This window comes from Pyxicephalus adspersus, chromosome 1, assembly GCF_032062135.1.
Source record: "Pyxicephalus adspersus chromosome 1, UCB_Pads_2.0, whole genome shotgun sequence".
NCBI classification, from domain to species: domain Eukaryota; kingdom Metazoa; phylum Chordata; class Amphibia; order Anura; family Pyxicephalidae; genus Pyxicephalus; species Pyxicephalus adspersus.
The window spans coordinates 33,378,362-33,431,875 of record NC_092858.1 but is presented as its reverse complement, the minus strand read 5'-3'; the positions used below and the strand labels follow the sequence as shown (position 1 = coordinate 33,431,875).

The 53,514-nt window shown below is 39.1% G+C and overlaps 3 protein-coding genes across 4 annotated transcripts; 1 reads left to right on the top strand and 2 right to left on the bottom strand.

Annotated features, from left to right (window-relative positions):
• Nucleotides 1-3,117: 3,117 nt before the first annotated feature.
• Nucleotides 3,118-28,765, bottom strand: ESPL1 (extra spindle pole bodies like 1, separase). Its single transcript, XM_072414329.1, has 30 exons — nucleotides 28,736-28,765; nucleotides 24,954-26,030; nucleotides 24,397-24,501; nucleotides 23,739-23,859; nucleotides 23,162-23,298; nucleotides 21,863-22,056; nucleotides 21,498-21,740; nucleotides 21,267-21,411; nucleotides 18,347-18,500; nucleotides 17,984-18,123; nucleotides 17,596-17,730; nucleotides 17,392-17,511; nucleotides 16,732-16,903; nucleotides 16,007-16,135; nucleotides 15,757-15,913; nucleotides 14,499-14,608; nucleotides 13,412-14,415; nucleotides 12,881-13,262; nucleotides 11,757-11,936; nucleotides 10,392-10,605; nucleotides 10,044-10,219; nucleotides 9,823-9,950; nucleotides 9,612-9,734; nucleotides 9,243-9,398; nucleotides 8,201-8,371; nucleotides 7,283-7,387; nucleotides 6,925-7,040; nucleotides 6,437-6,520; nucleotides 6,187-6,351; nucleotides 3,118-3,751 (listed from the first exon to the last, which is right to left on the bottom strand). Exons 1-30 carry the CDS (start codon nucleotides 28,763-28,765, stop codon nucleotides 3,550-3,552), a joined length of 6,375 nt encoding a protein of 2,124 aa, XP_072270430.1. The 3' UTR covers nucleotides 3,118-3,549.
• A 1,692-nt stretch (nucleotides 28,766-30,457) lies between these two features.
• PFDN5 (prefoldin subunit 5) lies at nucleotides 30,458-34,616 on the top strand. The gene is made up of 6 exons (XM_072405912.1): nucleotides 30,458-30,609; nucleotides 31,683-31,785; nucleotides 32,005-32,036; nucleotides 33,293-33,367; nucleotides 33,505-33,610; nucleotides 34,197-34,616. Exons 1-6 carry the CDS (start codon nucleotides 30,538-30,540, stop codon nucleotides 34,265-34,267), a joined length of 459 nt encoding a protein of 152 aa, XP_072262013.1. The 5' UTR covers nucleotides 30,458-30,537; the 3' UTR covers nucleotides 34,268-34,616.
• A 1,503-nt stretch (nucleotides 34,617-36,119) lies between these two features.
• Nucleotides 36,120-44,805, bottom strand: MFSD5 (major facilitator superfamily domain containing 5). 2 transcript variants are annotated; one of them, XM_072405891.1, is made up of 2 exons: nucleotides 44,680-44,805; nucleotides 36,120-42,680 (listed from the first exon to the last, which is right to left on the bottom strand). In XM_072405891.1, the coding sequence occupies exon 2, from the start codon at nucleotides 42,645-42,647 to the stop codon at nucleotides 41,289-41,291; it is 1,359 nt and encodes a 452-aa protein (XP_072261992.1). In that variant the 5' UTR covers nucleotides 42,648-42,680; nucleotides 44,680-44,805; the 3' UTR covers nucleotides 36,120-41,288. The 2 variants fall into 2 exon arrangements, with proteins under 2 accessions (XP_072261992.1, XP_072262000.1); XM_072405899.1 differs by lacking the exon at nucleotides 44,680-44,805 and adding an exon at nucleotides 42,880-44,306.
• Nucleotides 44,806-53,514: the final 8,709 nt, after the last annotated feature.

Genomic DNA, 53,514 nt, shown 5'->3' with positions numbered 1-53,514 from the left:
GGTGCAAAAGCCAGAGTGCTAACCACTGAGCCACCATGCATGTATTCTGAAAGACATGACTTTATTTTGATACCTCAAGGTCAAAGACGATGACCAATCTAATTTGGGTGACAGACTCTGACAATTTGTTACTTTCAGCACCGAAGTGCAGGTCCCTGTTACTACGCTGGTCTGCAGGACTGGGTTGCACATTGTTGCGGTAGAGAAGTTTAGTGGACAATGCTAGCATTGAGGTACACCGCATTAACATCCTAGAACTTAGGGAAACTTTGAATAAGCCTTTAACCTTTAACCCCCCTAGCGGTCGCATTCCTTCCAAATTTCCATACAAAAAGCGGTACAATTGTTTGCATGGAAATGTATTTTTCATTGTAGGCTGTAAATCTTAGGCATAACTCACTGATATTTAACAAATTTAATAATAAACTTTAAATAAAACACAAAAATCTGTTAAAAAAAATATTTAAACATGTAATGTAACTGTATAGTAGCATATAATGTGTATATATATAATATGAATATTTCTTTGTATTAGACTCAATACAGCTATTTTGTATTGAATCCAATACAAGATGATTTGAATTTCCCTGCCTCACGGACGCATGTACCGCCATCATTGGGAAACCCCGTAGATCGAATCTGTACTTCGCGGCTGGAGATCAGAGGAAGCAGGCGTGTCTCCAGGACCTGCGGGGACGAGGAGGACGCCGGGGGATAACGACGAAACAAGGTATATGGATTATTATCCTGCTTTTAGGTACCCCGCGTCTGACTCAGGATTACCGCTTGTTGCAAGTAAAATCGACCCCGAGTCAGACTCGGGATTACTGCTGGGTGGGTGGGTGGGGGGGATTTAAACCTCTTCTTTAAGGTCGGAAAAGGTCCTTTTGGGATGTCATGTGCAGCCTGCCAAGCAAGGCAAATGTATGGTCCTCCTTGAAAAGGCCTCTTTATTCTTCATATGGGCAGAACCATGTAGTATGTAGCTCACAGCATTTTGCATTGCAGGTCTGGACACTAGTCAGGTGGATATGATCAGCTCATCCTTTGCAGAACTCAAGGAATTATTGCTGAAAAGCTCTTATATCAACACAATCTTTAACAAATGGAGGGACCCAGCTATTGATTTCATTTTTAAGATAGTGGAATTACCAAGTTGCAGGCCAACAAAAGTGTTTCTTGAAAATACTATAAGCAACCAGAGATAAACGGAAAGCAGCAGAGGACATGTTAGGCAAGAACAATACTTGTGCCCACTATTGTCTATAGCTGTGACCATAGTAGTAAATGTTGGATCAGGATATTGTGGCAATAAGGTTTGTGTGCCGAGGAACAAATTTAGATCAAACCACTGCATATTACTGCATGCTCTTCTCATGTTTTCTTTCTGCTTATTGAGATTGTTTTACTTTGCCAAAGAATGCAATGTGAACCCAAATGAATTGCTGCATTCATTTGTTTCACATTGTTTCACTGTGCCAGAGAATGCAATCAATATATCAATAGCTCTAATATAATTCCTGATTATTGGGTTTACCTTTCAGTATATACTCCACGGGGTAGCTGCAATTCATATTAAGAATTATTTTGGGGGCCAAAAAAAAAGGACATGCCAGGCTAGAGTTTAACACCCCTGATCTATATGTTCCCTTCAGTGCATTTCGTTGTGAAGAGAGACCTGAAAATGTGGGAGGAGCAAGCAGAAGCAATTGCATTGGTTTCATGGTGGCTTAGATGCCTACAGTCCTTGTTGTGGCGCATAAAGACTCAAGATGCAAAGCTAAATCCCACAAGCCACTTCAGCTAAAATAAAGGCTCCTCTGCAAACAAGTGGTGTTGCTCTTTCAGGATGCCCAGGATACTTTAAAGTCAAGTTGTAAGAAAAAAATCTTTACTGTGCGCCACCACAAAACAGCACACCTACAAACATTCTAAACAGTATCTAGATAAGCCCCAAAACTTCTGGAACAAAGTCTTTTGAAATAATACAACTAAAGCTCAACTTTATGGTCACAACTTTAAATGGTTGTGACATTTGCTTCAGTTCTGGCACCTGCAAAGGAAACTGGGATTGCCGGGATCTTACAGTTCCACAGATGGAGGCGGGTAAGAATGCTTTTTGCAGAAAGGACATTGCTCATTGCTTTATGCAATACTGACCTGCCTGATCTGAAATGTTTTAAAAATGGAACTTTAATTCTGCATTAATCTGGAAAATGATAACCACACCAATATTGTTTTAACCAGTTTTATTTGTTGCTATGAACAGATTGTGGCACACAGGAGCAGTGGCATTATGGCATCTTTCACTTTATGGGTAATAGTTCTGGTAGAGGTCATTTATAGGGCAGAGAGTTGGGCATCTCAGAATGTGTTGGATATAACAGATGGATATGGCAGCCAAAGCAGAAATGATTGGGTTCCTCCATGCTACCTTTCTCTGTTCAGCATTTGCAGATATCTGAAGAATATTTTTGGCAACTCCACCTGGTTTATTTACTTATCATTGCTACATATCTCCCATTTATGAGGACATGGGACAGGGCTAGGACTATTGTGGCAAGTATTTTAAAATCAATATATTATGTGTTCTGTTTAGACATGCAATCTGTCTAGACATCAGGCATGAGATTTCTGCTAGGCATCACCATTTTGGATGTTAACTGGCCAAACAAACTCAGAGATGTCTCCCAAGTGTCATTTCCCTTCACACAATCTCCCAAAGCTACATAAAAAATTCAAGTAGGGATGTAATAGAGGGTAGAAATGTCCCATGTCCCAGAAGAGACAAGGCTGTGATGTGTATGGAGGAGGGAGCTTTAATTCTCCTGCATATGATCACATATCCACAAAGGTGTATAAGTGATCAGGCTTTGCTGGATCACAGGGTCTCCCAATGACACCTGATTGTCATCCCATTAACCAAAAACCACAAAAACTGATCTAAATTATAGTGTATGGTAATCCTTTGGATTCACGTTTTCCACATGCAGATATGTTATGGAATATTTTTGCACAATAGGAACATCTTTTTTAGCTTTTTAACTGTTCTTTACTTGTTCTATGTTTATAAAACCTTTGGGTATATATAAGCCGTGTTCATACAGACATAAAAAATTGATCAGAAAAACACTTTATTATCCAAGTTTAATAATTTACATACACATACCCACCATGCATCAGAAACATTTTCATAAACCTCTGTGGATAAAATATATTTACTACAATACAAGGATATTAAAAAAATAACCTGAGAATATTCTGCATAGAAATACTGAATCCTTATTTCTCCGAGGAGTTAAAGTCTTAAAACATATTAAGCTTTCAAATAACAATAAATATATACTTGATCACCCCATAGTTTCAGTGAGGCAGCTTAGTTGCTATCATACAACATTCGAGTAGATTCCTTACAGGAAAGAAAGATTTGATGCCCAGAGCATTTTTCCTTTCCTAAAAAGCACCAAGAAACAGCAGCTTAGTAAAAAATATTTTCCATTGTGTGGGTATAAAAGCATTTAGGTTGTTTTTACAGAACATTATTTATAGTCACTGAAGGGCCACAGGTAAGCCATAAGCTACAGGAGCTGCACCAATGATATTTTTGAGTTTTGGAGATTTGCGCGACTCTGATAAGTACTTCAGAAGAGAGGCACCAGGTCCTGCCTTCAACCAACCCTGTAAAAATGCCACTGTGTATCGATCAATCTCCCGGTCTGTGACATCCCACAAGTTTCCAACAACCAGAGGACTGAAATATGAAAATAAAGAAATACAATTTTAAATACAGCATTTACTCCCTTCCCTTAGAATGGTGTAAATAAAAAAATAAAAAAAAAAAAAATATAATAGGCTACGCTTGTGTGGTAAATTCCAGAAAACCTTACATGCAATTGGTGAATGTGTCCTAGTTCACTTGGATTTAAATTAGTAAAGCAGTAACCCCTAAAGTATCTACTACCAGCAGGCCACATTTTTGTAGCAAGACGGACAGACAGGAGTATAATACAGAAGACAAGAACAGTGTCTTTTCGTGGACAGAAAAAAATATTTTATTAAAAAATCCAAGTTCAAAAATCCTATTTTCTTTCTAGCCCATTAAAGGACGCTTTAACGATAGAGCACCCCATCCCGCCAAAAAAAAAAAAAAAAAAAACAGCTAAGTGTAAAGTTGGAACTACTACTACTCTGTACAGGGACAACAGGTTGTAGTTAAGGAACTAGGAGAAGGGGCAGAATAAAAAAAAAGGGGGGGGGGGAGAGGGTTTATTTGGAACATCACTCCTTAGACAAAAATGCCTGAAAGGAAAACTATTCAATTGGGGTTGGGCTAGCTTTTTACCCCAGGTATTGTAGGTAGACATGGAACCCAGGTTTAGGCAAAAAAAATAAAATAAATAAAATTAGACAGTTTTCTGGCATCTCAATAGGCTTTTTCCTGCTGAGGAAGACAGGCTCTTTCCTTTGATGACATCTTTATTAAATGGTATAGAGAGCTGGTCCAAAGAAATACTTAAAAAAATATTAGATCAATACATTTATTGGTAAAGAACTGGCTGCTTTAATGAGTGGATACCTTTCAAGAGATTTTATTCATACTGCCATAGTTTAATGTAGTCAAGTCACAGCTAGATGGGCAAATAGATGGTGCTAACAGTGAACTAAGGGCTCAGGGGTTCAGGGTTTCCAACAAATCTTCAGAGATCCTACAAATGAAGCCATTCTTTACTGCAATAATGGACTTCCTGTTAGGGCAAGCCACTGTCAGATCCAAATGGGATTCAACCACAGTTTAACTTGCCAAATGTGAATAAATCTAGTGAGCATTAGGGAAGCGTCATTGGTATTTCAGAGTGTTTCCAACTCCCATAAAGAGACTGAAATAATAAAAGGCCTGGATCCAGAGATGGTAAAACTATTGAAACAAACACAACCATCAAGTGCCTATTGCTCATTATTATCAACTAGTATTTATATAGAGCCGACATATTATGCAGCACTTTACAAAGTCCACAGTCAAAAGGAGCTCACAATGTCCCCAACATATTCATATGTCATTACTAGTCTAAGGTCAATTTTGGAAGCCCATTAGCCATTAACTGCATTTTTTTTGGAATGTGTGAAGAAACCAGAGTACCCAGGGGAAACCCATGCAAACACAGGGAGATCCTGAAAACTCTATGCAGATGGTCCCCTGGCTGAGATTCAAGCCTGGGACCCAGCGCTGCAAAGGCCAGAGTGCTAACTTCTGAGCCACCATGCTTTACTTTTTCTACTGGTAAGCATTGCCAGGAGAATAACACTTGCAGCAGCAGACTTTATGTGGCTTTCCCAGACACATTAGACTGATTCTCAAGGTTAAGAGCCTTATATGTACACAGCATCTGCATTTACAGAAACTAGGTCAAAAAAATCTTGAGATGCAGCCAGCAGGGAAGAAGGTAACATGGTTCTAGGTGTCATTAGCTTCAAAAGGCACTTAAGTAAATAGAGCTGAAACGGTTAGGCAAACCATGAGACGGGGTTGCTTGTTAGAGTCTAGTATCCAATATGTTGTGGTAAAGATGCATAACGCTCAGAGTAGGAGACAAGCTAAAGGTAAACAAAATCAATGTAGGTGGGCAGCAGGAACAGTGACGATTAAAGTTCCACATAGCCCAACCAAGCAAAAGCAATAGCAGGGAGAGGCTTCTTGGTGCTGGAAAGAGGCACCCAGCAACCAAGATAAGGGATGTATCTCCTGAAGATTGAAAAGCCCTAATGGCCTATTCACATAAGTCTTTAGAGACTGGGCAATGCTACAATAATGTTAACTATTTTGTACTGGTAATAAGTTGCCTGCGGTGTGCATATCAGGCCCAGAGTATAAAAAGCATTTTATGTAAAAAGAAGTGTCCAAAGGTCAGGCTCTCCCAGCAATGTCCAGTCTAGGAATTCTTGTATTGGGATGATGCCCACACTGAATAGTTGCAATCAGATACAAAAAGAGCCTGAATGAAGAGGAATTATGAGCAGGAAAAAAGAAATTGTGATTGAAAAGGCGGATAAATGGTTAACCGCACAAATTATTTTACTCTAATATGTTGTGTGGCTAGCCAGGCAATATTTTAAACTAATGTGACTGGCAAACAGGAAGGTAAACACCGTACCTAAAACTGAACAAGCAAAAATAGTTGTAAGACTTACCATCCAGCCATTAAGTATTTCAAAACTAGACCAGCACCTTCCAGATCTCCTCTAACAGCCAAAGCAGCACTACTGCACCCAAATAGCAACACCACTGCATTGCAATCCATCCTCTGCAGAGTCTGTGCATCTAGGAAATGTGCACCAGCTCCATGGCCCACATAACTGCCAAAAGAACACAATGACAATGACTAAATTGAAAGCTAAATGATCACGTTTAGAAATGTTTAAAGATTAAACCACTACTTACATATAAAGATCCTGTTTTGTCAAAGCCGTTTGGAGCTCTTCAGACTTTGGAGCAGATCTAATAACACCTGTCCACCCAGGTTCACTGAAAAATAGATCAAAGCACATCAAGTAAACCATAGTGGAACTAAAAAGTAACAATCTGCAGGAGGGAGCCATTTAAATTCATTCATTAATCAAAAAGAAATTTAGGTGTCATTTGTAAACCCTATTTAATGTACAGCGCTGCATATTATGTTGGCGCTTTATAAATATTGTTTATTAATAATATCAATACTCACAGTGGTTTTCTGAGGCCTATACTGCATTGCACCATAACAGCTGGAAAGTTCAGTCTTTCAGCTTACACTTATTTACTTGGATACAAACTGCAAATTAGGAACAATCCCACTTTCCTCACAGAACGATTGTAAATTAAAGGTTTTTTCACTTGCTGCACCACAAGTGACATTACAAACTAAAATGCCAATGGGAAAAAACAAAACTTACTTTTTAAACCAGTCCCTGAAACGTTCCTCTGTGCCTGGTAGATTTGAATGGGGATTCAGAACGTAAAAGGTTTTCTTAGGATCTACCCCACAAACAAGGCTGCTCTGAGGCTGGTACTGCATGAAGGAAAGAGACTGTTATGAAGCCAAGGTCTCATGGCACCCAATTTTTGTTTTGCAGAAGCAGGAAAAAAAAAAAGTTGTTTCAATGGAGATAATTATAGTAACAGCCAAAAGAGAATAGACTAAACACTAAGTGTTTTTATAGTCCAGCAAATACATGCAACATCGATATACACTGCCAGGTTTCCATTTTCCTTAAACCTATTCAGAATTTATACAAGAAAACAACAGCACACCTTTCTAAGGAGGTTGTAGTTGAGCAGGAAGTGCAGAGAGGGGAGACGAGTGACTGATCTGGTCAGCAAACACGGCATACTCTCCCAGGGCAGCTTCTGGAGGTGCTGTTGTAAGGAAGCATTTGGGGAAAAATAAAAACAAGTTAGGATAAATTCTTAAAGCTCTCTGAACCAAGGTATATAATAAAGTCATTAAGGTGGAACTGCTATGACTAAAAAGGTCTTTAAAGTGACAATGGTAAAGTTGAAGACTGTTACTGTAACCCTGGGTTAGAATATAGAGGGTCTCCATTTCTATTCAAGTTGACATTAGGCTGTGGCCATCCCTGGCACCATAACAGATAAAAATCAGACAAATTCCAGAATGTCAAGTGGAATTTATTGTTTAAAGGTCAAGGGCCAGGCTCTGTGCCATCATAGACAGACGTTAGATCTTAATTCTTTGAGGGTCTGTAGGGGTCCTGTATTTAATCTGAATAACATTAGCTGTGTTGTAACTATAGGAATGTTTAGAGTGAAGGAATTGGATGTGTATTAACTTTCACTGTGCAATCCAGTTGAGGCGTCTGATCTTTTTAGCCATCTGTAAACGTAACATTCTTCCTACTGACCACCAGAATGTCCTGCAAGATGTGGAATTAGTATTCATAGCAGGGGTCCCCAAGTCCTGAAAGTTATATCAAGGGTTCTTCCATAAGGCTGCTACAGTAGTTTGATTGTTGAGTGGAAATAGACAAGAGAGCAATAGAATTCTTAATAATACTTTGGGAATTTTAGCAGTCTTCAGCAGTTGGTTTAAGCAGCTTGAAAGGGGACATCTGAAGCCTCTAAATATGTTTCTTTGTTTTATGAACAATACAATTATATTTGGCTACTTACATACCTTGGACATTTTTCAGGCTTAAATGGTTTACTCACCTTGTCCAGTACAAGAATCAGATGTCCCTCTGTATGTTCAATTTTGGATTTCAGCCTATCAAAAGATTTATTAAGCAGCTCCTGAGCTTGTTCTGGCTTGGAGGTACTGAACCCCTGGGCAAAAAACTGGATTTGTTGGGCAGTTAAGTGTTGGTTCCCTTGCATGATTGCCTATAAATGTTGTAAAAGAAAATATCAATGAAGACATTTTTTTCACAAACACAGATTTACATTTAATTTTTTGCTGTAAAATAATATAATTAAATAGAATACCTAGGCTGCATTTTCTGCATTTATTTTACCCTAACATATGTAATATTTCAAAAATAAGTCAAAGCTTACACAATGCAAATGTTCAGTTTTGCAACTTTGCTACAACTTTAAATTTCAATTTATCTTGTGGCTTACTCTATAATGTAGATCCTCTCCATGACTTTGTGGCTTGATATCAACTTGGGTCTTAAGATTTTCACAAGAAGCAAAGCACGTTCCTACACAAAATAAGTAGTAGTCCATAGAGAACTTTCTCTAAGAAGAGCATTACATTACTTCCCTAAATAATAGAACTGCCTTTATCACCACCAGCTAATTGTAATTAAATAAATGGAATAGACCTGGCCAGCTAGACAAATATAGTTGCACTACCCTCATCTTCCACTGGCATAGGCTAATATTAGCCTTTTCAGGTAGCTAAATGTAAACTCAGATTCTGCTTGCCCTGATCACAGAATTTCCCAGGAAGGCCGGTGATACCAATCCTGCCTAGGCATTGCACATATTTTATTACATATGTAAATTTACCATGCTTTGTACCAAGAACAATTGAAATGTCACAAAGTTTGGACAAATCACAGGATACAAGGTTTACTTTGTATTTACATTAACACCAACTGTGATGAGATCTGCAAATCAAAGCTTTTACACAGTGTTAAAAAGTACGGTTCTTGGGTTCAATGACACCCCTAAACCTACCATGTAACACAGACATTAAAACACAAGACCACACTAGTTTTAGATGCCATGTCAGCGCTACCCAAGATACCTTCAAAAGTGCCAGATCGGTCCTTCTACAACCACAGGCTGCAAGAGCCTTTGAAAGCATTTGGGCTTCTTCGTCCAGAGCAAAAGAAGTGCAAGGAGGTGACAGCAGGACCTTCCAACAACCCAAAACTTGTTCTTCAAGAGACTGAATTAAAGCCTGCATAACAAAAGGGAAAAGGAGAACAGCATTCACATGCAACTATAATTGCTACAAAAAAAAAAAAAAAAAAACACACCCACACACGAGGTGCCAACATGGAGTTTTGTTACTTACTGTCCTATTACCTGGATACCATAACTGAAGGTGAATAAACTCTATACCTAACCAAACCTGTGGGCTCCTGCTTATCCTGTGGCTATAGTATCTTACCTTCATGCGGCCATCCAGAGTTGTTCGTCCTTCCCACCATTCCTTTTTATCTGTTAAATTGTTGACAATTTTTTGTTGCTTCTGTATGTCATCAAACTCCTGCAAGACTGAGCTAAGTGACACCTAAAAAAAATAAAAAAATTATATTTATAAACATTTTTTTTATTTTTTTTTAAATGATGAAATTCAGAACTCATAGAAGTAAGCTTGCCTTTAGTTGGGATGTTGGTATATGTACAGTAACAGGGGAATTTCCTCGTTCAAGTCTGCAGAGTAATAGAGTATCTCCAGGGCTTCTTTGGTGCGAGTCCGCCAGGGTCAGAATACACACTGTAGTGTCTAGAAAACAACTATGCGTAAGTCTATATGATGAAAATTTCTGAGGATGGGACGGGGGGGGGGGGGGAGGTGTAGTGTCATTACGAAACATACTTGCAGGAATCTCCTGCAGCTGATCCTTGAATGCGTTAATTTCTATAGATTGCTTTGGAAACTGAAAGAGCGCCTCTAGCTGTGAAAGGTACTTAATCCGGGGGTCTGTGTGACCATCAAGACTCAGACTTTGTAGTTTGTCAGATATATCTCCTACGCCTTCCTTCTTCAGTTTCCTAGGGAAGAAAACATCTATGATTCTATTTCAGCAAAAGATTTTACAGTCCCTTCAATCAATAGAATTTTTTTCTGAATAGTATTCCCAACTAAAGAGTCTCATACAGATCTTTTACTGTGAATACAACAAGCAACACAATTCTGTACCTAATGTAAAGTAACATTTCGTACCTCAGCTTCCGATGAATATCACTGATCAACTGGTGTCTCAGTGTAATGGAAACAGATTCATTGATCAGAAAGGCTGTCTTATAGGGGTCTTGTCCTCCAGAACAGAGAGCAAGAAGTCTGCAAATTCTTGAATACAAGACACAAGGAGGAAAATGCGCTACAGACTCCAATGCTTCTTTGAGAAGGGATACCACAGGTTCCAGATCAGAAGCACCTAAACAGGCAACAGCAAGCAAGCAACATAAACTGGATGCAGTGTTAATGCTTGAAACAGACTTCAGAGAGTAAGTAAAAAATAAACAAATTAATATAAAAAAGGATCACTTTTCTGTGTTCCTATGTTCACATCCAAATAGTAGAATGAAACAAAAATGTATTACGTAAAGGCCTCCTACTACCATCTTGATAATAAATCCATAATATTCACAATTATTAGACAGTATTTATATAGCTCAGACATTATGCAGCGCTGTACAAAGTCCATTGTCATGTCATTAGCAGTTTCTCAAAGGGACCCACAATATAATGTCTCCATCCAGTGTTCTCCCCAGCCCGTTTTAGCTGGGCGCTGCACTCAGCATTTTTCAGTAACCCCTGGGCTGTTTTCAGGTGGTTACTGAAGAGTTGGGTGACAATACAGGGGCTGCCACCCACCTACAATTTCTTCCCACCCAGCTTAAAAAAAAAAAAAAAAAAAAAAAAAATTCTGAGATGAATACTGCTATTATAAGGCATATGTCTTTACCACAGTCCTAGACCACAGTGTAAGGTCAAATTTGGGGGGAAGCCAATTAACCTAACTGCATGTTTTTGAAAAGTGGGAACCCACGCAAACATGGGGAGAACCTGCAAACTCCATGCACATGGTGTCTTGGCCAAGATTCAAACCTGGGACCCAGCGCTGCAAAGGCCAGAGTGCCAAGCACTGAGCCCAATGGAAAGATGTACAAAACGAATACTACTATCATCAATTCTTTTGAGTTCAACTGAGTCTAAGATGCAGTTTCAAACGACATATTTAGTTGCCATTTGTCTAAATGCTGTTTTAAAAAGGCTTCTGGTGTCAGTCTGGTGAGCTGTCAAGGACCAGAACAGCTCCTGGGGTTGTGTTACCAGTACAGAGAAAATTACAGAGATTTGAAGCCGAGCAGAGCTTTTTATTGCTTTCACAAGGTGTTTACAAAGGAAATACAGTGATTTTGGGGGAAGTCACTGCCACAATGTCTGACAGCCATCTTTAACAGTAGAAAAACAGCTCTGTTCCAGTGTCTTCTGCAGCAAAAAATCCCTAAAAACAATTCTATTTTGTCACTGTCAAAATATAACTCAGTGTTTGCACTTATTAGAAAGAAGTCATTAACTTACTAAATATAGCTGGTAAAGAGGATGAAATTCCTTTCATGCTGAATATGTTTGGATCCGTTTCCTGTTCTTTTGTAATAGATATCCAGCACTGCATTTCTGATCCAACATCTCTTCTTAAAATTTCACACTCATTCAAACCCATTTTTTCTTTTTTTGCAAACTTTTGTGCTTTACCAGCTGCTGGATAAAGAAAACACATGAAAAAAAAAAAAAGAATGGGAATCCTTTTAAACCACATAAATTAAAACATAAGGACATTTTCAATATGAATTACACATTTGTAGCCAGCTATATAGCCACAGAAAAAAAAAACAAAAAAAACTCAGTAGTTTCGTAAAGAGAAAAAAAAAATAAAATAAAAAGCAACACATTATATGGTACTTTTCTAAAGGCAGGAGCTGCACATGCCCAAAGATCTCACTGTCTGTCCATACCCAGGTTTTTTTTTTCATATCCTAGTTCACTTCCAGGTAATGTGAATATTAGCCTGTTTCATTCTTTTTTTGCACAGGTTCATTGGTTAGAGAAGGATAGTGATGGGCAGATCGACTTTAAAAAGTGAAAGGAAATGGGCAAGTGTTAACCCTACTTTCTCATAGCCAAACAAAATTTGCTATATTTTTCTAACTTGCATTATGTTAAAAATGTTGCCTAGTATAGGAAAACAAGGGCCTCTAGTGGTGGCTATTTATAAAAGTGTTTAGTGATCAGAATAAAAAAATTCTACCGAAAGGAAAAAAGAAACTACAACCTGCTCGAACACAAAAAAAAAATCTGTAAGGAAAACGAATATTGAAAGAAACATTAAAACAAACAAAAAAATAAATAAATAAAAGACTCCTTTTTGAAGGGCCTACCTTAGCAAACCATTTACATTTAACTTTGTAAACCCTAACAATTATTAAAATCTAAAGATTGCAATAGATGTTATAGACTCTATGCACAGATTGGATGGCCAACACTGAATTTACTTTCTATTCATTGCCTCATGTTGTACTTATATCTAATGAAGAAACATAAAGACACATTTAAAAAGTCTAAATGTAGCCTGTGACAACTCCAACTAAAATGTGTCAAGTAAATAAAATAAAAATACCAGGTTTCAGTAACTGCCAGCTATTTACCTCTTGATGGTTTCTGTTCTTCTGTATCAGAAGCTCGCAACTCATCAATGCTGAGATCCAACAACCATTCTGGTTCCTCTTGGATCGATCTAAGAACTTCCACTGGTGGTATGTCCAGTTTGCCATGAAGACGGCGCCTAGGCATTTCTGGAGTGCTACTTTCTTTAGGGGCTTTTTTTGCGCTCAGTCTCCCTCTTCTAGATCTGCTCCTTGCAGTCACCTCCTCCTCATCCGATTCCGAGGCTGCAGGTAATGCACAACTCTTTGCAGAAGGTCTTCTTCGAGATGCAGGCTTAGCCTGATCAGCTTGCTTCTTGCTATTCCAAGTTGGGTCTGTATCCGTGTTATCTGGCATTTCCAGGTCACTGTCACTAAAGTCAACCTGCAAAGAAATGAGAATAAGCCCTGAATACACAGCAGGAAGATACGCTAGTTTATTACCTTGTTTGTATAGGCCAGATGTATAAAACAGATGTCATTTTGAAATATACCAATACATGAAAAAAACAAAAAAAAAACAAAAAATCTTACCTTTATTACTGTTCTAGTTTTACGCCTTCTAGGTGCTCTTGGCTCCACTTCTGGCTTTGGAGACTCATCATTATACACGGAGACTGAGCTTTTCTTGCCCACGGCTGATACAACTGGTTTAGTTTGTGATGTCAAACGGTCCTTGCGCACTACTGTCGGAGTCTTAATAGATGCAGAAGGCAGATAAGGTTCACTTTCATCCGGAGAAAAGATATCATGGATACTTGTAGCTGAAAGTTTCTGGGATCCTTTCTTTTTATTTGAAATAGCACTATTAATGGTCAGGCTGCTCTTAGAGTTTAAGTTGACTGCTCCTTTGCCATCTTGAGGTTTCCAACCCCATACCTGCATGAAGAGGTCTGCAATGCAGCCTCCATGCTTAGTAGCAAGCTTGTAAACCGAGTCCAAAGCTTTAGCCAATAAAAGGCTGGCCTTCCATTGCTTGGGAAAAGAGGCTGGTCGTGAAGAGACAAAATCCAAGCCTTCTTCCAAAATGCCTTCTGGAAGATTAGGAGGAGGACTCATATAAACCACTGACTGATATATTCGCGCAATGAGCCTATCATTAATGCCCAGACTTACAGACTCACAATCTTTAACATGCAGGAGCTCCTTCAGGATCTCAGAGAAGTACTGAGTAATGGACCGACTACGCTTGAGAGCCAAACGCAACAGATCCTTGCTCTGAGGATCATTCTCTGCCTTAGCTACCAGCCATCGAGTGCAAATTAAAGCAAGAACCAGATCAGAGCATAGCTGACACATACATCCCAGGGAATGAGACACAAAATATGGAAGTATGGTCTTCTCAGGAGCTGTAACAATTGTTGGGGATTCGGGAGGCTTCACTAAGTTTGTTTCAACAAATTGAAAATGCACCCTATTAAGAAAGTCTTCTGCTGGAGGGCTAGGAGTGAAATCGGGGGTCTTTTCTTTTTTGTTCGATTTCTTTCCTTTTGAAAGTTTAATCTTCACCTCTTTTTGCTTAGATTTAGCTGTGAAATCTAAACAAGAAGTAACATTAAGCACCAAGGTAATTTATAAAACAAAAAATTTTTTTACAAAACAAGGGTTGAAAAAAACTGACCTGTGCAAGACTCCATAAGAAACACCACATATTGCAAATCTTCTTCACACAGTTGAGGCTCCGCACGTAGAGTCTCTAGTTCTGCCTTTCTTAACAAGAAATCTGCACAACTGTTTAAGGAAAGTATGAAATAAAAATCAGGAGAAGTATAAGGAAAAACAACCCAAAGGATAGAAAAAAACCCATTATGAAACAAAACAGGAAAGCAGTATAAATTTAGAATAGGCAATACAGTAGTGAGGCTTGATTCCACAATTCTTTGAAAGGTACGTAAAAGAATAAATGAAATGGAGGTTTGCTCTAATTTTCTATTTATTACATACCACTTTGAATAATTTACTTGAATAAATTCAGTAGCATATGGCAAGACAAGGTAGAATTCTTGGAAAAGATGCTTCCAACCTCTATGCCAGCGGGCGCTAACCGGTGGTCCCCGGCTCCGGCCGGTGTGCCCTCCAGCGGCAGGCAGGTTCTGGCATCATGACGTCACTATGGGGAAAGTTTCTTCCCCTTTGAGAGACAAACGGCTCCCTGCGCATGCGCGGTCCAGAGCCTGTAAATTTAGTGGTGCCTAGGTCGGAAAAGGTTGGCGACCACTGATCTATGCCGTCTATACTGCCTCCTATTTATCACAAAAATTAGTACAATATATTCTGTTCTCGATATCCATAGGAAAAGTTGTGCCAAAAATATAGGAAGTTTAGAGAAAAAAAAAAAAAACAGTAGGTCTGTAGATCAATGTTTCCCAGCAATGGGAAGTATATACAACCCCCCCCCCCCCTCCGTACCCATTCCTGCAGGCCTGTATATACTTCCTGTAAATAAATAGCAGACTTACTCCCAAAAATATGGCCTGTGATCTAATAGTACTAGATGGTTTTTATATTTATGCAGATAATGAGAAATGATTCAGTAATGTTACTTTCTCTCCAGAATGGAAGTTTGATAGTTTGATGGATGCTCAATGACAGCAGCATGGATTCATTCCCTGCTCTGAAACATGGCCAAAAACCTGCTAAGCCTGGCAGCACATGGTGTGTTGTGGCTTTCTCTAGTGTTGGGTAGAGCACCTGCAGTGAAAGTTAGGGTTCAGGCACAATGATGTCTGCATAGTACCACACTGCACGGCCTTAGTGTGGGAACCTGCCTAATCTATAGCTTCTTGGAATCCTTATAGCCCACTGCAATATTTTCAGTCAAAGTATATCCTTTTTACAACCGTAGTAACGCAAAATAATTTTTTACAAATTTTACTTACTGTCGCATGCTTTGAAGAGTTTTGGCTAATCTCAGACCTTCAAGGCAGAAGGACTTGGCCTCAGAAACGCTTCCAAGAGAGCTCAGAGTGCTGATAAGATCTTGAGAGCAGCTTAACAGATCAGCCAGTACTTGCCACTTCTGGAGAAGGTTCTCACCTGAACATCATAAAAGAAAAGGCAATTTCAAAAGGAGAGAATAGCAAATAACTATTACTATAGACACCTAAAATGTCGCAATGCTGATCATACCATAATCCACAAATCGCATTTCTGTTGTAGATTTTGGACCAGACAACACATCATTTCCCACCAAGAGAAGGACAATGCTCCTAAGCAACTTGTGTGCCTCTGTCAATGCAGTCTCTGGGTTATGCCAACCTATGAAAAACAATATAGCAGAAAGCATGGTTTCATGTACACCAAACCCTACTAGAGTTAGGGGTCCGAAGAAAACTCAACTGAACTCTGGTTTATATAGTGTCTCCTAATCTGCAAATGGGATATACCATCTCACCGTTTATCACTGTGCCGATAGAAAGCAAATTATCTTCAAATAGAAACACTAATTAGGCGACAGCTTTTGGATTTCTCACTTAGCCAAGGCTCCCACTTATTTCCTCAGCATGGGGGAAATATCTCCACAATGTCATTGCAGACAATCAAGGCCTGATAAAGATTCTAACCCTTCCAAACACTAAACATTAGAATAATTGTGGGACCAACTACCTATGTGTTTATCTTATGAATCTAGTTGAAGGGGAGTTTATTTGGAGCTGCAAATTGAACAGCTAAGATGTAACCTCCTAAATTTCTTCAGTAGTCTGCAGTAATTTATATCAAATACTGCAATAATTTGGTCACATGACTGGTATAGAGTATTCAGAACCAATATCCAGAGTTATGTATTACAGTACTTTATCCATTTATGGTTAAGAGGGGAAGATGATCAGGGTAGAGTGAGCTGATTTATTTACCCTGGGCACAGAGCATTTTGTAGAGATCCTGATGCAACATTGTCGGCGGAAGACAGAGATACGCAGAGAGCTCCTGTAGGACTTGTACTTTTAAAAGGTACCATGCTTTGGAGGACTTCTGTAGAGAGGGGTGCTGAAGAAGACTTGTAAGCACTTCTACTCCACTTTTCACCTGCAACAATACATCGCATTTTAGCAAACAAAAAGTTCTCATGAACACACACACTTGTACAAAACAGACAGAAATGTCGATGGCAGCTCTTTGGCATTGCAGTGCACCAAGATATTAGTACTTACAAGTCCTAGTTCTTATACAAACACCCTTGAAGGCATCATGCTTTTTTAGTTAAATTATTTCAATTAAGTTTCAGAAGCAGCATTAAATGTTCTACCTATGCAGGGGGTATTTAGGCACCATACAGAAAAAAAGGTTTTTCAGCTTGTCTCGCACACAAACAGCCACTTTGATAAAACAACCATCTCATTTAGTTTTCACGACCATTCCACTAATGGACAGGCGCTGAAAAGTGTTTTCCCAGTGTCTCTCTTCCTCAACTTGCTGCTTAAGAAGTGGCTTACACAAAATGCCTTTCCCTCCCAAAGGAATACCAAATATTCAAAATGGTAACTGCCTTTATAAAAATACAAAACAACAGTTACCTGATTTTTGATCCGGTAGAGATGGCTGCGGAGAAGGTCACAATTGCACTGAGCCAACACATACATCTCACTGGTCTTGTCTGCATGCTGCAGAGCTGTTTCTGCCTCTTGGAGAGCAATCTAAGGCAAGAAAGAAAAAAAGATATATTAAAGAAAAAAATTCACACCACCAAAAGTTTGCCTTTTCTGCCCTAACATCTTTACCTGAGCACATTCGGCACACTCCAAGTAAAACAGAAGTCTTGTTAAATGACACAGAGCTCCAGCCTCACGTATAGAATCCCCCAAACACTTGCACAGATGTCTTACTAGCTGGAAGCTTTGTATGGCCTGCAAAGGCTGCAAGAAAAACAAAAAAAAAAAAAAAAAAAATACAAAGCTACAGCTTCAGCATCCCAATAAGCAGATTATTAAAACAGTTAGGATCCTACAACATAGCTATGGGATGAATACAGATTATACAACGAGTACGGTTCAGACCATGTGAGGGAGGAGAACTTGTATAAATAAAAGTAATGGCGTGACAGCCTACAATTACTTTACCAATCAAACCTGAAACAATATGAAATAGGAAAAAAAGTCACACTCAAACCTTGCCCATGAGTCGGAAAAGAGAGCCAAGTAGATGCAAGGAGAAGATTGTTTGTTCAATATTGTTCAAGGATGGAATACTAGGTCCAGAGAGAATTTCCTTCCACAGATCCAGAGCTTCATCCAAACCTTTCATAGGTCCTTAAATAACAACAGCAAAAAACAATAAAAGCGGGTTGTTCATTGCTAGCCTCAATACCAAATGTTTCTCAATTCATACATTGTCAGAAAGGTTTCAGGCAGTACATCAAAACCGCATGTTAATCCCTTAACAACAGAAAGGTCCATAGTAGGAAGCAAAGAAGTGGACAGTATTGCGAGCAAGAGGCAAACACTTCTCTAAAATGGAAGAGGTAATATTTACCAGCCTCTCCTGCCAATGTGAAACAAATGCCATCTCTTGCAGATTGGTCATCAAGAAGTTTGTCTTCATAATTCAGATCATTGGGTTCATATTCTACACCGCTCCACTTTTTCTGGCTGTTCAGATTTTCTTTCCTTTGCTGCTCCTCCAGACCCTAAGAAAAAAATAATTTAACACCAATTACCAACATGAAGCTTGATGAGCTCTTTGGTTCTATTTACACAACTTCTTAAGAAAGACTCTAGGCAAATCAATCATATTCTTAGAAAATATGCCCCACCTCTTTTTGCTTTTAGGTCTATTTTTTTTTTTAATGTTCTCCCATTTTTACAGTACACTAATGTTTTAGTGGGAAACATAGCAGGTACCAAAAAAGTTTATCACTCTAACCTACAGAGTGCACAGAAAACAAAAAGGAAAATGTAAAACTTAAGAAAATGGAGGTTTTGTGAAACAATCTAATATCACTTATTAGAGCTCAATCTCCATTATACACAATCTCATAACCTGCTGCATATGAGGTATAGATAACAGACCTTAAAATAAAGCATCACAATAAACCTGCCAACAGTGCTTCCTCAAAATCTTTTTTACCCAAGGTACATATCCTTAAAGCCCACCTATCACCAAAATGTTTACTATATATAAAAGAGTAGATAACTTAATCTATAAACAGTAAAGATTTGTTTTTTTTCCCCTCCCAAATGTTTTTTTTTTTAATAAAAAATAAATAAAAAAAAATGGGAAGCCATGGTGGTGAAAGGCTAAATGGAAGCACAGAGCCTCTTGGGAAATGATCATATTAATTTTTTAAAAAAATAATGAAATAATATATCAATGTAATTTAAACATTTTTTGCAGAAATTTGTCCAAAAGGGTGCAATATTATTGATAAATAATAATTTAAATTAGTGTAGATTTTAGAAAAAAAAAAAACATCCCGGGTATGATAAATTTGAACACAGGGTGCTGCACGAAGTCCAACATCACAATCAGGACAGTAGAACCTGGTTTCATTGCTGATCTTCCTTGCACTGTCATCACTCCACACACACCCTTGTAGGTGCAACAGCACGACATCCAGGTCTATTAACAGCAATTGATGGTGTTTGGTGGTTTCTGACAATTGATTCGGAAACTTGCCAAATCAAGTCAAAATGATTCATAGGCCTGTCACTTTTTTGTACAGAATGTATGCATACCATTACCACTGCTCAACAAGATGCCTGAAAATCTTTTTGTAGTACTTCCTTTGTTGTTTCCTCATCACACTGATGGCAGGTTACGCTGGTTAGCCCCCATGGTTCCATACCCATCTGTTCTGTGTTGCAGAAGGAACTCAAAAGTTCAAGAGAGGTGTACAAGTTGTTGGTTGTGACACAATAGCCCTGATCTAGCAATGGCTCAATGAGTGATAGTACTGAAGATGTTGCCAATCCATAGTTGCCATATCTTGGGTTGAATTGTGTCCCTTTTCCAGCGTAAAGGATGGAATTCCAGATGTAGCCAGTTGAGGATTCGCACAGCATGTAGGTTTTCACGCCAAATCATGCTCTCTTTGACGCAATGTACTGCACCCAGCTGAGCCTCCCCTTGTAAGCCATTAGACTTTCATCTATGCTGATATCTCTTTCTGGCATATAGGTCTGCTGGAAATTTTTTAGAATCATCAAATTTTTGAGTTTTGGTGCAGGACAGGTAGTCTCTTCATTGTTGGCAAAGTGTAAAAATTTTTATGATCAGGCAAAATCTGTACTCTGGCATGACTGTGGCAAAGAATTTTATTTCTCTGTCAAGCGTTTTATTCTTGGACCAGTACCACTTCTGCAGGGGTTTGCCCCCAACTCCCTGAAGTATCACTAAGCCCAAAAATAGCCAAATGTTATCTTTGGTCACAGGTTCCCCATTTTCTTCCCAGGTTTGCCTCTTGCAAACCTCAGGTGTGGCGCACCTAATTGTTGTGCAGCGTACCCATTTGTCTCCACAACTATTTTTTCAATACCCCCATGGGTTACCTCAAACAGTTTCAGGTATTTCCCGGGGGTCGTGGCGTTCAGCATCAATTTTCACACCAGGTACGGCAGCAAATAGGAAATCTTGGGGCGCTGACTGAGCCGCATCAAAGGTCAATGGAGCACCAAGTGTGCACAGTACTGATCTCAGGTTTAGATTCATCACTCACTTATCATTCACTTTTGCTGTCTGATGACAAATTTCCTGGCAAATCACTATCGCTCGATTCCACAAGTGACTCCAAATCTCTGTCGCTGCTTTCAAGTTCCTTTAAAAACAGCGCTTGCGAGATGCCTGTCTCCAGTAAGCAGTCAGGAACGTTCAAGGTCAAAGACAAAGTGTTCAAATGATACATTCAGGAAATTATAAAATAGTTCAGAAAAAGTTCAAAGGTCAGATCAAGGTCAGGGATAATAGTGGGCAAAATGTAAATCTGGGCACTGGGCAATGATGTTTGGTACACTAAAAGAAGTACTTGTACATTATGTTGTGTATTTTACAGTAAAAAGCATTTAAAAGCAGATTACATTGTAATCAGCTTTTACATTTTTCCGCCCGGCCACACCCCCTGAACGTACAGATTAACAAAATCGCCAGGGAGAAGTGATGCAGAAGCCAGCCAGCGATGAGGGTTTTTTTGGCTACCCCAAGTGTGACAAATTGCAGCCCGAGTCCACTCAGGATTACCGCTAGGGGGGTTAAATGGTCATCCCACAATTTGGTGACAAAGGTGAACAAGACAAACAGTGAAATCTCACCAACCAGGTAATGGCTATAAGGCCATGTACCTATTGCTGACGTAAAACAAACACACACATTTATATACATCTCAAATTTGACAGTTGAATACTTGGTGAAAAATAGAAAATCTTAATTCTTAGCTACATGTACTATTCACTTAACTCACCTCACGCATATTAGCTTCCAAAGTGCAAATATATTGCCACAGGAGTGCCTGGGCTTTTACATCCAACCAGTGTTCCAGGTTTTCTGTAGATTCTGGGAAAGACTCCAGAAGTCGAAGACAATCCTGTACTGCATCAAGAGCGGTGCTAAAATAAATAGATAGTAAATTGATATGCTTAGTAGGTGTGCTTTTAGAATAATTTATTGCAGTTTTTAGTGCCAGTTTACATACCATTCAGTCTGCCCTGAATAGTCATGGTAACACAAAACCTGGGCAAGCTCAAGCAAGAATAAAGCACGATGACAATGCAGTTGGCTGTTCTCAGCACACAGCTCCAGCAGGTCACATATAGTATTGTAACGTTCTTGCCCAGTATCACCATGAACAGACTTGTAGCCTTTAAGTTCTTCTGCAAGGAGGGCAACCATCATCTCTGGATCCACTGGGTGGTCAGAAAATCCATCCTTCAGAGTGCTATATATTACAAAAGCAAATATAAAAATTAAATCAGATTAGATCAACAGTATAAACAATAATTAGAAGAAATATATAGCCTTGCAATTATCACATATTGCAGTCTTGCAATTATCACTTACTGCAGTCTTATATCTTCATCTCCATTCTTTGCACTGTCAATTTTGAGTCTGACCCAGACTGCAACTGGCTCAGCCATTTGCTGCAGGATTTGACCACGCAGAGCTCGTAGCCAGACAGTCACAGCTGCAAGGCCAAGAGCTGTGTGACCAGCTTTCCTGCAACTCTCTACATGCAGCTTGAAACAACGATGGAGCTGAAAGAAACCAGCAAAAATAGGTTGTAGTCATCAAAAATAAATAAATGTCAGTTTGTGTAATACTAAACAGCAACAAATTAATATACTTTTAAAAAAAGGTCACGATTCACTATAAAATATTCTTCCAATCCAGCAAATAGCAGAAATGCCATTTCTTGTTTCTTAAACTGCCACAATATATGAGCTCACTATGCCAGCTTTTACACTGATCTTGTAGGATCCTATTTGTAGTTTATTGGCTATAAGCAGCAACTACCACAGTAGCAGGACCCAGGCACATAATACTCCCGGTCGGTGCCACCCACTGGTACAGTATCTTTTGATTGGCCTGCAGAAGCAAATAGCTTGATTGACAGGAATGTAGGCTGTCCACCAACAAGCACTATTCCCAATGCATAGGGGTAACTAGTTTACTTGAGTGGCAAAGAAAATTACATATATCAGACATAGCTGGCAATTTTGAAACACACCATCATGGGCAATAAATTTCAGTTTCTAAGAAAAATAGGGCAAGCTTAGCATTTTTAATGTGGCTTTTGAAGTGCTGGTACTTGCTTAGGTAACAATGGCATCTTTGACTGGAATTCATTTCACCAGCAAGAAAAATGTATTCACCCATTTATCACAAAATTATTACATAAAATCCATAAAATTACATATAACAAAAGGTTATAACTACCACACATTCACCAAGAACGTACTGTATATATTTAAAAAAAATAAAGGAAATCTCTAAGGAGGAAGCATTATGGGCTGTCCCTGTAGAAATCCATTTTAAATTAGTTCACTTGCTGTTATGCTGATCCAAAGGCTTCAGCACTTTCTTGGTTACTGCACTGGTCTTCATATACAGATAAAGAACTAAGACCTTAAGACATCCCAGATCTGCAGTCATTATGGGATTCTTTCTCTATGTATTGAAGCAATTTTAAGCCAGGTTAGACATTTTTACAGATAGCTATTGTTAACCTATGTCCATTTTCTCTCAGAAAAGGATTGCGTGAAGTGGCAGGCAATGCACTGTAGAATAATGGAACACATGCTGATGTTTAGGCATTGCTTCAAACCCATGAAGTTATTGATTATAAGACAGCACACATACCCTTTCCACAGCCAATTCAGGCTCACCCTCAGGACACATTGTTGCAAGATATTCACAAAGGTGAGACACCAAGTCAGAGGCTTCTTTGTATTTCTTCTGGTTATAGAACCAGTAGGCTAAATTGTGCACACAGGATGCTGGAAAAAGGTAAAAACCACAATAAAATGCAAGTTAGAACACAAGAATACCACACATTAAAACGTTGGAAAGGAGAAACAAGTTATTCAAACTTTACTCCTTGGGAATTATTGAGGGGTATGTTGGCCAAGCCTTTCTGTTTCCCAAAAATTTAAAACACATCAAGCAACTATAGGAATAAAGATTATAGAAACAATTTTTATAGAATTAAAAGATAGTTGGTAGTCCTCCCAAATGCATGGTAATTAGAACATAAAGAGGAAGAATTATTTAAGGTTCCAAAGGACGAGTGCAGTCTTTTAAAAGAATCACAAATCATTTTGGTTTGTGCCAGATCAGCTATGCAAAGACTGAAACTGTTTTTGAAAAACATTTTTTTTACCAGAACAGATGAAAAAATTTAGCAATTTTCAAATGTCAGTAAAATGTCTCTACCTACCTGTTATGTTTAAAAATTCTGCTGCATCTTGACCTGAAAGCCCACGGACTGAAGCCAGCATTTTGCATACTGTGTCTTTACAAGCCTCTAAAATAGAGTTCAATTCCTGATCAGTCATGTCCTAGAGAAAAGAAAAAAAAAAAAGTTACAAATATATTGCATGTTTTTGTCTTATGTTGATTTGACTGACTTGGTATTTGCCCCCTCCCCCACTGTTCTCTAAATATACCCTTTTCTGCTTTTGTGACAGATTATTGTTGCTAATTTTTTCATTCTTTCTCCTTAATGGTTTTGAAATACTGGAAATTACTGAAAAAAAAATATACAGGATAAAGGCCACAGCTTGGTTGTAACAGATCTATTTGTCAGTTAATCTTTTTATAAACATTAAGTGCAGGGTAATGGCAATTGGGCTCCCGTTGTCATTTGATTTTTGGCATTCATTGTGACACGGTAGTCCATTGCACCAAAGTGCACAAAAAAGGATTTCATGGCAACTTCATGCACCAATGCTTGTAGAGTGCCTAGTGGTAGCAAACACATTTCTGTGTTTTTAATTCACACCATACCTTTATCTGCTAAAAAGTGTCAAAGGTCAATAAAGAAGTACCTCTGGGGTACATATAGCACCAGCAGGGAACCCAAAATTTAAACATACCTTACAGTTTTGCAGGAAGGAGCATGCCACATTAGTGAATTGCTGAAGACCACTAAATTGTTGCTGCTTTAAAGTTCTCAACTGCCGAGACCCATCTTTAGGAATCTAAAGTAAAATTAGAATAGTATACCCTGTTAAAGTAAAACTAGAACATAAAATAACATTTATCAACCATTTGTTACTGTCCATAAGATGAAAGTTTATCCTCATTTCCTCTCCTCATGACAGCAGGATAGGAAAACTAGGGTCCTCACTGGGACAGTAATACATACACAGTAACAATATGCAGGCAGAAGTATTACTGAAAAAAAAAAAAAATATTTTGTTGCAGTCCGTCCCACTAGAGAGCTTCCTTAGCACTTCCTATAACCAACATATAACTAAAGGTCATAAACAAGAGACCTAACATTTAAACATGCCCTGCTCAAAAAGGGAAATGTGCTGGTGACTTAATCCAAGTTTAAATGCTGAGCTATCCAATTTTTATGGCCTTTATTATTGTTTACAAGAGGGAAAAAACACTTCTACAACTATATGGTGTAAGATAACATACATACCACAGACACCTGCTTATCCAGAAGTTTAAAATGCACCTCAAGAAACCTTCTGAGGCCGAGAAGTCTGCTTGCATCCTGCATTTCTAAGTGTCCAACATGTTTGAAATAGCCATCCAAGGAGGTAACCGTGAACTGACAGCAACTGCACAGAGCCTGGCATTGCCAACCTTCCCCATCAGAGCAGGCTGCACCAACAGCTTCTGCAAGTTCCACCAAACGTTTCTCAATCTGACGTAGCTTCTTAGATTCTTGAATTTCAACTGAGAACTTTAAAAGCTTTAATCCAGACAGACAACAACTATGTGACTGATTCAAAATTGCAAATGCTTGCTGCACAACCTCTTTGCTTTGGTCAAAGCAGCTGCTTTTACAGAGAAAACGAATCCTCTCCAAAGTCAATTCCAACAGGCATTTAGCCCATGAGTGGCTTAAAGTTCCAGATTCTTTTAAAGGTTTAATCAACAGCTCCTCTATACTCTGACTCAAAAAAGCAGCATCACTTTGACTGCAAACCATTCCTTTAGAATCAAAGGCTACAGAAGCACACTTGACATGCTGTGGTGTTGTAATGGGAGACCCGGCATCTGAACTGATCCTTTCCACTAACATAAGGAATCTCAGAGCATGAAGACGAAGGGATAAGGTCTCTCGTTTGTAAGGACATGGACCCTGCTTTTGTTCTTGTTCCCCAGCGGCTTTCCATAGACACTGGAAACTGCTTTTAGCCACTGCTAAGTAGTCTCCATTTTTCTGCAGGTCTGAAGGACATCTACTGAAATAGGAGTAAAGGAGATCTGAAAGTTGGATGCATTCAAATGAAGATTCCTTTGCAGAAACATTTTTCAAAAGATGAAATTGGATCTTCTCCAGGTAGAAAGGTGTACGCTGGGCACTTGAGACATAGAAACCCTGACTCGCAAGTTCTGCCAGGGTAATCAAACTATTTAAGTGCTGGCCATTGCAAGAGCTTTCTGCGGCCCAGTGATTACAGGCACGAAGTACACGGTCACAGACAACCCGTTGATCTGACAGCTGATCTGGTCTTGATTGATCACTTGCGACATCTGACAGACAAGACTGAAAGATAAAAACACGATATAATTATTCATTTTCATAATCAACTTTGGATCAGAAACTGACACCCAATATAGTTGACTGCTATCCCTACAAGAGTGGCTATAAGCGTCAAGAGGGGGAAAAAAAAAAAAAAAAAAAAAAAAAAAAAAAAAAAAAACAGCTTGAAATGGTGACTGTAGTAGACAAAAATTGTTCAAATTAGAAAATCGTATGAACAAAGGAAAGGGATTTATTTGAAAGCAATAATGAACAGTCGTCTTTGATTTATTTCATTGCACTGGTCCCCTCCAGACATCTGCATATTCCAGCTTTTCTTGTTTTAGACACAGTTATTACATTTAAATATGACAAAATACATCAGCAGCACAATGGCTTAATGCATTAAATATTTACCTTGAAAAGTCCAGGTTCAAATTCAACAATATCTGTATGTAATTTGTATGCCCTCTAACATGGTTATTCGCTAGGTGCTTTGGTTTCCTTCCCAAAAACATAGTTATGTTAACAGTCTTACATTTATTCATATGGCATATGTGGGCTAAAGTTAGTTTAGGCTTTAGGCAGTCAGGAGAAAGGTGAAAAAACCACAGCCTTTGATTAAACCTGATACCACAGTGAAGGTATTCATCAAAAAGTGGTGAAATGTCAGACAACTGTGACTTTTGCAAAGAACTTGACATCCTTCCAATAGTGATGAAAAGACAAAACAAAAATGGGTCGGGAGGCTGCCGAGAGACCTCCAGTTTCCCACACCTTCCAAAAGTATGTGGGAAAATGCGAAATTCTTGGTCACAATTCCAAAAGTTAGGTCTGGAGCAAAAACGGCACTTTTCATGGTGAAGCATGGTGGTGCTCTTCTTTCAGCTGCACCTGGGGCTTTAGTGAAGGTGGAGGAAATTTTGAACAGTTACATTTATCCATATGACATATGTTGGCTAAAGTTAGTTTAGGATTAAGATCCACTGGGGGAAAAATGGTTCATGTGAATAGTTCTAGGCTCTTTGGAATAATAGAAATAGTATATATGAAAAATCTAAAGCTGGTTGTGCGTGTGTGTGTGTGTGTGTGTGTGTGTGTGTGTGTGTATATAATATATATATATATATATATATATATATATAAATAATAAAAAAATAAAATAATGTCAGTGTCAGTTGTCTGGCCCTTGGGCTAATTGTTTGACCATGTGGCACACAAAAAACCCAAAACAATAGATGCCACGGAATCCGGTCTAGTTTTAGGAAATAGATGGTGAGCAATTGTAAGACCTTTAATCTGTTAACAGTTAACTATAGGGCATGAAAGCTCATATGTCTAAATGGATAGGTGAACAGGTGGCCAATACACATTATAAGTTACAGAGATCATAAAATGCTACGCAAGATTGCATGAACAGTTCACTTTCATCTGATATGTTTATGGCTTTTTAACAATTTGAAGATGAAACCAAAAATGATGGAAAAGAAACATGATTTACAGTACAGATACCCTAGGGCAGGGGAGGGTTAGACCCTCTAAGTTTTTTTTGTTGCTTGTGTCCCCTACTGGGAAGATTCATCTCCTTTGTACCACAGCAACAGGCGAGGGGAAAAACCTTCCCAATGCGGACGCATGTTGCAATGACAACTTTCAGGAATGATAATTTTGTTCACGTGGAGAAATTTCGGCTCATTTTCTATTTTTTTCACAAGGAGTGAGGGAAAATCTCCCTTGTGACACAAACAGCAATATATCTGATGCATGGCAGCCTCCAGAATTACAGCAAGTCTGAGGAAAGCCTTAATCCTGTCAGCAGTTTGGGCCTAGGTAATGAAATGGGCTGGACTCCCCAATAATATAATTTCTGAGCACTACAGAGCCCAGCAGCCCCACCCTGCTCCCCTTCATTCTGAGGACCTGTATACCACAGGTTTCTTTGTTTATTATTCATAACTGGCAATAAACATGAGGAAAAACAGATTTCTGTGACGCTGCTCCAAAACAGAAACATCTGCAAGGATTTACCCACAAACACGGCCACTGTCTCTATGTCTAACAGAGAAGGTCACAGATAACATACGAGGCTCTTCAATGCTACCGTCCCACTTTACAAGGTTTCTCCGGTGTACCGGCTCTGCTTTCTCTCCCACACGTCAATGGCTATTCCCGTTCTCCAAGCGCGCCTCTAATGGTTTCAAATGTAGCTTCCCAGCCAACCAACGCGACTCCCTTACATCACCAGGCGCGACGCGCCGCACTGCATGCCGGGAGTTGTAGTGTGTGCGGGGCTCCATATAACTAGGCGCACATGTGTGGGTTCTGCTATAGACATTGTTGCCTTTCCTTACCACAGATGATTTTGGGCACCTTACAAATATTTAACCGGTTTCAATAATATTTATCACGAGACACCTAATATATATAACAATAAAAATTGTACTGTTTCTTTACTACAGGGTTTATCCACCTTTTTAACAAGGAGAACCATTGTCATAACTTTCAGGTCCTCAAGAAATCCCTGCTATAATTACTATATATCCATAGCTCATAGTATGATGGTCAGCAGGAAGAATGCCTCTAACATTGCTGGCCAGTGGGAAGAATGTCACCCTTACAAAAAGCCAAAAAAGATCATTGGTGAGAGACACAAATTATTAATGGAGGGACCCTAGGGTTTAAATCTTTACAGTCTTAAAATGGAACTAAACTAAAAACAAAAAAATTACTTCCCGCGTTTTCCTGGAATTCCTATTCATTACGGCGCAGAGGAAGTGTCGCCATCTTCAATCTTCTTTTCCGGTCTTCTTTCTTCGTCACCCAATATTGCATTGTGCAGGTGCAAGATCGGGTGGCGTAGCCGCTGTGAAGGGGAAATAAAAGAGAGCTGATCTCATTGTGCATGCATGAGATCGACATCTCTTTCCCCTAGGAGGAAAAATGCCCCTTCTGCTCAGAACAGGACATGCGCAGGAGGAGCAGCCAGAGCCTTTCCGGGATGTGTGGCCTAGGTATACTGGGAGACTCTGCACTTCCATTAGGTCTTGATCACCGTGGTGATTAAAAAAAAAAAAGTGTTGCACAAAAAAACAAAATTTTTACCTTGCATAGAAGGGTTGTCTACCCTTCTATGTAAAGTAAAAATGTTGAGTTTGGGTACGCTTTAACAGTCTCTGGTGTCATTCCTTATAAAAATGTAATACCCCGTTATATTCTGTGCAACTAGAAAAGCGTTCAATTACCTCCTAAAACAATCTATTGAATGTGCTAAAACTACTTGAGTGTAGAATAAATGTTCCTTTCCTCCCATCCTCCTCCTGCTGGGCCTAGGGGAGGAAGACATCGCCGTTTCCTGGGAAGGTTCCCGGGTAATACAGAGCTGCCTAAACCTTGTGAGAAGATGTTCTTGGAATGACCTGGAATGTTTTCTTGTGAGATTTTTCCTGGTTTCTAGAAAAACAGTGATGTCTTATGCCCAGCAATGTGAAATGACAGGGGAAAGGTATGTCTTATTTTATATCCTCCCTGTATTTATTTCTACTAAAAGTTCATATTTTGGGAAGATGGATGGGCCCAGAGAGTGTAATCATACCTTCTGTTTTAGTGAAAGGTCCACTTCATGACAACATATTCTTGTTAAGAGTTGTAGACGCCCTATATTTATATTTACTATCCTGTCACATGACTGACCATATGTTGAGATTGCATGTGTTAGATTAGGCAGGTCATTTTTGCAGAAAGGGAGAGATGTTGTTCCTTTTGTGTTTATCAGTATTTCCTGCCTGATTGCTCCGGGTTCCTGGTGAGAAACCTGAGCTTTTTCCAGGAAACTCAACAATCCCGGCTTCTCCTGATCCTACACAGGCTACATTATTCCGTGGGGATGGTCGACGATCATCAACAGGAAGAGGAGAACGTAGATAGTGGTGCCCTGCATGGGAATGGAGACAGGTGAATAGGTGGGGTTTGATCCCACTATAAAACACACAGCCCTATAGTAAGCTGGAATGTAAACCAATGCAAGGCTGTAATACTGTTATGCACAGTCAAAAACCCTAATGTATTGTTCACAACACAACACATGCTTCTGGTTGGTTCCATGTTTTGTATAAAAGTATTACACTGAAATGGCAGCAGCTGGCATAACAGGTCCTCTTCAGCTCCTGTACAGCTCAGCCCAGAGGTGACCAAACTTTTTTGATTCCTCTGCCCCAGCTGTGTGCCATGCTCTGGGCAGTCTGTCATATTTAATGTTTTGTTGGCTGGGTACCATTGTTACCAATGGAGAATGTCAGAAATATCATGCAATCCCCCATTGTATTTTAATACATCCCACCACACCCAGTCCCCTGATCTGATTGGCTTATAGCAGTACCGGTATAGAATAGGAAAGGGGCGGGGTATGATTGACACATCGCTAGGCCTACCATGGTGGAAGCCCCGCCCCTGCCTCACATGTCACATCCGGGTCCCTCGGCTGGGCTGGTAACGTTCGTTAGTAACTCGCAGGGAGGTGTTCTCCTCCTCCAAGATGGCGCAGACTGTGAACATCACCGATTTGTCTCTGCCCCAGCTAGAGGGCCTAAAAAGTCAGCTAGACCAGGTAACGTGCAGTATTATGGCCGGGATACTGACCTGTGTGTGATCCATACACGTCCCAGTCTGCATTGTGCCCACCTTGTGTGCAGGGAGCTGCATGCCATGGCAGGAGTGGGCTCTGTATGTCTGCATGCCTTGCCATGCTCACACATTTTCTCGTTTAGAGAATAATTCCTCCTTAAAAATTCTCCATTATTATCGCCCAATCACTCCTAGCAGCCAGAATTTAGCCTTTTGTTGATCTTTCTACATTGACCTGAGATCAGATACAAAGTTAGGGGTTATTATGTGCTTCTTTATATAATCTGAACAGAGATGTAAAAAATTTCATGTGACATCACGAGTCCTCTGATCGTGTGCCTGGGGCAAATCTTACTATAGGGCAGTATGGCGTAATGATGTGTGAATGACATCCCCTGCAGCAGTACCGTGACCCTAGGCTGGCATGATGATTTTACCCCCGGGGGTGTGTCCATGACGCTCTGTGCTTACATGGCGCTGGATGTCAGAGCACTGCAGAGGAGGTATCACAATGAAAGCTATTATGTTATATTTGTGGCACTGCCAGGCAATAGGTTTGAGTTATAAAGAGACCTTGCCTTGACTATTGAGGTTCAAGTGTCAGTGACAAAGTTATTATCAGAATCATTTCTTCTGAAACATATTAAAGTAGAACTAACCCCGGTTCTTTCATTACTGGAACGTGCAGGGGATGCCAGGATTGCCTGGGTTTCCTGGTTTTTCATGTGAATGTGCAGCTCAGCTAAAGTAGACTGCTGGGTGGTGATCAGGCATGTAAAAACAACTTTTACAGAAGGGACACTGTCTGTCCCTTTTTGTATGAACCACCTGCCTGAATCGCCCATTTTAAGACCTTAGTTCTATTTTAATACTGAATCTGATGAGTAATAGAGCCGGGACATCAGTACGACATGACGGGCATTCCTAATTTTTTATCAATCCTTAGAAACTCTTCTACATACATTGCTGATACTTGGAAAATACTGTATATACGATTACAAATTATTAGGTTGGCTCTACATTTAGTTCTGTCCCTGTCTTTCATTTTTATTTTAGGAAATAGAGTTTCTGTCTTCGTCGATTGCTCAGTTAAAAGTTGTGCAGACCAAGTTTGTAGAGGCCAAGGAATGTCTGAATGTTCTCCATAAAAGTAATGAAGGTAAGTGGCTGAAATAATTTCAGTGCAGTGCCCATCAGATTCAGACTGCGGATCTTATTTCTGACACTCAGCAGTGTGGATTGTGGTCTGTATCGGTATCTGTACTTTATATTTAGTTATTTCCTACTTGCATTGTTTATGGAATATGGCTGCTAATGTTCTTCTGTAATGTATTATGATGTTGTCAATACTAACTATATTTGTCATTTTATTTTACAGGTAAACAATTGCTGGTTCCTCTGACAAGCTCTGTATCCTTTTCCCTGGTTCAAGAAATTAATATTTACCAACTAAATGACATAGAACTTTATTCTGCAGTCCACCAATGTAAAAACTATGGAGGTCTGAATACTTGTCCATTTAAAGTAAAAATCTGTTTTACTCCATCTATTAACCTATCAATTGGAAAAAATCAATAATCTGATGACGTGGGCTTCCATGGTTTGTCTAGTTCTATGCCAGAAATGCAAGGCTTTGATGTAAAAATACAAAATAGAAACTGTATTACATTACATAGTATTATTCTATGCAAGGACACAAAATAAAAACATTTTCTATCATGTGTATTTACATCAAAGCCTTGCATTGCTGTGCTGAGGAAACATGTTATAATGTAATTCTAAGAACTGGATGAACCGTGGGAGCCACAATGCTAGATAATATCTAATTTAGACAATTAAATTGACTGAATTGATCCAATTCTGATGTGTCTGGAATTATTGATTAATCCTATTTATAATTTAATGTATGCTTAGGAAATATTTCAGACTGCAGCATTACCAACTGTTTGCTAAGGGATACACCAGCTATTCATTAGTTATTTGCACACAAAATTGACATAAGTATAAAGTGTTTATCACATAATAGTTCACTAGAAACTGGAGAAATACTATTAGCCACAATGAGATCAGTGGTGTCTATTGAGGATACCCTGATTTCCTGTTTCCCTCAATCATTATGTATGTCAATGGCTGCTAATTGCTACTCTTAAAATTTGCTATCACAGCTACAAAATGTGACAATTAGTTATTTAATTCAATAATTGCCAATTTGGGCTAATCACTGATTACCACCATTAAATATAAAAACAGCAGTTAGAAAAAAAAAGAGATAATAGAAGTGGCAATCCGTTGGAATCAAATGTAGCTTTTAGGCAGTTGGAATCACAGAGAGACTTCAGTTGGGAGTAAATGTTTAGAGACCGTTAAACCTAACCGAATATTTCACTTGAAGTACAGTGATCATTTTTCTAAAAGGTGGTGGACAGAACCAATAAAAAAAACAGCCAGTCCTCTAACATTATAACAAGGGGGGGTCGGCAATAGCGAGCATGATTTGTCTATCCTGCCAGGATCCTGTCATTTGGTATAACCAGAAAACCGTAAACTGCATTAAACATTGGAATTACTGATAATCGGAGATCAGCGCTTCATCACATCCACAGAAGCATATGCCAGGAGAAAATGTTACTGAAAATTTTACTTTCCTTATCTTATACACATAACAGATGTATGTGCCTGGAACACTTAGCGATGTCTCTAATGTGCTTGTAGATGTGGGAACTGGATACTACGTAGAGAAGGTATGTTCGTATCCAACTACAAGCTAAGGTTACATGTGCTGGTGTAACAACAAAATGCTGTAGTTATAGTAGCGCTTGTTAGATATTTGGATGTCCTCATTATATTTATCTCTTTAAATTATTAATTCTCTCTTTAGACTTCTGAAGATGCCAAAAATTTCTTTAAGAGGAAGATTGACTTCCTTACAAAGCAAATCGAGAAGATTCAGCCAGCTCTACAAGAAAAACATGGCATGAAACAAGGTAAGGTTTTTGTTAAGTTTCCTTCACCTGATATGCAATGATATGAGTAGTATATGTATGTCTATTCACAAATTTTTATGTTTTTGTTACATGGATAGAGTAGGAAAGGATTAGAGCATCTTTTGGGTACTTCAAGCTATGCAGGATTTTCACTGGCTTTCTGTCTCAATGACAGCGATTACCATGCAGAAAGTAAGGGTAAGCTTGAAGAACAACGCAATCATAAAGAATGCTTTTGATTGCTGCTTATGTCTCAATCTTACCACCTGGTAAAACCATTGAACAAAAGGTAATGGAAAGTCTCAGTAATGGTGCCACTGATAACAAGAAAAGCATCCCCATTGTGGTGAATTCAGCTGTTGACTTTTACTGTGCATTTGCTATTACAAAGTGTTAATTGTACCTAAAATTGTAAAACCAATGTTTATGCACCCTAAATGTTTTTTGCAGTTTGATGAACTAAGGTAACGATAATTGAGTTCAGATTTACTTTAGATTCTGCTGTGGGAAACAAAAATAATAAATATAAATGTTTTGTCATTGTTTTTAGTTTTCTACTCAAAATTTTCTTCTGTTATCTCTGCAGCTGTCATAGAAATGATGAGCATAAAAATCCAGCAGTTGACCGCAGCCCAGGCAGGAACATCCAAGGCTTAGTCCAGTATTTCAAAAGTGCTCTAACAATGACCCACTCACAGCAGATGTTGTACCATCTTCCTGTAGTGAAGGCTGATTCTTGGTATCCCTGGCCTTGCCTACCAGTGCAGTAAATCCCGTCACTACAGCAGATACCAGCCGAGCAGTCTCATAGTCTCGCAGACTGTGTGACAAGTCTTCTGCTTCCACAGCCAAGGGATTTATTTATTATTTTTTCTTTTTTTGTTTTTATTTGTGTCTGGGAAATATAAATACAATGTTTATTGAAAAGATGAGTTCTTTTAATAATGTCATGTTTCCTTGTGTTTTCCAAACCTGTACTGAATTAAAATAGTAGATATCTTGTTAACCTGTTTCTGAAAAGGCTGGAAATGTTAACCTTATCTACTCAGCAAGTTCATAACCTGGAAAAAGACCAACATCCCAGGTTGGTGACTTACCAAGTAGAGAAGAAAATATCATACTGACACACCTGAAATATGCATCCTCAGAAACAAGTTACCGAAGGTATCTTTCACAATTTTCTGTTGAAGATTTTTTTTAGGAAACCTGCAGAGTAAAAGGCTGCCATTGTTGACCACCTTTGGAAAATATTATTGCTTTCTTGCGGGTTCAGATTATCAGCCATCTAAATTGGCCAGAATGCCTTAAGTCCTGAACTTTAGGTTCAACAAATGGTGGTGAATAGGTGAGTTTTTTGAAGAATGGACATAGTATGTGGCTTCTGCAATAAAGAGCTGCCTGTTTAGTTCCAAGGTGACAGTATTCTACATAAAAAAAATTATTAAAAAAGATAGTTTAATGCATGGAGGTTTGTAAACAGCTGAACTATGCCAGTATAACATTAAATATCACTTGCAAATTATTGTAGGCCTACAGGCTATAACATGTCTGTAGAAAAAGCATGAAAAGATTGACATTTTTTCAGTCCCCAGTGAAGCCCATCCCTTCCATCCATGGCATGTACTGCAGGTTGTATTTCATGGGTCCTTGCTTTCTGTACAGCTCTGATTCCTTGTTTATGTTGTCCCATACAGTAGTACATTAGTTTGTGAATATAGTGTATTATTTATATTTCAGAAGCATAATATAACCTGACTACTAAATATGTCCCAGGTTGTGTTATAAAGTCTATAATTTAATACTTTTTCTTAGTTGAATGAATTGATTTTCCAAATGTCATCATAAAAAATTAACCATAAATAAACCATAATTGGATTCAATTTGATATTATCCAAAGCACAGATAATTGGAAGGAAGGACCAAAAACTCTAGCATGTATTTCTAGTCTGGTTATGGATGAGTTTGACTTGTTGTTAGGCTTCTGTGCGCTAAACAGTAAATAATTACTCAAAGGCAGTTATTAAAAAATAACACTTTTATTAACTTATTAGTTTTAACTGAAACATCTAACAGAATTTTAAAGCCAGTGCAAGCCCAAAAGAAAATGGCCTAAATGTTGCAAAGCCCAATCTCTTCCACTAACCAAAAGGCTTCTAGCAACATGTTTTGGCTTTCCTAAGAAAAAATACAAGTGTTTAAATCAGAGTCACAACATATAATATTGTTTCAAAATTGTGCTTTTGATTGTTGGCTTCATTTGTTCTAACCTGCACAGTTTTAATTCATATCCGGGAGCTATATTCCCAAACTGTAATCGGGCTCTTTGTAAATTTGTGCTACCTACAGAACACTAAAAGTCACTGACCACACAATTTTTTCAACATAAAATCTCCACTCCACTTTTTAAACATTTTTAAAACACTAAACCTAAAAAATTGTGAGCGGGCATGTCCTTTATTACAGAAGGGACAGTGTCTGTAAAAAAATAAACCTTACCTCACCAACTGTATTTTTGTTTTTTCAATTTGCACTTACCTGTCCCTGTTCCTTCACTGGTGTTGCCATCTTCTTCCTTCTCTTCTTGATTTTGATTATCAATCGTCTTGATTGGTCAGGCCTGGCGCTTCCCACGGAGCTCAGTAATTTTGAGACAGAAAAGGATGATGATCAGATAGGTAAGAATGTTTACTGCATTGAAGCCCTCCCTGATACCAAATGATGAAATCAGGGCTTTGGAGCGATTAAAAGTGGTAAACTACAGCAGTTCTGTTAAGAAAAAAAAAAACACCTTTCTAGTGTTAGACTAATACAAGTAAACAGCAGTGCTAAGTTGTTTAAGAGCAGTGAATCAGCAAGTAACAAAACATGAATGAGCCAGCTAGAATTTCTTTAAGTACCTGTCCACTGTTTACATTACAGTATTTATATAGCACCATCATATTACGCAGCGTTGTACTAAGTCCACAGTCATGTCACTAGCTGTCCCTCAAAGGAGCTCACAATCTAATGCCCCCACCTCAGTAATATGTCTTTTTAATGCAGTCTAAGGTAAATTTAAGGGGGTAGCCAATTAACCTTGTTTTTGGGATGTGGGAGGAAACCCACGCAAAACGGAGAACCTGCAAACTCCATGCAGATAGTGTCCTAGCCGAGATTTGAACCTGGGACCTAGTGCTGCAAAGGCCACTGTGCTGACCTATACATGTGTTGTATGATCATTTTCTGTAATTTAAATTCTGCAGTAAATCCTTTGACTCCTGCCAGTGCACAGTCCGGGTTGAGTATTACACTCTTATACTGTGACTGTCTTAGGGAAAGTTAATGGATGGTCCTTATGGTATTAATTATAATTTTCATTCCACTTTAAGATCCTAAACATGTGTAGTACTTCTAAGAAAGGACAGGAAGAAGAACACAATGGATAGGATTAAAAATCTGTTTTTTTTTTGTAACATGCACAAGCTAGTGGTGCTACCAGAGCGTGGTATAACAGCAAAAAACACATAAGAAGTGCATTGTTTTAGTGATGCAGCCAGCACATAGTCTTTCATTGTAAAGAAAAGCAATAAAGAACAACCATTGTGTACCGAAGCAGGAATCTGAGCCTACATGTATAGATAGATTTGCCAGCTAAAACATCTGAAACATTTGCAGGATGGTGGATGTCGGGTTCTTCACAGTACATCAGTACAGTGTCGTTTGGGTTGGGTTTCCACTAGTGTGTTGTGATAATGCAATCGCTTAAGCAAGGAAATATGTGTATTACTGCAGTGCACGCAACACACATTGCATACAATGACCTATTCCTTTCATCCTCGGCCTGTTTTCATCCACTTTTATTGCTTGGATTTCAGTTCTGCAACGCGTTGCATAGCCTGTTGATAATAATATAGAAATAAATTCTGGCAAGACATACTTCCAGTATCATTTCTGGTGTAATTCAGAAAGTCAATGGTGAAAGCAGATGTAAAAATTGAGAGCAGTATCCTTTTAAACCATAATTTTCATCTCATGTTTCTCTTCTTGGTGAACTGTCTGCTCTATTTCTGTGGTTAACTTTATTATTTTGTTGATTTATATTTAAAGATGTACATAAGAAATCATATTAAACTCTGATTCTTACCACTGACAAATGTCATATGAGGCTAAATCTACTTCTGGATTTTGAAAGAATGGTAAATTCTTAGCCAAATCAAAAAAGATTCTGCTATTGTAATTTATTGCCTGGCCTAATTCTAGGTTATATACGTCCCAGTCCAGTCTTTGTCCAGCTTTTGTGGATTTCTGTTGTAAAGTATATACATCAGCAGACAAATGATATGGGTACTTTCTGAGGTCTCGAGAATGATCGGTAATCCTATTACAGTGGAAAAAGTTATTACTACTATTAAATCATTTCCTAGTGGTGAGACTCCTGGTCTTGATGGGCAGCCAATAGAGTGGTATGTGCATTCCATGTAGGATCTGGCCCCTCTCTTGTTACAAACATAGCAGAAGGCTTTGTGAGTGGCAGACTCTGCTCTTTAATAAAAGTAAATTTAATGTTCCTGCAGAAAATGGCAAAAGACAGAATAAATTTACTCTCGTCCATAGGGTTTTAGCAGAGTCCATTAGCAGAAAACATAGGGAAGTGCTGAAAGTAGCCCTACAGCAAAAAAATATATTATATTACTCCAAGGCATGGACACATGTGCACGACTGTAAGGGCAGTGGAAGCATAGACCTGGCTTCAATGTCCTACAAATTACCTTATGTGTTCTTATTGCTCTCATTAGCGATCTACAAAACCTGGTATGTCCAGCCATGGGGCCACATACTCACTCTCCTGTGCCTATTTTGACTGAAAAGCCCATCAATGTCACATGGGAGGGCATGTGTGACTTTATCAATGCAAATATACGGTGGCTCAGAGGTTAGTACGCTGGCCTTTCAAGTGATAGGTCCCAGGTACAAATCTTAGCTAGGATACTATCTGCATGGAGTTTAAAGGTTCTCCCCGTGTTTGCGTGGGTTTCCTCCCACATTTCAAAAACATGCAGTTCAGTTAATTGGCTTCTCCCTAAAATTCACCTTACACTCTATTAAAGATTAACATACATAAAGACATTACCATATGACTGAGGCAGGGACATTAGATTGTCAGCCCCATTGAGGCAGAGTGACATGACTATGGGCTTTGTAAAATGCTGCGTAATATGTCAGCGCTGTATAAATACTCTGTAATAATTATAACTTTCAATAAAGAGGATTTTCACAAGATTCTTGGCAGATGCAGAAGAGCAGGAATACCTTAAGCAAGCTGTGGCTCTGGATGGACTCTACTATTCAAGGGTTTGTTCGTATTTTTAACTGTAAATACCAGGTGTGTTATTTATACTATATACACTTTATGTATTTGGTGTAGCATTCATATTATTCCTTTTGGTTATTTTCACTCAGTTCATTAGGATGCCTCTGGCTTCAGTAAATCTACCTGTCCTATGAACATCCTAAGTAAATAAGGTGGATACTTTCCTGACTGCTATTATTCACTCAAGAGCAAGTATTCAAGATCCACTGCTGCATGATGCCCATCAGAAAACTAAGTAGTACAAACTTTATGCCAATTACTGATTTAGGAATCATCAGACCTAGTGCTTGTCTTTAGTGGTACCCACAATACAATACAGGGCAACTTTCCAAAGTTTAAGGTTGCATATTCCATCAGGCACTAGTGTGGTACAGTATGAATCCTACAGTTTTCTGTGGATTGTGGAGGCTCCTAAGACATCCTGCTTTAGTGAGGCAGCCAGCCTCACCAGTGGATAATGTTGAAGTAATTCCTACTACGAACATGTAAAGGCAACTAGTCTTGAGATGTTAATGAGGTTAAAACTGGTGACTCCATAGTTAGCTGCCTTAAAAAAAAACAAACAGTAAATATACCCTCCCCCCCCAATTGTTTTTTTTTTTTTTTTTTCATTTTTATGAAAAGTAGACACCTAGGGGGAATTATATCATTGTGCAACTTGTAGCAGGATGGAAAGAAATGCTTAAAGCACAGGTAAGCTTGGATTGGGGAAGGGGGCACTGTTATATCAGGGATTAGAAAATGTGATATTTACATGGATGTAAAGAAGACAGATTTACATGTGCAGTAAAGCCAGGGATGGGGGGTTAAAATGAAACTGCCTAGGACATTGTGATGGGGATGATATGAGGAGGAAAGCTATGTGGTATTGGCTAAGCAGGAGCCATATTCCCAGTGTCTGCCGATTTACCGTTGGGAAAAGAAAAATGTTGGAATGACAGTATTAGTTGTAGAGCAATGCTAAGAGGCTCAAAGCACTCTTAGCTTAGCTAATAAAACCATTCTGATAATAAATCATAAGCACAAGACAGTCTTTCTCCATCTGGCGTTCTTTGTGGAAGAAGCACTTCAGTTTTCACGGACAGACAAGTAAAGCTACTTTACATAGGTGGTTACCACTTCCTCAACGCTAGCAAAGTTGTGTGGGCAGGCCACTCCCTGCTGCATTATTGCTGCAAAGATTTTAGCAAACACAAATATGAAAGGCCACACTGAGCTGGAGGTCTGAGATTTTGTTTGCCAAATGTTGACAGATGAAAGATGAAAAGATATTTATTTTTCCAGATTTGGCAGATTAGGAATATTGTTCCATTTTTTCCAAATATGACAGCCCCTTTTCTCTGCCCTTATCACCACAGTGCCCCTCGCAATGTTCTTTCATATCCAACCCTGGCTCTGCAGTACACCGCACATGTTAGTCTTCATCTCTACTTTAACAGAGCAAAATCACTTTTAAAGTACACTAGTCACAAGAGATATGGAGGGTATGCAAATTCTGGCCTGTTTTAGGAAATGCTTTAGTATTTAGAATTTCTTATTTATAACCCGAAAATGCTCTGGGTCAACTCTGGTGAAGCTAAAAGATCTGCATTAGAGCCAGGAAAATGGCACTCTCAAAAACAGAAGTGCACTTCAAAAGTACTAAACTCATACATAAAGACTCATCAAAGCAACAACTTTAGTGAACTAGGCCCATTGGTTACTAGGTCCTTGAAATATTACAGTGTGGTGAATAGTTTCCAGGAAAATTACGGCCAGCATGTTGTATTAGTCCTATAAAAGCAGAAGGGTGCTGTTTAACAAACTTTGTATGAAATAAAAACAGTTTAATCTTAACATATAAAACAATTTTCTTCAGAATTATTCAACTGTCATATTGTAAGAAAAGCTGACACTCATAAGTAACAAGAATTTGCACAAGTCAGCATTACATTTGTTTCCTTCCTCCATAATCCCTAATCTTTTATCCTTGGTTGACTTTAAAAACACTACACACACACCATACAACTGCATTTGACACTTTATAAGAAGTGCTCTCAGCGCAGATTTTTAATAGGTAACAAATGTCTATGCCTCAGAAGCAGTTACCATCTGTTCCCAAATCTCCTTTTTACAGAGACCACAAAAAGTACCCTCGTACCTTGGGGTGTAGTCAACAATTCATATGACTGATCGTAAAAGTGTTCCGTTTGGAATGATAAAAACAGTACAGCACTAATTCACTGATTCTTCTACAAAGAAATATTCTAACACGTCTTCCATTTGCTTGTCCTTTGATGCACTTATTGATCATTCTAGCCACCTTCTTGGCTTTGGTTTGGCTGTCATTCACAATTCAGGTCCGTTGGGCTCAGTTTCTGAACTTGGCGTCCGTAGGTCAGGGTCATTTCTCACCATTGAAAACAGACCAACCACACTGAGGAGTGCCAGCAGCATTGTGACAGCGCACAAGCTGAACATATTTCTAGTACCACTCTGGTAGTCACTGTCATGAAGCACAAGAAGCCCCAGTCCAGCAATCAAGTTCAGGGGCACTCTAAACCAGTTCAGCACCCCGGCCTGTTCTTTTTCTGGGATCAATCGACGTCTCAGAAAGCTCATAGCTGGGAAGTAGAGGCCGCAAGCAAGTTCAATGAGAAGGAAAGCAAGAAATGACTCTGTTGGTCTCTCCTGTCCTGGGCCTGTGGAGAAAGTTAGCATGAAAAGGGAGAAGAACACCATGAGTACTGACAAGCAAAGTATATGCATGGGCTGCAAGTGATATTTCTTTGATGTAGCCAGACGATACAGTGATGATCCAGCTGCACTGGCTGCCATAAAGCTAGAGAAGGCAATGCCGAGTGGTGTATTATGGGGATCCAGCACTGGAGTCCACAGAAAAATGAAGATATAAACCACGCTCTCAAACAATGCCTGAATTGCACCTAACAGCACAACTCGACGGTCCCTTAAAAGGCATCTCAGTCCATCTCCGCAACTTCTGGTAAAGCCAACACTCTGTCCATGGTTCTCATCCCAATCTCGGAACACCAGAACAACCGCCAGGCCTAACAGGGGCACTGCAAGCACAGAGGGCGAGGCTGGCCCCAGGCCAAGCCATTCGGCACATGCGTTTGCTGTAACTCCTGCCAAGATAGAGATTCCCCCATTCCAGGTAGCAACTTGTGAGAAGGTGTTGGGGAGCCACTCTGCAGGGAAGTCATGATGTTCAATGTGTTCATGAGAATACCAAGATTCAAAGGAAGAAAACAGCAGGGCACTGGAGAATCCACCAAGGACTCGGCTAGTCATAAGCACAAAGTAGTCCTGAGACAGCTTGCACAGGTAGCATGCTGACAGTAGAAGGCTGAAAAGAAGGATTGATTTTCTACGGCCCAGTCGTGCCGTCAGGGGGCCACTCACCAATCCGGACAACACAGTGGCCCCAAATCCGCATACATAAATTATGGCTATCTGCCCCTCCAGGAAATGGTAGTGTTGGTATAATTTATATAAATAGGGACCCTGTAACCAGTCCGCTGCCAAAGCTGGAAAATAGGCTCTAAAAAAGTCATGTTGAAACTTTCGGAAGGCCGGGTTTCCTAATGCGCTGCTTGTGGTGGAAGTTTTGGAATGGCAAGCAGAAAACTCCAATACAACCCAAAGAGCCAGGAGCCCCAGGAGAACCAAGTATGCAATGACCAACATGTCTCAGAAAAATGGCATTCTGAAAGGAGAAAGCTGGAAAGGAGAAAAAACATGTTTAACATACAGAAGCAATACAATACAAAACAAAAGAAAAAAAAAATACATTTTACTGGACATATCAGTTACGCTGGATTCCCCACCATACCTAACAACAGGTTCTTTGTTTTATTAAAGATGCTGTTAATTCTACCCAAAATATTTTTATTTTGAATGAAGTAGGAAGAAAACAAACCTTTTATCAGAAATTGATTGCAGGTTGCCTTCTTGTTGGGAAAATTTAATTCTACTTTCTTCGACATGACAGTAATTATGGGGAAATTCCACCTTGTTAACAGGACATGGGGGAGGAGGGTCATCTCTGCTTACTTCTTCTCTAAATCTACCCAATCAGGGAAACCAGATTAAAAAAAATGAGAGAGACTTCTTCCCTTCCTTCAAACCTAAAAAATACTGGCTGCTCCACTTTATGTGTTGTTGAATGAGGAAGAGACAAAAAAAAAATAATACACAGACTCAGCTCCAGTCTCAGCCCTGTCTGGGTGTCACTTCTCATTAGTCTGCTGTGTTGTAATTAGTACACAATAGAAGACTAACCACACCTGTGCACACAATGCCATCAAAGCCAAACTATGGCCCCCTGTAACGCTTAGGAGTAATGTCCCCCTCATCACAACTGTATACTGACCACACCAGCACTCCCCTTGCTCTTCTCTCTCCATCATGGCCACCAACACAAAACCTGGTGTCAGATCTCAGTTGGAAAGGAAGCGTCACTGTCAGGTGACCGTGTTATAGCCTGGTAAATGACCAAAAGCAATGCATCATGGGAGAAGATCACATGCTCCTCCATACCTGGAAGCGCTCATCATTTCAAGGTAGTGGAAGAGGAGCACAAGAATCTCTAGTGGTTGCTTTACACCAAACCTGGCACTTTGTCCACAATGGGAAAGGTGACAGGTTCCCTTTAAACTAAATGCAACAAGTTTACATCTTCCTTGATATCATCCTGCTGAGATCCCCTGTACATCAAAGTCTGAGAGGGACACAGCTGGGGACAATCTAGTATGCTGCATGCTTGTGGACAGAAATTTAAAGGACAGAGATGACTTCCTAGGTGAGGAGGTGATCCAGAACCCGTACTACTAAAAAGTTCTGCCCACTAGCAGATAGTTCTGATAGGTCTGCCTGTGTAGACAAAAATACAGATTCTACGTCTGTAAAAACATCTCCCATATCTGTATTACACAGCACGTGTCAGTGCTTGTCTGGAGGTTAGAAAAAGGGAACCTGTGATTACACGGACACAGTCACCTTTCTATAGCTGCCATGGCACCCTGTTCGCTTCTGGGAATGAAGATGGAGCTTTGTGATTGGTCAGTGTGGTCACATGAGGGGGATAAACCAATATATATTTGGCTGGTATTTTAAAATCTCTGTGGGAGAGGAAGAGAGCTCAGACATGTGAGCCCATTGCTGGGAACCCCGTGGGAGCACTAATTGTGAGGGGTGTCGGAGCACTAATTGTGAGGGGTGTCGGAGCACCGCACACAGCACAGCATTGTACAATCCACAGCAATCTAATGGAACTAAACAAGATGAAATGATGACATTATCACAATGCATGTTACACAATCACTAATACTATACAATAGAGTCACACCCCCCAAATACACACTGACCCCCCCCAATACACACTGACACTATATACAATAGTAACCCCCCCCATACACACACAACCCGTTATATAAAATGACACTATATATACGCCCTCCCATACACACTGACACTATACAATAGTCACACACACCCCCATATACACTCTGACATTATATACAAAAGAAACACAACCGATACAATAGTCCCCTCCCCCCATACACACTGACACTACACATATCCCACCTCTTCTCACCCCATCTCCTGTCATTACAATTTCCAGTACTAATACCCGGATAAGGGAAGGAGCTGTAGTGAGAAGCAGGTTACATGAAGCCCCCACACCCCCCGGCTCCCTCTGTAACACACAGATACCGACCCTCCGCCCGCTGCCTCCCGCCACAGATCTGCCTCCTTCTCCCGGAAGATGCTCGCGTGGAGGGCTTGTGTGGAGGAGATGACGTCACACACGTCACATGACATAGACACGTGACCTTCCGAGCAGAAGAGAGTGGTAGAGCTTAGACAGAGCGTCTGTCTGTGCATAGGAATGAATGGCAGCGTGCGGCACCGAGAGCCTGTCACTGTTATATATTATATATATTATATGCAGAGGTACGTGCATGTGTGTATATATATATATATATATATATATATATGCAGGGGGTGTATCTCATGTATATGTATAAACATGTATAAGTGTGTTATCAGATGTATAGTATACAGGAGGAGCAAGCACAAGCTTCCCGTAAGAAACACCATTGGGCGTCAGTTGTCGCTAGTTCATCGATGTCAAATTTTTGCATTCCGGTGTTTAAAAAAAGGGTGTTGCACTTTAAAAAAAAAAAAAAATTATTTTACATAAAAGGGTTGTCTACCCTTTTATGTAAAGAGAAATTTCTGCGTTTAGGTACGCTTTAATGCCTGCTCAAATTGCAAATCTCCCCTGACATATTTCTAACTGTTATTTACACTGTTATTCGTCCCTCCCCTCGGGCACGTTGTTTTGGCGTCACCTTCGTTCTTCCCTCTCATTTACACCCATATTCAGAACATTTCCAAAAATCAGCCCCTACCTGTCCCCGGGGACCAACAAACTCCTTGTACATGCTCTTATCATCTCTCGTCTGGACTACTGTAACATCCTCCTCTCTGGTATTCCTAATGACTTCCTCACTCATAACCTCCTCACATGCACGGCTCCAAGACTTTTCTAGAGCAACTCTCTGAAATGGTCTTCCAGGTCCTGTTCAGTTTGCTCCTACTTTCAGTTTATTTAAAAGAGCACTCAAAACCCATGTTTTCAAACTTGCCTTACTACCTACCCACAATTCCATATCTCCCCCCTATTGTGTGCTGCTTCCCCCACATCTTAGATTGTAAGCTCTTCAGGGCAGGGTCTTCTCCCGTGTCACTGTATCTGTCATGTGCACCCCCTATTTAAAGTACAGCGCTCCATAATAGGTTGGCCCTATATAAATACTGTTTAATAATAATAAAATGCAAAGCACATTAACTTGCTACATATATCACATGAACACAACACACCAGCACATGTGGGAAAGAGCCAGAAGTGTTGTTATGCATGTATGAAAATAAAACTTAAGTTCTGCCTTAGTGTTTGTACAGTATGATCAGGCAGGTCATTATTGCCAAAAAGGGCAGGTGATGTCCCCTCTGCAATAATTGCAGCTTTCCTGTCTGATCATGCTGGTTTTCTGGCAAAAAGTTGAGCTCCTCATGCGCAGCATCAGATTTAGTTAGTGGCATTCCCAACATCCTTTGGATGTGCCAGGATGACGTATGATTTTGTCATCCCACCATGGCCAATCAATGTGGCTTAAGATCTTCTGTAAATTGAAGGGAATGCAGGGAAGACGCGGCGCGGACAGGTGAACACAGCTATTGGGGAACACAGACAGGACAGTTTGCCAGGTTTAGTTCTGCTTTAGGCATCAATATTTGTTTGTTTTTTTTAGCATAGAGAAGGATTATGAACCCTGACAAGTTCTTTTTTTTTTTTTTTTACATCTTTGTCTAATTAAGTTTTTTTTCTTCACTTCATATGAAAGACAAACCAGATGTTAAAGCAGATCTGCCTGTGCAAACCTAAATTTCAGACTTTCCATTCCTCCCATGCCTGGTGTCAGCTGTCATCAAGGCAATAAAACTCAGGGAGAAGTTCTATCTCTTCCCTTACTCTATGACAAACAGGAGAAGAAATTAACTGGCAAGAGAATAAAAACAAAAAGAAATTGGCTTTAGATACAATTGAATATTTTCTTTTGTGATGTCTGTCAATGCAGTATAATACTTACAGTTCAGTTACAAGTTTGTGACAGCCTACCTAGTCTAAGAAGTTTAAATGTCAAACCTCAGAAAAAAAGCCTTGTCTTTATAAAAGAAGGAAGCAGCGCAGTATTTGCATTGACCGCTAAAACTAACCCCAATTTCCTAAATTCAGAGAAAACCACAAGTATTAATTTGCTTTTACAAAGAATTTGATTATTTTACCCTGCACCCACCATTCAGGTTTGGCGGTGGGGGCAGATTTAAGTCTTGTTGGTTGCTTAGAAGAAATACGTCCTAATTCCTAGTAAAACAGGTTATTACTATGAGGCAGGTTTCTCATCCAGGGTTCTATGGAAAGGTTACTAGGGGTTCCTTGAGTGATGAGCAATTTGCCCTATTCGGGTCAGGTTAACTGACACCAACTGCCTATATGTAACAGTGACATTGTTCCTACTGGCTAGCAATATAAGAGGCATTTTTCTCACTGACCACCAGACTAATATACTGTGAGCTGTGGATATATAATAATTATAGCAGGGGTTTCCTAAAAAACTGAAAGTTATTTCAGGGGTCCCCCCATTGAAAAGTGCAGCATTAGGGAGTAACATTGGATTGTCTTATATAGGGAAATTGTTGTTGCCAGTAAAAACAAATTGAGACCAGGCCTAACAAACATAAACTGCATTAAAGGTAAACCTATTGGTTGTTATAAACTACAATAAATATTTCCAGTAGCTCTCTGTTTTTACCTCATCTGATATTGGGGGATGGACCCATTGCTCCATAGTCACTAAAGCACATAAATATATATATATATATATATATATATATATATATATATATATATATATATATATATGTGTATATATATATATATATATAGTAATGCAGCATCCCTTACTATCCTTCAAAGATAAATGGGCTGTGCACCTGCCAATATGGTAAATAAATATTTAAAGCATTAGCAGCTCCAATAGGAGACAATCTGATGAGATGAATGCTAAGTGGCAGCAAATTGGAGACAAAAGAAAAATTAAATACTCCAAAATGTACCAACCTGTGAGCTAGTAATGTGAGAGCAGAGTTCTTCAATTATGGCACAAGGGGTGCTATTATGGAACATGGGGTGATACAATGTACAAAATACCCATAATGCTGACATTTCTGGCCATAAAATTGTATTTTCTCATAGATTAGAGACTAGTACTGTGGCATTGGCAAACACACAACCTGCTTTCTCTCCCATGTACAGCTTTTGGGCAGACATATTTGATGGGCTCCCATTTCCGCTATTTGGACTTACTTTACAGCAATCAATTTTTTAAAACTTTTTGTGGAAAAAAAAGTAGCAAAAAAATTTCAGTGCACAGCAGTTGCATTTTTCCACAATGTGGAGCATTCCCCCAAACAGCAACTGGCCCCAAAAATAAGGGTACTTGAATTTAAGGTGTCAGACTATATTCTGTTATATCAGTCTAACTTTGCTGATTTCAGCCTCTTCCCATTCAGATGTGGGATCCATGGGTTGCACTGTGAACTCATTTCTCAAGGCATGGTTAGACTTAGCAAAGCTTTAAATCTATATAACTGTGCAAACCTATGTGATACTAATAGCTAATTGTGACACTGTAGAATGTACTTATCTACATTTTGGAAATCAATTTTGAATATTTCCTCCATATATCAAGGAATCTGACTTATATAATCACTGGCAAGATTAGGTGTATCAATTTAATTAATACCAGTTTTTGGTGTCCTGTACTATAAAATTAATATTTTTTGTGCAATTTAGAAGCAGAGAAAGGTGTTTGTGAAGCTTCACTATATCCATAACCATCTGATTTTTTAATTTTCATTGCATATTATCTTGACATGCTTGTCAACATGCCTAGCTCTATGCATGGCTCCCAGGGGGGACCCTAGCAATGCTGGAAAACTGCTTATTATAACATGTAATGCACATTCTGACACCTTATGGGGCAATATTATCTAACAGGGATACTCTGTTTTTGTCCTGAGATGCCAAAAGAATAAACTAATATTGGGCACATTTGTACCATTTTATGCATTGGTGTGGGATGTCACACACCAAACTATGTTTTAAAAACTTTAGTCGCATGACTATAATAAAAATCATTATTGTGTTAAGGTTTTTGAATTTGAGACTATGGTGTTTGCAGTGTTACTATACATTTCTGCACTTGATGCATAGTTACAGTTGCAGCTGTCACATCTTGATTATAATTACTTCTGTATTCTATTCCATTCATATGCTTTTATCACATGTACATGAATTTGTTCTCTGATATCTTCTGTATGGGCATAGGTTCACTTTAGTTTCAATATTTTTTATTTCATTTACAAAGAAGGTTAGTATGAAGTCTGGTTTGTAGGATAACTTGAACAAAGTAGTCATCATGAAAAATAAACCATAGAAAAGACAATCAAGTGATCTGGAAGATTCTCAAGGACAGGCATAGCCACATAGGATTAGGTAGGGGAGAACCAGGCGTCACAGCTCTAGGGATATTGTAAATATGACAAGGAGAGAGAAGTCTGGAAATACATCAAGAAAAATCTTGGAGCTGTATGCAAGAGTTTTAATTAAAAAAAGACCACATGAACATGAATGTGTAATTTCCAGGTAAAGAAAAAAGAAAAGGTCAGAAAAAAACTGAAATTAAATTAAAGACATTTGGAAGGGGAGAAAAAAGAGGAGTGACAGGGTCAGGGAGGTTTCATGGTAAGTTGTGGAAGGAATAATCAACATCATTAGTCTCAAGTCAAGATTATTATAAAAAGGAAACTGAGCTAGTATAGTATAATATCCCAATATTCCCATCCCAGATTTGTAGGTTGTGTTAGAGAAGAAGACTCAAAGTAGAGGGTTATAGGTGGGATGGAAGCCACGGGAGGTCATGGAGGGTCTATTAGTGCACAGACAATGATTCTAGCTGTACAATAGGGATAGGGATAGGATACACTAGGGAGCATATTAACATAAAACAAGGACATAAGAGGGAAAAAATGAGTCACCTAATAAAACGTCAAAAACTCCTAAGCCTCCCTGATGTTTGTGAGTGTACATAGTTTGTTTAAGTATTCCAAAATAAAAGTCCTCGCATAGTTTTAGAACAAGTATATTATAGAGGAATGTGAGGGTACAGAATAGGTAGAGAAACGTAGGAAAGATGGTAATTTTATTGGAGTTAATTTTTTCCAACCACGAAAGGTTGTGAAGTTGCCAATTGAATATCTGGAAACTGAGTTCACAAAACAGAAGCAAAGTTAGCTAGACAAATTTAGGGGCACACTGCTTACTAATGGAAAAAGGCAACATGTAAGGGATGATTGTAATACCATGGGATGAGGAACAATTAAACCTGGAACCTGGAAGTGGTTAATAGGAAGTCACCATGAGTACAATCACTAAGAGACCCAGGTGGGCTTCACAGATTGCTTGCAGAGGACAAGGAGTATGAGTGTCATGAATACAATACTTAGGTTAATTGGCGGTAATATATGTGGTATGGATGGCAAGTTGGAGTCAAACAGTCTTTAAAAGCCCCTAGGCCGATGATACAGCAAAACACATAGCTGTAGGAATGTAATATGTGGAAAATAGTCAGGAATGCATTCTATGCAAGTTCTAAAATATAACATCTGAATAGGGAGTAGGGGAAGTGATGACACAAGCAGAAGACTAACAGCTCTCGAATTGTAGATAGTACAATAAAGATAAAGAGACATTAAAAAATTACCCGTGGATGTACAACTAATGTCTATGAGAGGCAAAATAGCCTGCCCCACTACTGATAACAAAGCAAGTGATAGATACTGTCAGTAAGACTCGCAATAACAGCTGGAGCAGCAGAGTAGGCCAAAACAAGTCCCAAGGGGTATCTAATTAATGCAGTAGTGGACAGATGAAAAAATGAAACATGAATATGAATTTACGGCACTTGAACAGGCATTCCAGGCTTGCTGTGTATTTGTAACAAGAATTTGTATTGTAAAAAAAATCATGATGCAAAATATGGAAAAAGTACAAAAAGCTTGTTTCTACTCCAAGGGAGGTGGAAAACAGAATATATTATTAAATCCAATCTCCCCAAAGATAAATAAAAGAATAATAGATCCTGGGAGCACGTAACAACCAAGGTAAGCATCTCAAAAGACAAAATAAATCCTAGCCAGGTTAGGATCAAGGGGTCCTAAAGAGGAGTATTCTGAGTGTGGTCAGAGTAATAGCAAATGAGCAAAAAGAGAACAGGAAGGTGGATGAGGAAGCCAATGTAGAGTGATTGAAAATTATGAAATTAAATAAAAATATCCATCAGAATTTAGCAAAGTGTGCTGGTCCTCTCTCTGTGAAAGGACCGGTGGTGGTGTGGTAAACTGTGTTGTTTTCAAGAAATTGAATGCTTCTTATAGATTATTCGCTCCCAGTATGATAACACCGAGGAACAATTTTGAACAAATTTTTGTTGACTTCAATTTTTAAGCTTATTTACACTAAACTAGGTATGCTGATTCTGAAAGTGCAGTTAGTTTTCTTCTATCACGTCAGGTTCTCTCTCTACCGCTTATATTAATGCGATTACTATAGCGTGGATTTTAATAGGCTATTCATTTACATGCAAGACAGTGTGTTCAGAGGGAGTAAATTCCCAACATTTATTTTTCTACTTACACACGTATTTCCTTTCTTTCAGATCATGTCTGGCTCTGCTGTTTCTCATTGTAAGTGCCTAAACAACCCCATTTTGTTTTATGTTTTCTAGTTTCATCATTTCCAGTCAAAGGGCGAAAATCAGCACATTTGTTGAGCAAGCCTATTTGGCATATTTCAAAGTTAAACTTGGTGATCAAGATAAGTCTTGGGCCCCTCATGAGGTGTGCAAATAGTGTTTTGAGGGTTTACGGATGTGGACAAGGGGAACACGTGATAAGTTGCCCTTTGGTATACCTATGGTTTGGCGAGAGCCAGAGATGGGAGATCATGGGAGATCATTTCAGTGACTGTTACTTTTGTATAGTGAAAACGTCATAATATAACAAGAAAAAAAAATGTAACATAGAGTATTTTAGTCTACCATCGGCTATACGCCCAGTGGCTCATTCAGATGAAATCCCAGAGCCGGTTTTTGTTATACTACCCTCTCTTGAAGAACATGAATTTAGTGAAGAACTAGGTGACAACAATGATGAAGAGTTTGAAATTGAAGAGGACTCTGTTGATAAGGGATTTAATCAGCATGAGTTGAGTGATTTGGCACGTGATTTGGGACTATCGAGGAAGACTTCAGAACTCCTAGCATCCAGACTGTGTGAGAAAAACTTACTTGAAAAAGGAACAAAGGTATCGTATTTTCAAACCAGAGAAATTGCATTTCTGCAGTACTTTAAAACGGACAGTGGCTTTGTGTATTGCAATAACATACCTGGTTTAATGAAGGAATTGGGAATTCAAATCTTTAACTTAACTGAATGGCGACTATTCATCGATAGCTCAAAGCGGAGCTTAAAGTGTGTCCTCCTTCACAATGGCAATATATTTGGGTCAGTCCCAACTGGCCATTCAGTTTCTCTTAGTGAAGAATATGCAGACATAAAGAGAGTCATTGAGTTGTTGCAATATCACCAACACAGTTGGGTCATCTGTGTTGACCTTAAAATGGCTTGCTTCCTTCTTGGTCAGCAACGCGGACACACCAAGTATCTCTGTTATCTGTGCATGTGGGCCAGCAGAGCTCATGAGAGGCATTGGGTGGAAAGGAATTGGCCTCCAAGATCTGCCCTAAAACCAGCTGATCCAAACATTCTACATGAGCCACTTGTTGATAGAATGAATATTATATTCCCGCCTCTGCGCATGAAACTGGGTCTGATAAAGCAGTTCATTAAAGCTTTGCCAACTGAAGAACACTGTTTCATGTACCTCATTTTGGCATTTCCTTGTCTGTCATTTGAAAAAATAAAGGCCAGTGTGTTTGATGGTCCACAGATTCGGCAGCTCATCAAAGATGAACATTTCATCAGGACAATGTCAGAAGTCGAAAGGAATGCTTGGTTATCATTCAAAGCCATTGTCAAGGACTTTCTTGGAAACACATGAGCAAATAATTACACAGAAATTGTCCAGAAACTCTTAGAGAGCTACAAAATGCTTGTTTGCAAAATGAGCATCAAGGTGCATTTTCTGCATAGCCATCTTTCTAACTTCCCGGAAAACCTTGGTGCAGTCAGTGATGAGCAAGGTGAACGATTCCACCAAGATTTGAATGGAAGGACGGTATCAGGGTAGATGGGATGTACATATGATGGCTGACTATTGTTGGAGCATCCGGCGGGATTGTCCTAACACTGAACACTCCAGGAAAAGCTATAAGCGTAAATTTGTACCTTAACCACTTACCCGATTAATTTTCAAATGTTTTACTGTAATAAAAAATGTAACAATAAATCCTTTGTATGAGCAAAATAAATGTAAATAAACAGTACATTCAAGTTATTTCATTAATTTTTAATTATAAGTAAAATTTGTATGTTTTTTGACAAAAATGAAGGGTACCCTGTATCGTAAAAACTGGATGTGATAGCAAAAAACTGGGGTCATTTCTGTAAGATCAACTCAACAAACAATGCGTTCCCCAGTGTAATTAAAAGGATCTTTGAGATAGAAGTTGAGATCTAGGCAGGCTGGCATCAGTGGTAGAGAGGACGTGTGTTCTATTGTCAAAGGTAAAGGACATCATAAAAAGGAATCCCCAGAGGTATTTGTTGCTATTTTCCTATAGAATGGTCAAGAAAGGCTTCTTGGCTTTATATTTTTAGATGGTTTGGAGGAACAAATTGGTAAAAATCTAGTATTTATGGCAGGACTGCCACCAGAAGTTTCTAGGACCCGTAAACTTACTGG

Coding starts and splice junctions, on each gene's coding strand:
- ESPL1 (XM_072414329.1), bottom strand. CDS start 28,765: ATGAATAGGAATTCCAGGAAAACGCGGGAA. Junction 26,031..28,735: donor ATTCCAGGAAAACGCGGGAA/GTAATTTTTTTG, acceptor TTTATCTTTCAG/TCTTGTCTGTCAGATGTCGC. Junction 8,372..9,242: donor CCGATCTGGCACTTTTGAAG/GTATCTTGGGTA, acceptor CAACATTTATAG/GCAATCATGCAAGGGAACCA.
- PFDN5 (XM_072405912.1), top strand. CDS start 30,538: ATGGCGCAGACTGTGAACATCACCGATTTGTCTCTGCCCCAGCTAGAG. Junction 32,037..33,292: donor TGGTTCCTCTGACAAGCTCT/GTATCCTTTTCC, acceptor TACACATAACAG/ATGTATGTGCCTGGAACACT. Junction 33,611..34,196: donor AAAACATGGCATGAAACAAG/GTAAGGTTTTTG, acceptor TTATCTCTGCAG/CTGTCATAGAAATGATGAGC.
- MFSD5 (XM_072405891.1), bottom strand. CDS start 42,647: ATGTTGGTCATTGCATACTTGGTTCTCCTGGGGCTCCTGGCTCTTTGG.